The 72089-nt window shown below is 33.1% G+C and overlaps 1 protein-coding gene across 1 annotated transcript; it reads right to left on the bottom strand.

The window, feature by feature from the left end:
- Nucleotides 1-31334: 31334 nt before the first annotated feature.
- Nucleotides 31335-55398, bottom strand: LOC126754983 (serine proteinase stubble). The gene is made up of 6 exons (XM_050467221.1): nucleotides 55167-55398; nucleotides 50916-51092; nucleotides 36227-36793; nucleotides 35730-35907; nucleotides 31694-31991; nucleotides 31335-31631 (listed from the first exon to the last, which is right to left on the bottom strand). The coding sequence occupies exons 1-6, from the start codon at nucleotides 55396-55398 to the stop codon at nucleotides 31335-31337; spliced, it is 1749 nt and encodes a 582-aa protein (XP_050323178.1).
- Between the last annotated feature and the right edge of the window lie 16691 nt (nucleotides 55399-72089).

Here is a 72089-nt window from a genome sequence, read left to right as displayed (position 1 = left end):
CTGTTATTTTTAGAATTACTGTCTAGTGATTGCCGGACCTATGGAGTTATTTTTAATTTCATAACAACCCTACACGTACAAGATACAATATGTATTTCGGGTCGGTATCCTGTTGGAAATTGATTTTGCTGCTATTAACAGCCGAATTAAGTACACTTAAATTTTAAATTATTTTGTTAAAATGTGCAGATACATGTGTTTATTAATTTTTTTTTTGCTAATAAAGCCCAAACGTTAATTTGTTTTAGTTAAATCAAGCTTAAAATCTCTTCTTTCCAATACTATATGGTATGATACAATGTGATTGGTAGCACTGGAGATATACAACTGTAACGACATCTATAGACAAAATACGAAAAGACTTTTTCGGCTACCAATATTTAAATATAACTGAATTCCAAATGATACTTTTGACAAACTTTCATGATCTCATAAGGGAGAAGCCAGCTTTTTTTCTTCCTTTTATATATTTCCGTGCCAGAAAGCTTACTTATTCTATTTTTTCCTTAATTTGGTGGACAGTAAAGCAGCTCTCCAGAAAATATACCCCAAAGGTAGAAGTATTTCCGTTAGCAGAGTAAACTTGGCTTTTGTAGTTCAGAGCCCTCTTAAAAGTTGCTTTTGTAATAAACTGAATACGAGGCTGTTTTGTTCTTTTCATTTTCAAACCCAGCACACAACCTTTGGGAGGGATGTTTCGCCTTCCCACTTTGCCTTTAAACGGATGTGTATTGGCTACACAGAGGATACTTGGTCTAAGACCGCAAGTTGTAAGCTGCTTCAGCTATATGTAACAGAATCATTTCTGACTACTGCCAAGTGAATGGCACTCAGAGATCTTTCCTCACTTCTATGCACTTCTATACATCACTCCATCCATAGTATGAATACTCTCAAATTGTCTACTGTTCTGGTTGATAGAATCTGAGGCTAATTGAGATTGAGGGCAATGCCAGCTGAAGATATATATTGTACTCTTTCAGTTCCTTTGCTTGATTGGAACATTACAAAATTTAATTTGAAAAAGTATTTCAAATTTTAGATTTCTCCACTTGCAACTTTTCTGAAATTTCCTCTAGACTGTTCGTCTTAATATTCTTGATATACTTGTCTTATCTTATTCTTTCCATAAAGCGAAGTGTAGCATAAACAATAATTCATAGAAAAAGAACAGGATACAATAATTAAGTTAAGGCGTTGAATAATTTGAGATGTTTTTGAAGTTTAGCAATTTTAATATACCAAGTTTTGAATTATATTTTCTATGAAAGAAATCTATCTTCGTGTATTTTATACGGTTAATAGCAAGGATAGTTATTTAATATGTTTGTAACACTACAAAGGAAACATCGGAAGCTCTATAAATTATATAGATACATTGTGACAGCTGCTTAATTCGGTACACCTCTGTAGCGCGTTGCGATTTTTGCAGAATTTATCTCCAATTTTGCATTTCTAACAAAATTTCGTTTGCCGAATCGTTGCGAATGTTGGAAAAGGCTTACGGTAATTCAGTTTTATCAAAAACACAAGTCTATGAGTGGTGCAAAGCTTTCGAAGATAATCGAGAGATCGTTGAAGACATGCCTCGTTCTGTTCCACCTTCGACCTCTTCAACGGATGAAAATATTAAAAGAAAATGATAAAGTTCTTGAAAATCATCAAGCAAATGTTAGGGAGCTCGACAACTCACGCAAGTCGATTGATTTCGGTGGATATTTTGGGTATACAACGCGTTCTTGCTTGACTCGTTCCGATAAAGCTAAATCTTTTTTAAAAATAGTACCGTAAAAAGGTCTCTTTAGAGTGCATTATAACTGCCGATGGGACATGGCATTATGAGTTTGACATGCAAGCAAATCAACAATCAACGGAATGAAGGAAATAAACGAGCAGAAACTGAAAAACCCACCCCAAAGCCGCTCAAAAATCAAAGTGATGCTCATTGCTTTTTCGATATTCGTGATTTGGTGCATCATAAATTTGGTCCAGAGGGACAGACGGTCATTAAGGAGTTCTATTTGGCCGTACTGAGGTGTTTGTGTTTGTGAGAACATCCGTCAAAAATGGCCGGAATTGTGAAAGAACAATTCATGGTTTTTACACGATGATAATGCAGCATCGCATAGACCAAATGACCGAATTTAAAGCCAAAAACGCAATGAACACCATCGATCAGTCGCCGTATCCACCAGATTTGGCTCCGTATCATGTTTTCTTATTCCCCATAGTGAAATTTTCGGATCTTTTAAATCATTTTATGTTATAAAAAAGTAGCTGATCTGGAGCCCTGTTCTTGTTTTAATAAAGAAATACGATTTCTTTGAGAAAGCAACACATAAGTGTCACTGTGTGCCACACCGTTACAGTTTTAAACACGTTATGTAAATGTTTATGTCAGTTACATATAAATACAGATTTTCTTCACATACATATTTATTTATGTTTTTTATTTATATTTATGTAACAGTTAGGAATTAATCCGGCTGTGACTTCAAAACAGCGCTTTTCCCATATTTTCTTTTTTTTATCTCCCATACATAATTATATTTTTGTTGTTGCACGCATAATAATGCCGTTGTTAATATTTCCATTAAAAGCCCTTCGCTCTCTCCTTATGTCACTGCAACAACAAACGCTTGTGATTTTCATTGATGATTTGCTCCGTTCGATCGATTTTAAAATGTTTCATAAATACAGCGGCATTGCTTTTAGCTGTTATTCTTTCAAACAGTTGCGCAGCTGTGACAAACAGTAACTACCAACACACACACAGAAACAAAGTTTAATTTTTTCACTTTTTTTTTTGTGGTACAAAAGCACGCCAACCGCAATTGTTCTGTGGTGTAACTGAATTCGAGATGCTGCGGCGCGGCTGTGGCTTGTGAGGCCGCTGTACAACGCTGGTCGAGTGATAAAAAACGTGAAAAAGCCGAATGACAAAGAGCAAGCAAGAACTTTTACGCTGTACATATAGAATTTCTCTTGCCGCAAACTGCTACCAGCCGCCGCAAGCAGCAGCCACGGTACTTATTACGTTGCACGTGTTTTTTTCCTCCACAACTGTGTATATAAATGCTCCGATACATTTATGTGCGTGTGTGTGTGTGTTGTTGGTGTTGCCTTTGTGAAAGCCACTTGCGTAATACGGTCATTGACATTGTCAACTGATGCTGTTAGCATTAATGGCTGCCATTGCTGTGACTTTTGCTACCGCTTTCAAGCGAGTTGTTGCTTTTTTGTATTTGTTGTTACAATCGCACCGCTTCTTCCAGCGCACAAATGTTTGTCGCAGTAATCGTCTGCTTGTTGTTGCTATTGTTATGGCCATTTTTTTCCTTCTCATTTGTAGAACAATTGCAACGGAAATGAGTCGCCGCTGCTCTTTGTTGCTTTTGTTGTTGTGCTACGCTGCCTTCTGGCAACTGGTCATTTCAGATTTCCATTCAACTGTCGTTCTTACGGTTTCTCGCTATAAACGCGCACATACTTGTTTCTCGCTTTCCCCCTCTTTCGCTGTCGCATTGTCAGCATTCGGCTTTGTTGCAGATATTCTGCTTCTACTCTTGAAGTAATCTTTGTAAGAATTTAGCATGCTTGTTGGCGTTAGCAGTGGCATCTTCTGGCATTTAGCTTTATTAGTTGTGGTGTTGTGTATTCTTAGTGACGCTGCTTAGCTCGTTTGGCGCGCTCGTCTTTGGCGAAATTTACATCTGTGTAATTTTCACAGCGCTTCGGCGATTAAGTTATCTATTGGCAGGTGTATTCTTATAGCTTCCAGTTAATTATAGCGTATTTTTTGTAACTGAAATTTTTAAAATCGGTCTTAAATTTTGAGTACAAAGTATGGAGCAAATGAAAAACTGAGATACATTCTCATAGCTATCATTTCATTTCAAAGTCATGAAATTTTTTCATTAAAAGTATCTCGTAATTCAAGAAGAATAGTGAATAAAAACAACTAGCTCTGTTAATATACAAAAATAGCTTAAGTCGATTTGAACAAAGGAAGATATTTTGAAGCTTAGCAATTTTTTATATCATTTAACTCTTTCTCTTTCAATTATTTGACTAATTTATTAAAGACTTGAACCTACGTTCCAACTTAAACAGCAGCTCATAGTAGAAGGAAAAAAATTTTTTACATTTTGGCGCTTCCTTCTCTGAGCTGTTGTCTAAGTTGGAAGATAGGTGTGAGTCTCGAACCAAATTAAGAGTAATTGGAATTTTTCTCACTAACTCAAAGTAACTTAACATGTTTTTTCATAATTTTGTATATATCTACATATAACCACCATATACTTGTATTGAAATAATGGTATTGTCAAATAAATTAAATTCTTGTACCAATTTTTCTAATCTTAAAAACCCAAACTATTTTCTAAGCTTCAAATATTATTAACATTTTTTGTTGTCTCTCTATTAATGTTTTGGGTAAAACTCTTTGAATTTCTCAAAAATTGCTTACGAAGACAAATGTATTTCTATTATTTTTAGCGGATTTAATTGAAACTTATTTCGCTAATTTTTATTGATTCCTTTTTTCAATTTGCTATATCTATAAGTATGAAAGCAGAATATTTTTTTTTAATAAAAATAAAAAAAAAATATTTTATATAATTTTAAAAATTAAATTTAATATTGTTTTTATAAAATAATTTCAAAATTTAAATTTAATGATTTTTTTTTATTATTTTATTAATTTTTTAAATATTAAATTTAATAATTAAACCAAAGATTTTTTTATAATTCAATAAAAAAAAGGTTCCAATATAAAATTCTATTTTCATAAGTCATTCAATATTTATGAAGACAAAAGCAGAATAAATTTTCTAAATAAAAATAAAAAAATTTAAATAATTTTATTAACTAAAGTTTGTATATTTTTTTTGGTAATAAATTTTAATATTAAAATTTAATAAGTATTCATTAATTATTTATAAATATTAAATTTAATAAATAAACTATTTTTTTTTTATTTAAAAGTAGGGTGATTATATAAAATAAGGATAATAAAAGCAAAAAAATCAAAGAATTTTAATAATCAAATTTAATATATTTTTTATAAATAATAAATTTAAAATTTAACTATTTTTTATTTATTATTTCTAAATATTAAATTTACGAATTAAAATAATATTTTTTTTTATAATTTAAAAATAATAATAATTTTTTTAATATTTATAGGATAATTTTTTTATTATTATTTTTTAATTATATTTAATAATATAATCTAATTTTTTTTTTTTTATTTGTTTGTTAAATAGTTTTAATAATCAAACTAAATAAATTTTTTATTATTTATTAAGTGGCAATATAAAATAATACTTTTATAATATTTCGTATTTCTCAAACATATTTAAAATAATATTTATATAAATTTATAAAAATATGTAAAATATTTAAGTAGAATTCAATTTTGCATTCTCGAATAAATATTATAGTTTTGATTTTGGAATAACTAATTTAATGAAATATTTGTACAGGTGGCCACATTGTTAAACTTTTTTTAGAGATCATTGATCAGCTATTAATACCACATAATATAGTAGTATGTTTAAGTTAAAAAAAAAAAACAAAATTACTTTGAAAGAAATTCGTACAGGTGGCAACTTTGTTAAAATTTATAAATTAATTTAAGTTTTCATTGTTATATATCTGCATTAATACTAATGCCCTGCCCATATTATTTTTGTTTTTTTGGTTTTTATTTAAAAATTTTTCGTAGTCATAACTTTGTTAATACTATTATACACATACTAATATAAATACATATGTATAATCAGGACCCTATAACAATTAAAAATTATGACTGAACTCTGCTTAGTAAATTTGCATTTAAAAAAAACGTGTATTTTAAAAAAAGTATTTATTAAACATTTCTAACTTTTAGTTTGCCAATAGTGGCAACCCTAATATTACTTACGTATATATACCTAGAACACAGGCATCGTCTGCAAACACTTACCACACGCTGATTTGCATAATCAATGTAAATATATGTATTTAAAAATAATATTAAAAAAGTGTGGCAACTGCATAAAATTAAAATTTTTTTCCGAAATTTAATTTCAAATTAAACATATATTTAAAAATTTTTTTATTATTATATATTTTTTTGAATTGAGGATTATCATGCTCTTTAAGTAAACAGACGTAACAACTTAAACACAATATAAGTGTGTTAAGATTTGCGTGGCAGCTCCACAAAGTAAAATTGAAAAAAGTATTTAAACAATTTTATGTTTTGATTTACAGTTTACACAAAACTTTTTTAAGAAATATGGCAACTTTTTATAAATTAGTCTTTTGTGTTTTTTTTTTTTCTCAAATTAGCAGAAAAAAATTAATAATCGGCACAAAAAGGTACATTCCTTTCCAATTAGCTTCAAAACAGCTTATACGTACATACATATGTATATGCTATATAGAAACATACAAACATATGTACTATATTAATAATATTTATACATACATATGTACCATATTAACATCGTATATATGTAAGCACGACATTGAAATTGTGCAAATATTTAATCGCACACAAGATTATAAAATATATTTCCAAAATCTGCTGAGTGAAAGTAAAGATATTCGCGAATATGGCACACGAAGATCACAAAAGAATCGAGCACAATAAACATTTTGTGAACAAGAAGCAGCGGAGAAAGTAATTACCAGAAATGGTGAATTGAGGCTAAAACACTAAAATTTAAGTGGTGTTGGTTGCTGTCCATGTATAAACAGCAATTGCGGTTATAAAACTGCAAAAAACAACACAAACAATCGACCAACATAAAGAATTCGTCCATTTATGCGCATCAAATAAGCTATCAGCATTGGATCGAGTTCGTCGCTTAAGTCTTCTGAGTTGATCGCTTAATCGCTTCAACGCCAAATTAGTCAAGCACTTTCATCTCAAACGAATTTGTGGGTTGTAGTTATGGACGATTTGTAGTTTTTATAGCTAAACACACTCACAATCATACACACACATATTTATATAATATATATATGTATATATATATATATGTATGTATATGTATAGGTGTATGTGCATTTTGGCATTTAGGTCACGTTCTGGAACGCGACATAGAAAACGAAAGAAATTGTAGAAATCGAAGAATTTGCTTTATGCTACTGTTTGTGTTTATACGTGTGCGTGTGTGTATACTGTGTTTGTGTTGCATATTGAAAGACAGCTGTTGCGGCAGAAATTAGCACAAGCCACACAACTGATGTTTGCAAATTAACACAAATTCTCTGACAGCTCGTCGGGGGCCAGCCAGGCACACTCCAAAGCGTTGGCTGGTTCTTTGGTAAATTACTATGTGTTTTGCTGTTGTTTTTGTGCTTCTTTAGACGTATGTTGCTTGCCAATTGATATGTTGCTGGGTATGTTTTCGCTAATTCTAATTTATATGGGAAATTTGCATGTTTTAGGGTGCGTGCTGGAGCAGCCAGTGAAGCGAAAACCACATAATTACATACAAATACACACACATTGTAAATATACATACAAACATTTGCACAAATATGTGCCAACACTTGCTGGTGTATTTGTATGTATTTATAAAGCCACTTACTTAGCAATTCGTGGAAGAATAAATAAATGAAAACGCTGCTATTTGGGTCAACCACCAACACATGCACACACATACAGCCATACAAGTCTATTTGCATACGTAAACATTTATCGCTTTTCGTCTGTGCTGCGCTGTTTCGCGTCGCGACGCTACTCTGCTTTCGTGCGTTACACATACGCCATGTTGGCTGCTGTTGACGAGCGATGCGAGAGTAAGCTGCACAAAGGTGTGTTGTCGTCTTCGAAGTTCCACGCATCATTAAAACTAAATTAGAGTGAATCGCAGAATATCTTCTTTATCTCCAACAACAAAAACAACGTCTAATTACGGATTAAGGAGAAAAGTTGTTCGAAAACTAATTTTAAAAATTAATTAATCTTAATGAACATTATTATTATTATTATTAATTCAGATTAATTTAATATAAATTAATCCTAATTAATTAAATATTAGAATATTTCTTTTTTATCTCCAACAAAAAAAAACCGTAATTAGAAAGACAAAAGTTGTTCGAAAACTAATGTAAGAAATTAATTAATATTATTTAAAACTATTATTATTTAAGATTAAATAATTAAGAATAATTAATCTGATTAATTGAGAAAAATTAGTATTAATTAATCTTAATTAATTAATTCAAAATATTTTTTATCTTTAACAACAATAAAACCGAAAGACAAAAGTTGTTCGAAAACTAATGTTGAAAATTATTTAATTAATTAATATTAATTTTTCTTAATTAATTATTAAAAAAAAAAACAGAAAACGTTCGATTGCACCGAACCTATAATACCCTTCACAAAGACAAAAGTTTCTTTACAAGAACTTTTTTCCGCTCGTTAAGTTTGTATGGCAGCTATATGCTATAGTTATCCGATCTCAACAAATTCTTCATAGATTGTACCATTGCCTTGGAAAATAATCTATACAAAATTTCGTGAAGATATTTCATCAAATGAAAGAGTTTTCCATACAAGCCATTTACTACGTTTTTTCGTTTGTATGGCAGCTATATGCTATAGTGGTCCGATATCGGCTATTCCGACAAACGAACAGCTTCTTGGTGAGAAAAGCACTGGTGCAAACTTTCAGAACGATAAACCTAATATTTCTTAAAAACTGTGGGACTAAATCGTATGGGGAACATGTCTTATTCAACTCAGCTCACAAAGTAAATCATCAAAGCAACTTGTTTTCCTGTTTGGCCCTTCGACTACTATTTTTCAAAATGCATTTTTTTTAACTTTTTATCTGCAAACTAATTTTCTTTACTGTTAATTTGGTAATAAGTTTAGTAGGTACCTATTATTTGATGACCAAACCCTCTGCTAATTAGAAAAAATATTTCATCACGCCCTTTCTGCAAATTTTTCTGAATAATATTGCTAAACATTTACATTTTTCGCGTTCAGTGCGCATTTTTTCACTTTCTTCGCCACTGTCACTTTTTAATAATTTACTTTGTGCCTTTTGCTGTCTTTACTCCAATTCAAATTACAAATTAATAACTGCTTTATTTGCTCTATTAGTCATTTGAACGCTCGCTTTCAGTCCGGGCAGAAATTCATTTTATTTTATTTTTTTTTTATTTTTCAAATTTGTTTGCCTTTCTTCCACGTAATGCCCACGTTTGTATGCTTTTGCATTTATAATGATTGTTGACGCACACTTGTTGTTGTTGCAGCGTTATGTTGAAGTTTTCACTTTCCATCGTCAACGCCAACACACACACCATACAAGCAACTACAACAAAGCTACAATCAGAGATGATGGCCAGTAAGAAGAAAGTGAAAAGTAAAGCAAAAAAATCACCGCCATATGAAAATATCAGAAAAATCACACATAAAAGTTGTATATTTTTTTAAATAAAAAATACAAAAAAAAAACAACAAGAAATAGAAAAGTGCAGGTCATAATGGCCGCTCTGTTAAACCAGCTTGTGAACGCAAATTAACAATTTGTTGCTTGAATATATTTACACACACACGTCTATATATATTTATATAGAAATGTGTTTCTTCAAAATATAACCGCTCTGGTTATTCATTCATCATAAATGTAACTGTAACTTTCGCTTTTTGCGCTGCTGCGTTGTTCTTGTTTATTGAAATTTCATTGGGCAGCGCTGGAGAAAAGTGCGCAACAACAACGCTAGTGGAAACTAGAAAAAGTATTACGTTGAAAGAAATAGCAAAATATATAGCAGAGTAGAAAAGACTTCAACAATGGACAGTTTCATTGAACAAAATGCTTTCAATATTCTTTTTATATTTTAGGCTTCGTAATTTCTTTATTTTTTTATGAAGAACTGGCAATACGTTGCTAATTTCTTATACATATCTATTGTTACTAGCGAAATATATTTTAAATATTGTGTTACCTAATTTTTATAGAAGTAAAAGTTGTGCGCTTCGCAGTGATATTTGAATGAAATGCAGCCAGTTGGGCTGAGCTAGATATTTATTGGCTCTTTATGTATTATGAAAAATTACAAATTAATTAAAGTGCAAATGAAAATTAGCAGTTTATACAAGAAAAGCGCAAACAAATTTTTTTATTCAACTTTCCAAAAAGGAAAAGTTTGAAATAGTTAAAAAAAATATATAGGTTTTCTAAGTGATAAGTACAAAAATACCGCAACCATAGTATTATACTGAACAGGGTTTACTAAGCTTGAACCGATGTTTGTAACACCCAAAAGCAAGCGCCGGAGGCCCTATAAAATAACTACATATGTGATATATATAAATGATTAGAATGATGTGCTGAGTCGATTTAGCCGTTTCCGCCTGTCTGTATATACGCGAACCAGCATTTCAATTTTTGCGATGTCGACCTGAAATTTTTGACACGTCCTTTTCACTGCAAGAAACTACTCATTTGTCGACACCGCTGATATTGGACCACTATAGCATAAAGCTGCCATACAAATTTAACCATCAAAATCTTGTCCTTTTATGGAAAACTTTTTTATTTGACGAGATATCTTCACGAAATTTGGCATGAATTTTAATCTAAAGTAATTTGTTAATATCTTAATATATTATGTAGATCAGACTACTATAACATATACTTGCCATACAAGCTGTTCGACTCAATTGAAGCCCTTGTATGGAAAACCTTTTTATTTGATAAGGTAGCGTCACGAATTTTTCCATAATTAAAGCAACGGTGTAATCCCCAAAAATGTTTTTTCATTTATAAAAGGTATTATAATTTCGTTGGAGACGTAGTTAACAATTTTTCTACTTTAAATAATCTTAAGTTTTATTTAAATAAATCACAGTACGGCAGTCATCAGAATACTTCAATGTGGTTTGAAAAGTGATTTGTTTTTTATGAAGTGTTTCTGTGTCTTGAGACCTGCTTATTAGAGAAAATTATATATATAAAAATATATTACTTAACCCATTTAGACCTACCGTCTCATATACGATACACCAGAAGTAATAAATTATTTTGAAGTACCCTTGATAAGAAATTGTTTTTTTGTTGTATTGTTGCATATATATATGAGCCTACTGTATCACATACGATACGGCCTTTGAAATATAATTTTTTTTTTTATTTTTTTTATGTTCTGTGATACCCTAGGACTATTAAAAACAGATAAAAAAAACACTTCAATTAAAAAATAAAAATAGTTTCAGGTCTAAATGGGTTAAAAAATACAAATTTGTCTTTCAAACTGTAGAAAGAATAATATGGAGTGTCGCCGGAAGGGTCGCGGAAACGTTTAAGCCAAACCCAGCCAAAAATATAATTAAGCTGGCGCATGCCTGATATATTTTCTTAGCTTTTAGTTAATAAGCATACAGGTATAATTATAAATATCGCTGCCGTTTTTTAACGAAAAAGTTAGGTCTTTTGGCACTAGTCAATGTGCTTCATACCCAAATCAATCCATTAGAGCAGGGTTTGTTCACTGATACCCATTATTTCCTGGATTAATTTTAAATCCTAAATGAGTAAAGTGTAAATTTATAATTATATTTAACATTCTTCCCTCAGCCTTTGTTAGAATTCACTGCTCTCTCAACACTTATCTCAAATTGTTGCTCCCAGTTTACTTCACTTGTTGTCTCTTTTTTGAAAGAGAAAGAAACGAATTGTAGGACTTTTCTGCGAACGTGCTTTATATCAAGTGACTGTCGAGCACACATTTTATTAGTTTAGTTCTATAGGAATTTCCAAAGTTTTTAGAGCAGTCTCATCCCAAGAATTTCACTGACATTTCATCCCTGCAGCTGAGATAAAGTCTGAACAGATTGATTCACAGAAGCTTAAAGAGATATTAATCGATTATTACTTCTCTTCTAATCAATTTCATCTATAGATGCCACTCCCTTAAATTATTTAGGTTTACAAATAGCAAACTTATTCATTTTATTTGGCTTTCAAGTTCTGTTTGAGTTCTCTTTTAGACATATTATTTAATGTAATTTACATTAGAATTTCCATTTTTGTAGAAATAAAAATATTTTCCTTTGGAATTACGGACAGAAATTCTCAACTGAAACAATGCTTACCGACTACCAGAATCTCATGAAACGTATTATTACTAGTGAATATCTATTTCCGAAACCGAGCCGAATATAGTGGCAAAGGTGAAAAAACAGGTCAAAAATCAAGGTTATGTTGAAAGTTTTCTTCGATTATCGAATTTTAACGCATTCAAAATTCCTTACGACCGGCCAAACTGCCAACAAGGAATAATATTTGAGTGCTATACGTCGTTTGCGCGCAGCTATTTATATAAAGAGGTCGGAATTATGGGCAGAAAGCTCTTTGATATTGCACCACGATGATGCACCGTCGCGTACTGCATTGATTATTCGAGTGTCTCGCGCCAAATTTTCAACTAATATCGTGCTGCAACTACCGTGATTTCTGGATAATCGGCAAACCCAAACTACCGCTCCGGTGAAACCGTTTTGAGTCAAATGAAGATACTAAAGGTAAATCCCTACGCTTTTTGAAGACTATTCCGAAAATTGACTTTAGCAACTGTTCGAGGATTAGAAAAAATGTTGGCACAATTGTTTTGGGGCCAAAGGGCATTACTTTGAGTGAGGCGACATAGATTTTGAAGAATAAATTAAGAATTCTACTCTTACTAATTTTGCTCATAGTAGAATTACAAATTTGAAAAATAATAATACAATTTTGGAAATCTCTCGAATTGAACGCTATCCTTCGAGTAAATATTCGAAAGAAATATTTCCTATAATGTACTATATCATATAATGAGACCCTAATTTTCATCCGAAAATATATGAAATTGAAGTAATGTCGCTTTAGGTAGCAAGAAGGAACTATAATTTTGGCCCACTGGTAGGCGGATTTTGCAAACGTTTTCGACTAATAAAAAAGTATAAGAATTTGAAACCTTTTTCCAGCCCAAAAGCAACAGGAAAGAAATGCAAAAAACCTGCCGACAACTTAAAACTTTCCTGCAACCCAAACGAGCACTGTTTTGCCACTTCACCAACGCGTTGCGGCGCAGCAGCAATGTTCGCTCGACCTACCAACGAAACTCGTTTGTTTGCTGCACTAAGAAAAGCATACACGAAACCAACAACACATAGCAGCGCATAAAGAAATCGGCGGCAGTAAATGCAGCTATGCAAATGCCATTTATAATGGTAAGATTTTGCAGTTTCCTGCGTGGCAAGCTGCTGCCACATTTTCTACATGCAACAGCAATGCTGCCACTGCAAATATATATGTGTATGTGTGCGTGTGTTGGCAAGTGTTGCACTATAGGCCAAAGTCAAGGCAAACTAAGAATGCTGATGGCCGCAAAGCCAAACAACAACAACAATAACAAAAATAAGACTAAAAATAAATTTTACAATCTTTGAGCACTTACCATGCAGGTCAAGAGGGAGATAAGGCGGCTCGTATGTTGCTGGCAGCCGAAGCGCTGAGAAGCTGCGTGCCAACGCCGGTCTTGGCTACACTTGTGCCACAAAGCTGTGCGGCCAACTAACTAACTGTGTTGCCACTTGCGCGCTGCACGCAGAGTCTTTGGTGTTTTTTGTTGTTGTTGTTGCTTTTTTAGTTGTCTGTGTTGTTATCTGCGAAGTGGCAACTGCAGCTGATGCTGAGTGTTGCCGCTGCGTACTTTATATGCCAGCAATGCAGCTTTATGCAAGCAACACGTTGCAAGTGTATGTGCGCGTTTGCAGCAGTGTTTGTGTGTGTGTGAGTGTGTGTTGACTGGCAATTTAAATATACAATTTACATCGCATGCGCGCCAGTTTGCTTAACGTTTTCGCTGCCAACTGCTTTGTTGCTTATTTTCTTGTATATTTGTTGCTTTGTTTGCGTTTTCAATTTCGCCTTCGGCTATTGCTTGAGCCGGCGTGTACGTGTTGTTGGGCTTGTGGTGTGAGGCGCAAAGCGATGTGGCCTCAAATGCAGTTAGTTAGTCGTCGGTTGCCTACCCTTGACTCTTCGTCGCTTGGCTTAAATGCTTTTGTGTATTTATGCTGTTGTTTTTGTTGCTATATTTTCCGCTTGCTGCAATTACACAGCGAAACTTTTGTATGCTGCTGTGCCCAAAGTCATTTCTTGCTGCTTTGCTTGGGCGCGTGTGTTGCTTGTTGCAAGAACTGGACCACTAATTCGTTGTTGTTTTTGTGGCGGTGGCAGCAGCTGGGGGTGAAGTTTGGTGCGTGCGCAGGCGATAGCGCGATTTGTGGCATTTGTTGCTTGAGAAATCGTTCGAAAAATGCGGATGCGTTGCTCAGCTGGTTTTGCAGATAAATGGATTTGGTGTTGTGTTGCTTTGTTTTTTAACACTTTTTGTAGTTTTCACTGTTGTTGGTTTGGTTGCTAACTTAGCTCTGATATTCTTCCGTTGTTATTACACTAACGTGAGACACTTTTTTTGAGGCACAAGTTTTTCTTTTTTGATAAAATATTTTTTAATTGTTTTTTTTTAGTATTTTTTACTGCTGAAATATAGCAGAGTGTGTTTTATTAGATAAAAGTGAGGTTACGTTGAGTTGTAGAATTACCTACTACCATATAGGCTTCAAATAAGCAGAGTTCGCTTTGATAAGTTCCATAAGAATGTATGATAACCAATAACTTTACTAAATTACTTAAACTTTATATACTTTCAAAAACGGTGGAAATCAGTTTTATATTTTTTATGCAATTAATCTAAAAGTTTAGTTCAGAAAATTTCATTAGAAAGACAGTGTTCAATTTTTGTGGTTTTTCTGCAATTATACACATTTTGATGAGCTGGTTCCAAATCAAAATTTGTCTGGAAATACCCATTAAATCGAATCAAAGTACAACACAGAAAGAAATTTCGAAAAATTTTTGGTTATTTTCATTTCAGATACACATTTATGAACCAATCTATAAAATAGCATAAGAAATTTGTTGAGGAATTAGAGTAGAGATATTAATTTGACATAGTCTTTCGCATGATAGGAGCGATTGTGCCATTCCAATACATCATTTTTAATAAACAATGATGCATATCGTCACCTAAAATGCAAATAATAGTTTAAAATGTTTTGGAAAATCATCAAAAGACGTTCAAGTGCCTTGAGATTTACATTGACTTAATATCAATTCAGTAGGGTTGCCAGAGATCTCATTGTTGTCCGTGAAACTGGGATACATATTTTAATTTGACACAGATATGTTTTGGAAAGGAAAGTCAAAGTAAGGTAACTGAACTTGTAGCATGATAGAAAACAGTTTGTTATTTTCTTTCAACATTAAAATTCTGCTGAAAATGTCATAAAAGTTAATTTCGGCTAAAAGAAGTGTTACCTCACACAGGTGTATTTGAAGAATAATTTATGTCCGATTTCGTGAAGCTATCTCGTCAAATAAATACATTTTCTATACAAGCACTTCCATGTAATTGTTTGGTTTGTGCGACAGCTATATGCTATAGTGATCCGACATCGGCGATTTTGACAAATGAACAAATTCTTTGAGAGGTAAGAACGAGAGCAAATTTCAGAGCGATATATCGAAATCTAAGGACGCGTGTATAAAAGCATTCTAAGCATTAAGGGAAAATTACGAGAAATTGATTTTTTTTGTTGCATTATCGGGTAGTATATACTGTAATAAGAAAAAATAGAAAAAACGGATCGATTAGTTAAATTGTTTCCTTAACAGTAAACAACTTTAAATCCCGGAGGAGCTCATCGTTTTCACATATAAATGAGCCCACACTATGCTGCCCAGAACTTTATTTTCAAAAGTTGTGAATATTTTAGATTTGAATTTGTTACGCTACCACTGATTTGAATGCCATACGTCCAGATCGGCCTAAGTATTACCCTATAAATTAGCAACTTATTCTTCAGACTGATGCGGGATCTTGGCCTAAGGAGCCAGTTTAGCGGCGCCAACTTTACTCTTTGCGGAGTTTTTTTTTTATTTTTACGTGATCTTTCCAAGGGCGCCTCTTATTAGTTGTATTTCTCAAATATTTCGCGCGTGTGTTTTTTGGTAACAACTGACCATACAAAGCCACTTGAGGGCAAAATAATGATGCTGATTATTTATTTATAAACTTTTTAAGGTTTCTAACGTTTCCTGCTGGGTGTTTCAAACATTATGGCAAGCTTAATATACCCTGCTCGGGATAATTTTCTTTTAAAAGGAGCAAATGTTCTTTCTAAATCCACTAGAATTTAAAATACTATGACAATCTGCATAAAATCAATAATTTAAGACCTTTTGAGGCCAATATTTAATTATTCGCTATTAATAAAATCAAAATTTTTTGTGAGGCAAAGTGGCAACAGTAATGAAATAAAATTTGTAGCCTATCATTTATTTATGGATCTGAATATGTACTTTCTTGGCAAAATTTAAATTAGAATTCTTTGACTTCAGTCAACTCTTTTAATGGTAAACAAAGTTAATTATTATTAAGATTTAGAACAAAATTGGTTATCAAAATTGAAATTGATTGGGCTGCAAGATTAGTGTTTAATAAATTATTTAAAATCGGATTTTTCAATAAAATATTTTTTTTTTTAATTTCAATATATATAGAATCTGTTCAATAATAAAAAACAATAACAAAATTTTTCGAAAAAAATTTAAAAAATAAAAAAACAAATAGGAAATAAAATTTATTTATTCCGATGAATTAATTCTTTTAGACAAAAAAATGAGAACCCGGCTGAGTAAGTGATCGGTGAAGCTGTGTTCGCAAGACAGTTGGCTCTACTGAACTGGAGTGAAATCGGACTGCAAGACACTCAAAAGCTGCCAAATGTTTAGTATTTCATAAAGATGTCTAAGAATATGTTTCACCGCTACAAGAACCACAAACAGCTCCGGCTCTAGAAAAATACAAATTTTTTTCTAGTTTAATTTCTTTTCTTTACTGATATTTTTTTCTATTCCTGTCATACTTAAAGCCTCCTTTTTCTATTTCTTATCATGTATTCCCTCATCACTTAGTTCTTTCACTACTAAGTATTTATAGTAGATTTAAAGCAGCAATACTTTATTGCGCTTCCGCTGGCTATTTTAGGTCAATGCTTTGCAAGTTAATTCCGTGTAATTTTTCTTTTAGCATTCACTGCTCTTTTTCGCATTTGCCTCATTTATTTCTGCATTCATTTGTGTAATAAATTTAATTAAATTTATTTTCACAAACACTCACTTCACACTGGCGTTGCACAGACGCGCGCGCGCACTGTGTTCTTTATTTTGGTTTCTAATTTATGCACACAGCCAAACAAACACGCACCAATCCATACATATGTACTATATAAGCAAGCGCTGCCAAGTGACCATACTTATATGAATGTGTGTGTGTGTTTGCGTGCATGCGTTTGTACGCGTCTGCAGAATACATAAATATCTTTCTGGTTGTAATATTTTAATGAGTTTCTTAAACTTTTCTCTTCGCTGACTTTTGTTTGCTTACTTTTCACTTTTTTCATTTCACGACTTTTTAAATTTGTTTTTGTTTTTCGTTGTAATTGTTTCTTTCTATAATTTCTTTTTGTGTTTGTTTTTGTATTTTTTGTTTTTTTTTTATAATTTTTTTCGTTTGTTAGTTTTGCATTCACGTTTAGTCCACAGAGTTTTTCCACTGCCACTGTTACTTTGTGTGGTTTGCTGAGGAAAGTTGTTGTTTTTGTTGTTGTTTCTAACAATAATTATATACTTTTTGTTTGTAGTTTACGTTGCGGTTATTATTCTTGTCTTTAATTTCGTTTACCGCACACACTTAGCCAGCTAGCCAATTTACTAACTTGCTGGCTGGCTGACTTTCTTTGCTACTCTCATGATATTTATGCAACTTTGTTGCTATGTTGCTAACTTTGGTTTGAAATTTCATAAATTTTATTGTTGTTGTTATTATTTTATTGCTTTACAGTGGCAGTTTGCAGTCATTACGGCTGCTTCCGCTAGTTCTTTCGTTGTTATTTATATTATAGTAATAAATGCTCTGCTATTTGACTGGTTTTATAGCATGATAGACGTTTTTTTTCATGATATACTAACTAAGCTTTTAAGAGTGTGACTTTTATTAGAATTTTTGACATTTTTGAAGTGTTTTCTCCAATTAAAAAAAAATTTTATAATTTTTTTCTGTTTTTTTGAAAATAATTCTTCGGTTAACCAGGAAATATATTATAGCTCAAACATTATTTAAATTCACTTTTAAACCTTAAACTTATGATTTAGTATTTGGTAGTATTTAACGTCTTAAGAGGTCATATTTACCATGTACGTAATATACATACACATCTATGTACTTGTGTTAGGTTTTACCTACTTTAACTGCGAAACCTCAAAATGAACTTTTCTAACCAAAGACTTAAGACACGAACTCGTTGAGAATTTCAAATTTGTGTTGGGTTTTCCTTTGGACATAGCTATGCTTATGAATTAGGACATAATTCGTGAACTAAAATGTTGTTAAATGTGCGTATGATAGTTTATTATTGCATATTAATATATTTTGCGCACAAGTGTATAAATTTAAAGAAAAAATCTTTATTATAGTTCTAAATTCAAATTAAAGATTTTAAAAGATTTTTTTTTAATAAATTTTTTCTTTTCTTAATTTAAAATCTGTAAACAAAATAATTTTGAGAAGTAATTTAACGATTAAAGTGAAAAAGACCACAATTACAAGAACAACAAAATTTAACGTTATATACAGACAATTTTCAATATTTAGAAAAAAATTTGAATCTTTCCCACTAGGTTTTGAATGTTTTTAGAATTTTTATAATTAAAAAATTTAAAGTGCAATTTAATTAATTTATTTAATTTGAAAAATTTAATTAATTTTTTTAAGATGTTTAAGTTTTTTCTTTATTATAGTCCTAAATTCAAATTAAAGGATTTCAAAACAATTTTTAATTTTATTTTTTTTTTATTTAAAAATTTATGAACAAAATTGTTTTATTAGGTAATTCAATGATTAAAAGGAAAAAGCAAAATTACAACAACAAAAATGAAAATTTAACATTATATGCAATAGTAATCAGACCATATTCAGTGTTAAGAAAAATTTTGAATTCTTTTCGTCTAAGTTTTAAATTTTTTTCCATTTTTTTGGAATTTTTGTGGTTAAAAAAAAAAACTATAACAATTCAATTATTAATTTAATTTGAAAATTTTAATAAATTAATTTAATTTAAAAATTTTAATTAATTAATTTAATTTGAAAATTTTAATTAATTAAATTAATTAATTTAATTTGAAAATTTTAATTAATTTTATTTAAATAATTTTCATTTTGTTCTTTATTATAGTTCTACATTTTAAATAAAATATTTCAAAATTTTTTTTTTCATTTCAAAAATTTTAAATTATTATAGCTTAATTAATTTAATTTGACAATTTTAATTGATTTAATTAATTAATTTAATTTGAAAAATTTAATTCAATTTGTTTAATAATTTTAATTTTTTTCTCGATAATACTCTATTTAAAGGATTTCAGAAAAAAATTTTCTCTTCTTTTTTTTCTTAATTTAAAATTTTTAAATAACATATATAATTAAGTAATTTAGTGATTGATAAATAAAGTATTAAAGACTTAAGACACAAACTCGTCCAAAATATATTTTCTTACAACACATACTATTACATACATCCGAGCATAATGAACTTTAGGTGGTGGTGCAATCCTCAAATATTTATTTTATCTTTCATACACTTGATTGAAAAGTCGTCTTAAACTTACTTAATCGAAAAAAAAATCAAATTGCATAAAGTCCCAAAATTTTGGAAGTATCCTGGAGCGACTTATTATCCTTTTTATAAATTTCTCTTATTAAAAAAATAATATTTTATTAAAAAATTAAAACCCACATTTTTTTTTTGTTACACTTGAATAAAAAAATCGGCAGTTTCAAATTAATTACACACAAAAAAAAATATTGTAACATAAAAGAAACACTTTCTAACCGTATGGAAATTGCCAAGCAACAGTTCGGGTAAAAGTCGCACGAGCAACTAAATTACTGTTTGACTACACAGTTGCTGGTAACAGCAACTTTCTTATGCTCGCTAAGCGCCGATGGTGATAACGGATTGGACGATGGCACTGCGCAAGCAAATACGACACGACAGTCAAAACCGAATGTAAAACGGCAACTGAAGTTGAAGCGAAGAAGTGCCCAACACTAAATGCCAGCCAAAGACAGTGGTAATGACCAAACGACGCCAGCAATGGGGCGAGTATGTGGAAGCAGATGAATGTGTGTATGTATGCGTGTGAAATACGGCGAACGCAGACGTTGACGGCAGCGACGAAAGCGACTGCTGTAAGTAGGCACTTGTTTCACTAGAAGACAAATGTGACGCTGTGCATTGACGTCAACGTCGACGTCGGTAGCTGACGCCGCGCAGCAACAAGTTCTTTTGTATGGACACGTTCATGGCCATGGCCAAAGCAAAACTTATATGCATACATGCAAGCCAGGCGAATATTGTAAGAGATGCGGAAGAAGTGCTTGGTAAGCATTTGGAGAAACAGCAGAAAGTGAGAAAAGCGTAGAGCGCGCTGTGAGTGTCTACACAAGTGGGTCTAAAGTGTGGATTGTGCGTTTGGGAGAGAGATAGGTCCACTTAGTGCCAACAATCAAGCGCTTCACTGCCAAAGAGTGGCTGAGGAGTTAAAGAAATTTGGCTTACGAAGCCACAGTCAAGCGGCGAGAAAGTGCGAAAGCTGCCAGCCGTGAATGAGCGCGAAGAATATGCGTCGTGGACTGTGCGGTCGACGCGCATGTGTATGCGTTGCCGTGCCGCGTTGAGATGCGGATAAGAAAAGAGTTGGAAGCACGCATAACGGTGCTCTGTTGACAGCAACAACCGAAACACATTTCAGCGAAACAAAAATGGAAAAAGCAAATAAAAAGGCCAAATTTCAGTGTTGTATTTTTGTTGTTGTTGATAGTGTTTGTGTTTGTGTTGCGTGTAAAAGACGGTAAAGACGCTCAGCTGATCGCAGGCGAGCATGTAAAATTACAAAAAAAAATTAATTGAGGCTTAGTTATAGCTATGACAAGAACATTGTGCGTCTGAGTTCGTTTGAGAGCGCCGCTGCTTTCACGAAATGTTATCTTTGAAGGCAAATAATTCTCGCTTGCGAAACTTCAATATGCAATATATGCTCCGCTAAGCGCTCGTTAAGCTCTGCTTATGAGTACACGCTCATGTGCAATGCAAATATGTTGCATAAATACATATATACACACACATATTCATAAGCACATGCAATTGCATGTGTGTGTGCGTAAATGCATGTTGCTACTTTCGTAATTGGATATGCAGTTTCGTTTGCTGCGCCGCTCCGCGAAATAATTCTTTTCCTGTCACCTCGTTGTGTGCCATTTGCAGCCCGACACTTCTTCCTTCTTCTACTTGTTCTTCCTATAAAGCGCGTTGCATTCTTGTTAGTTATTTATTTGCCTCTTTTGCTGTTGCTTTCTTTTCGTTTTTTTTTTTTTTTTTTTTACGAAACTTCATTATTAACTGTGTTGTCCTCCTTTTGTTTTCTTTCATTCTTTCTTGCAATAAAATTGATTTGTGCGCATTGACCTGTGTGTTTTTATTGCATTTTCTGCTTATTCGATACTCATTTCCAGTTGATTTGTGTGAAGTGATAAGTTTTTGGCTTGTGTTTCCTTTGTTTGTATTTTTTCATTATGTTTCGAAGCGATCAAAATGATTCACTGATAGTTTTAAAAATAATACTTGGGAATTTGTATTTTGTAAATTTTGGTTGTTTCGCTGCTCAGCCAAATTAGCATAGACTACTTTGCTGACTGACGCAGATAAAAGCAATAAAACTAATTTCGAAAGTGAATAATTTTTAATTTTGCCGAAATTTACTTCGATAAAATAAGAACGTCGAAATCTCTGAGGAAAGTGATTTACTTCAGATGAAAATTGTGCCAAATGTCGTAAAAACGTATTATTTGGGTATAATCTTCGTTTAGTTTTTATTTAATTTTATCGATAATTTTTTGTTAATGAATTATCGATACACTATTGGGCGGTAATTCTGTGGTTTAGCTTAAAAACGTATGATTTCAGTGCAATCTTTATTTTAGTTAAATTTATCGATAATTTTTACTAATAAATTATCGATAAAATGCTGAACGAAAACGCTTTTAAATCTCGTAAAAACGCCTGATTTGAGTGCAATCTTCAATTTTAGTTTTAGGTAATTTTCTCGATAAATTTTTATGAATGAATTATCAATACACTATTCACTATTGAACGGCAACTCTATGAATTGGCTTAAAAAATGTATAATTTGAGTGCAATTTTATTCTTAGTTAAATTTATCCATAACTTTTTATTAATAGTTGATAAAATACAACTTTTTATTAATAATATTTATCGATAAATTTTTTATTAATAAATTATCGATAAAAAACGGAACGACACCTCTTTTAAATATCTTAAAAATGTGTGATTTGGGTGTAATCTTCAATTTTAGTGTTTAGTTAATTTTATCGATAATTTTTTGTTAATGAATGATTTATACACTTTTGAACGGCAGACCTTTATACAATACCGTTAACAAAAAAATTATGATGTTAAAGAGTTTTAGCGTGAATTTAGGCTTACTTTAGATATTGCACTATACCGATAAATAATGTTTAATGTTTTTTAATCGAAATAAATTATCGATAACCTATACTTTACTATACCATTAGTATTTCTGGATTCTTTTCCCAAGCAGTTAGTTCTTGGGTTGACTATTTTTTAATAACTAACAATTAGTAATCAATTATCGATAACATACATTATATTTATTTATTATTTTTTTAAATTATTTTATCGATTAAAAAATTATTAATCGAGTATCGATAATATGCTCAATGTTAGCTAAAATGTTTATTTCACTGAGCACAGTAAGATTTACTTTGATAATTTATTTTTTGTGCTATTAAATATTATTAATTGGTTATCGATAACATATTCAATGATACTGGAGTTATATGTAAATGTTTCACATTATCAATTAATATCTATATATTTTTTGTTATCAAAAAATACTTTTTAATCAACGCAAGAAAATTGTGCTTGTCCAAAATTGCCAGGCGACTTCTGACATTATATGAGCTGTGTTGATGTTGTTTACAATATGTATATTGGCTTCAGAATTATTTCTAGAAAAAGGACAGAAAAGTTGTGAACAACCTTTTATAGCTAATTTTTCTTATCAATTTTGACGTAGACTACGAACAGAGGAGTTTTTCTTATTTTATAATGCTCACCCTAACCATTGTGAGTTGAACTGGTAGGCAATAAGCCACGCATAGACCAGTTTTGGTCCTTTGTGTTACCAGATGGAGTTCAGTTCCTATGTCCAAGAGAAGTAGTAATCCGCTTGATGCGAATTTTAAGAGACTTTGCGGCCTCCCTATCAATACCTCCTCCAGTGTAACATACCGTGAGGACCACAGATGCTTACAGCGTAGTCTTGCCAATGCGGAACAAGTGCACTTGAGATGCTCCACTGTTTCCCTGGTGCCCTGCTCTAACCATTTCCTGCAGTCTTCTCGATCTGTCAGCCCCATTCTGCGGGCGTGTGCCGCCACCAGACAGTTAGTATTCCGATTATTGTTCGATAACATTCAGGATAGACTTATATATAATTTAAGAAGATGGGTCAGAGCCTATTTTATATACATATGTATATATATATAATGGGGCCGACATTGAGCAAGCCTCTTAATGGCAAAATTAGGCTAGGAAAACCCTTGTTGAGTCTAGTTGAGTCAAGGGTACCGAAGCTATGCTTGAAATAATAAAAAAAAAAACAAAGTCGGAAACATCATTTGCTCCTACTTTATACAACTTATTAGTTTCCCACAAGTATTTTAGAAAAAATAAAGATATAGATTCTTATCTTTTACCAAGCAATATTTCACCAACATATCGTTCACAACAAATTAACTAATCTATATCAGAAGAAGAGGCATTCAAAATAATCTAAGGAATATTTTTCCCTTAGAAAATTATTATTCATTAATATTGCTACATATTAGAAAGGCCATTCAAAGTTTTATGAAATTTAGTCCAAAGTTGGGGAAGACTGCTCGTATCTGATGCTGCAGCTCATCGTAAGTAGTGATATCCTCTTTAACCACTTTAATAGCACAACAGAATATGAATATTTATATTTATGCTTTCAAAGACGCTTTGAACACCACTTTTAACACACATTTCCCAGTTACATTTTACATAAATTTCCACATATTTTTCACAACTGTTTTTATTACCAACAAATCCAATTTTTTTAACGCTTTAGCACTAGTTGTTTTTCTATAATATTTCTGCCAAACATTTCACGCCAATCTTCGCACACTTCGAGTCATAAAACGTTAGAACTTCTTTTTTTTTATTTTTCTAAGATTCTTATGCTCGCGTCCAACCCAAACCGCCAACCGTTTGTGAACTTGAGAGACCTTGACACTGAAGCTGCTCCTCACCAACTGAAAATCAATACCAAACAACAAGTTGTAGCAAGTTCTTCGGCTAATTAACCACAAACGCGAAGAAGCACACAGAAAGTCAGACAAACACAAACACACACACATACGCGTTGGCATGAACAGTAGAGCTGAGCAGTGCGAGTAACTGACTGAGCGTATGACTGTATGACTGTGGCTATCAGAACAGATAACATAAAGTTGAGACAAGGAGGAAAATAATAATGAAAAAATTATGATTATTAAAGAAAAAACGCAGAAAAAGACAAAACGAAGCATTGTTTATAAAACTAAAAAAAAAAAAATTAAAAAAGTGTTGAAAAGAAAAATAGTTGTAGATTTACGTATGCTTGTGCTTAGAAGTAGCATAAACAGTAGTCAAGCGTATTAACACACAAACAATAAAAACAACACAGTACAAGAAACACTCGGTAGAACAGCAACCGCAAGCGCTTGGTGGCTAGATGATACCAGGTGGTGTGCTTATTTATATAAAAAGACACATATGTATGAGTGGTAAAAAAGTTAATCACCTTGTTGTTGTTGTGAAGAGATTTGCCAATTGCACAGTTGCGTACCATTATATACACACATAAATATATATTTAGGCAAGCTAACGAAGTTGGGCAATGTGGAATGCATTGCTTTAAGAGCTTCTGCTGCTGACTCTCTTTTGTCCATCACTAAAACCAAAGCATTTAAGAGAGCTTGTGAAGTCTGTGTATTTTAGCATAGGCGTAGAGTTATGGAAAATTGTATTAAAGTTAAAATTTTGGAGCGATGATCAAAAGCAATATAACTCGCGGAACTTTAAAGTATTATATAATGGCAAACATTAACCGTGTCTTACATTATCATAAAGTAAAAAAACTCGATGGGAAAATTATAATAACCAATGCAGTATGAGCATTATCGCACTTCTTTGTTCAATAAATTTAGACATACTAAAAATCGAAGAATTCAATTTTAGAGCTTCACAAAACGACGCATATCTCAAAAAGTAATGAATATTTTGACGTGAAATTTAGCATAGCATCACTAACAGTACAACTAACTTACAGAAAAAAAATTTTTTTTTTAATTTACCGATTTAAAAAAAAAAATTACCGATTCGAAAAACACGCGAAGTATAAATTAAAAATTCACCTTTCAATTTGATCAATTGAATTTTAAGTTATTTCCCGACTTTGTCCATTTTCAGTTAATGCTTACAACTGCTACTTTCATTGAGTTTTTCATGCACCGAACAGGTTATATGAAGTTTGCCACGAACTTTCTAAAACAATGAATTAAACGTCGGAGACACTATAAAGTACAAGTATAAGTGTCCGTCGGTATATACGCAAACTAGACCCTCAGTTTTTGAGATATCGACCAGAGATTTTGCACATATTCCTTTCGCACCAAGGAGCTGTTCATTTGTTTGATACGCTTGCTATATAAACTGACCGACTCACGTCCTTGTATGGAAAACTTTTTTATGTGAAAAAGATATCTTCAGCAAATTTGGCACAAAAATTAAACTAAGCGCTGAATATTGTAAAATTCCTTAGTTGTTTTCCATCTCATCTGTCAAAATTCTGTACTATATCATTGAAAATAAGTTGGAAATAACTCAACACTTCCTTCTTTACTTTCCCGCGTTTGAGAGGTCAAGACTTAAACACTTGGGATCGCATACCTTCGGACATCCCACCGAACTAGCGGGAAATTAAACACCTGTGCAAATATGTATTGGCCACCAAGCATTTTTGGTAATTTATAAATCGAACACAGGATTTTTTTTCTTTGGCTTCACAAATGACTACATGTAGCTGTCCGCATGCGATCTCTCTAGATCAGCCATCTAACCTAACATAATAAAATATTAAGTGCCACGGAAGATATCTTGTGCCAACCTGTTCAAGTTTAGGCACTTTATCAAGCCTCTAGAAATGGATGACTGACCTGTGATGATAAAATGAGATGGCTTTTGGTCTGTTAGATATGATTTTTTTAGATTAGCATAAGGCCACTCTCATTCTTTAGGCATGGGAATAGACTTGTTTAACATCGGTTTTGTTTGTACAAAAGAAAGTAAAAGAAAACATAATGCGTTTTTTTCTAACCTTGTCTACAATTATTGCCACATGGTAAGGCTCTTGGTTCTCTCTGCTTTTTTCTGCCTTTTAGACGGCTCTGATAGCTGGTGTGGTCTCGCGAATTCGTCCCCCTGAATGTCAATAGGCGGCATGGTGGTTAGTACTTCAGCAGCATTGCTTGATATCGTTTGGAAAGCACTTATTACTCAGATTTCACAAAGCCTTTGCACTGTTTATTTATATGTACTATTATTCACAGGTTGGCAATGTTTTTCGTGTAAATCATCATCAAAAATCATATATAAATGCTCAAAAAAATTGGGTATTTTATCATGACTATCGCATAAGGTTGATATAATGACATTCAAAATAATAATATTTGTCTACAAATAATAAACTAAACAGTTTTATCTTCTTTGGCATAAGTTGCTCAAAACTATGTGAAAAAAGGCAATAGAAGGCACTCTAGGCATTGAAAATGACTTCTACCTTGAACGCGTCAGCAAATGATGCGATGAATCCATATGATTTCTCATCAAACCGCCAATAACATTTGCATGGCGAAAGTGCACTGATTAAACCGTAGATTATGAATCATATTTATGCTACAAAATTTTATATTTTTTCCTTTAACTGTTTAGTGATTTCTTAACATAAAATTAGTTTAAATTCAAGCATTAGTCATTTGTTAAACAAATTGATTGAAGTAAATACTGAGTATTTGCTATTCTTCCATAAAAAAATCAAAATGTTTCAATATCATTCACTTGAAACTAAATTCCCAATCTTCCCTAGCACTAATTTGTCCAACAATTTTCAAGTGTTTGCTCAAATTGTTTCAACTGTTGTGAGATTTCTTAATTTTCTTGCACCCTTCTTTTATTATTCGATTAGCCTGTAATATGTTTACGCACGTGATAAAACTTCTTAATTTTCCCGAAACCCCTGTCGGCCTGTACTTGTTCTTTGTCAATGACACTGTGCAACATTGTCGAGTGGCAGGCTCACAAATAGCTGTTAAAAGGTGCCACAAGCCGTACGACGCGTTTGATTTTTACTTTTAACAAAATGTGATTATGTTAATGTAAAGCAGGGACAAAGGCTACTTGGTGAAACGGATATGAAGACATTGCATGTCATTAAAATTCAATTGAGCAAACGTGACGGAGCGCTCTTTTGTTTACGTTTTGGTAATGAAAATGTGTACGGAGCAGAAGACAAAACATACTCATCATAGAAGCCACATAATTGTTGCTTGATCATATCAAAACAAAATTTGAATTTTGGTTATAAAGTGGTTATTTATTGGTTATTATAATAAGAAATAAGAAATTTGTGTTTTGATAGAATTTAATTTGGAAGCTGTTCTGAAACATTAAGTAGCGTCTTCTCTATAAAACAAAGCATACCCATATATCTTGCTACAATGAATAAATGCCTAAAACTATGCCTTGCGTTATCATGCAAAACGACAGTTTGGACAAGTGGTACTAAAATACTGGTAATTTTCAAGCAAGACTAAAACTTGTTTCCGTTTCCTCAAGTACATTTCAAATATTCCTTCTGTTATGTTATTAAAAAGTGTGCACATGTGAGCTAGTCAGCGTTTTGTAAGTGCATCCTATAATATAATAATATAATATAATTTTACTGACTACACATTAACTTTGTTTTTAACATTTCATAGTTTTATTGATCATAATTTTATTTTGTTCCTAACATTTTTTGGATTTTTTGATGAAATGAAGTTAACTTAATGTCTACTTGCTTCAGATATTGCGCATGTCCAAGGCAATATGATGTAGCAACTGTTACCATTGTATTATGTAAATAGGATACAAAAGTTTCTTGCAAATAGTGCAGTGATCGTATGTTTTACCGCAAGTGACTCGATCGTTTTCTGCGAGTTATTTCATCCTGGACAAGATTTAGGCCAAGATTTTTGAGAAAAAGCCTAGGCTTATATGTTTTTGACGCGGGTGGATTTCTGTCCATAAAACGTAGGCATTTAGCGCTCAGATATCCACAATATTAAAAAAACAGCTATGGGCCAACGATTAGTTTGTCTCTTGCACGTATGTGTTTCTACTAATGGGTCAATTGTGTCTACTCCAGACATCGTAGAATTATAAAAATTTAATATTTCCGTCAACTTCTTGGGATGGTTTTCATTAATGTTTTTGTTACGATCAAAAGTGCTCAATACAGTAACCACTTTATACTTTTTAGGAATGGTGTGAACAATTGTAACTTGTCCATTGAAGAAAAAACGACTGCTTAGTACTGGTAATCGTCTTAGTTCCTGGCTAATGCCACAAACCAGCCAAAAGCGCTTATTACTTCTCACAGTGTCTACCAATGTCATATTATTATTCAGTAAAGGTAAAGCAAAATCTCGAGTTGTAAAAAAATGTCTTCTTTCCAAAGACTGCGGAGACTTTCTCCATGCGATCGATATACGATAATTATATATATCTATGTAGTTTCTAAATTATACGTATTTTAACCAGTTTGTATAGTTAAATGCACCATTTAAAGTACATCCTATGATCAGTTGCCTAAAAATCCATCTAATTTCAACAATTGGTTTATATTTCTCTTCTTTCTTTTTTTGGTGCCCTCTATGTTGGTGAACTCTAAAATATATTGTTTTTTTTTTTATTTGCGGTGCAAAGCACTGGCCAAATGATTATTTTATATTTGATAATCGGTGAACTACATTTACTGTAACCCCGGGGTGTCGTCGAATTATATTTTCTGCTCTGGCTCTAGTTCTATGGATTGCAGTCAATTCTATTGACCACACAACGTCCTTGTCCTTTGAAAAGTATGCGGGAGTGCAACTTACATCAGCTTGAGCATAACTTTCTTCTCTTGTATTTGGCTTTCTATCAAACGACCAGTCCATTGAAATTAAGTAGGAATAGACAATACCACAATCAAAATACTTACCGATGCTCGGTTTCGTAGCGTTTTACAAAATTTCTACGGTATCTGGTTTTACACAAAAAATATAATAATTGGGAAAAAGGGCGTGTAACTTCCACTTCACGTTTTAAACAGCTGATGCTCACTGAATGACCTTATGTTGCCCACACGTTAGTTTTGATTGTGCCACAGTTTTTATGAAATGATAAAAAATATGTTGTACTTTTTCGAAGCGATTTCTCTCAATGCAGGAATTGGTAAAAGAAAATCCCAATACATTTTGTCTTTTATGAAATATAAGAAAAAATATCATAAAAAGATCACGAGGTGATGACCTTAAGGTAACGAAAAGGATATTTAGTTACGAATAGTTACGACAGCAACTGTTATATAGTTTAATTCCACGCTCTGTTCACACAGGTCAATTAAATTTGGCAATTATTTAAGATAATAATTTTCTCATTGTGTTTGTTAATCTGTCTTTCTTTAGAAATTAAACATACTAGTTGTTGTTGTAATCAAAAGTAATATTTTTTGGATTGTGTATTGTCATTTCTTCAGCTGGTTAATGGCCATAGCATTTTTGACCAGTACTTTGTAGAACTTTTTTTTTTCGACGTACTACTCTATGGCTTCTCTTGTGTCCCTTTGCGACAATTTTTTTTTTATCAATCGAAAGAATATTCTTTGTCATTTATTTTTGAGGGCAATCTTATTCAATGTTGGCCGCGGCTACATTTAAGATGGTTCCTTATGAGTCTAATATTCGATAACTCGGTCAAGCATTTTAGATGGTAACTGGCGAATGACACGCTTGATGTTTTGCTCCAAGGCATAAATCGAAGCGGGAGTGTCCGCGTAGAAAAAAAAGTAAAAGCATACCGATGTGATATCACACGATCTTGCTGGCCAATCGACCGGTTCAAAATGTGAAATTATCTGCTCACCGAAGTATTTTCTCAATAAATCCATTGATTCGTTTAAAAAGTGACGTTTAAAAAGTGGCGGCGCCTTGTTGAAACTAAATATCGCCCAGATCACGAGCTTCAATTTCAGGCATCAAATAGTCGGTTATCAAGGCGCGAACATGACAATACTGAACAAAAATAACATGACAACTTGACACGACTCACGCGAGATCTGTCAGAAAAAGACTATTGAAAAAAGTACCTCTACTTAGATCACCCGTTACTTCCTTATGTTCTTTGTTGGAGATTGATTTATTTTGACTCATACATATCTGAAAGCAGTAATAACTACTACAAAGAGCTTATCTCACAGTCATGATGGATCTGAAAGCCGAGCTTGCCAACGTATGCCTAAAAGTATGCTAGTAATCGTCAACTTTCAAGCTTGATTTAAATTTTATGCTCATTTCCAGTTTTGTCAAACCTTTCAAGTGGACAGCTTTACTTTTCACTTTTCTTTACATTTAACTTTATTATTAAACACTTAAATCTTAATAAATCGTACAAAACGTTCTTAATTTAGTATAAATTATTACAATACTTATGCGCATCTTCGTATTTTTAAAATGTTCGGGTAGATGAAAATATTTGAAGTAATCAAAAGTTACTTATAATAACAACTTTTTATGATCAAAAAGCTTCAATCGCTCAATAAATAAGACGTGGACAGAGTTGAAGTTAGAAAATGTGAAACTCTAACGAATAAAATACGCAATAGGATATCGTTACATAACGACTCAGGTGGCATATCAGAGTGCACTGCAGTCTTTGGCAAGTGTGGGTCCATGCAGCACTACGCATTATCGTTGGCCATCACTTTATTGATCCACGGCACAAATTTCTGTATATTCGTATAAACGCCAGGCAGATGTTCACGCCCACAACCGATACCCCACGACACCAAACCGATGAGCGTTTTACGGCCATCCAAGGACAGTGTTAGCGGACCACCAGAGTCGCCTTGGCACGAATCGCGTCCACCCTCCTTGTAGCCGGCACACAGGAAGACATCGTGTATTGCCTCTCGACGACCCGCTGCACGGAACCAGCGCTGACAGCGATCATTCGACAGCACCTCGACGTCCACTTCCTTGATTTTGAAGAGAATTTTGTAGTTGTAGTGATTATAAGCATTGATTATATTTATCTTACCTGCAGCACTGAGGGCACCGTGCTCTGTCCGTGCCGCGTGCGTCCCCATCCAGCTACTGTCGCCATTTTGCCCACCAACTTCGTGGCTGGCGGCGGCAAACATACCGGTATTATGTGCTGTTTGTAGACAACATTGCGATCCAATCTTATCAGCGCCAAGTCGTTCTTGAAATCTGCCGGATTGTAGTGTGGATGCACTTCTTTGCGTTCAATGCCATATTCTTCGTGATTGAGTCGCTCATCTTGTCCACGTACATCCCATTCGCCAAGGCGGATTTTCATATTAGAGTTGGCGGTTCTATGGTATTAAAAGTTTGCAAATTTATATAATTTGTTAAAAAATTTTTGTTAATAGAAAATAAAGTTTTAAAATGAAGTCAGTGCTTTGATTAAGTATTTTCTTTGTTAACACTTTACATTTAAAATTTAAGTACATTCATAACGTTAAAAGCAAGTCTGTACTTAAACAAGTTTCTCAGATAAATAATACGTAATGTTGCATCACAATAATATTCTTTGCCTGCAGTCTGCTAGGTTGTGATCATAAATAGCACTAGGTTCTTGACTAAAAATAATTGAGACGTTTAGGCAAGTGCCATGGGTTGTGGTCTACTAATTACCTAGATAAGAATCGACTCCCTAACTATGAATAACGTTCAAGTAATGACAGTTCTTAGTCCCAGCTTCATAAATACTGGCCTTCCCGATTAAATGGCACCGACTATGTTAAAAAATAGACTGGTGCAATGGATGTAACTTGCCGCCAAAGCTGTTGGTTCTTTGAAGGGCTTTTCTTCTTTTTAATTGGCAGCTGAGATTATGATTTTATTGTACGCCAGTAACATTATGATAGTACACAGACACTTTAAAAGTACTCGACTAGCTGCCCTCGACTTTTGAAAACTCGGTTTAATCGATGTTTTTAAATTTTTTATTAAACATGAGGCCGTAGCCTATATCGCCTCTTTTTCTCTCTTCGGTAAGTTATTTGTAATTCATTTCTTTATCAATTTTTCTGATGAAAGGTTTTGAGATTGAGCCCTAGGCACTGAATGTGACTTCCAATATTTTGACATATCCTAAAGCTAAACTAAGTATTTTATTAACTATTTTAAAGAAAGTCATAGTCGTTCAGAGATAACTTCCGATTATCAAGCCTAATTCATATATATACTTTTTCATATTTGCATATTTCAAGGTAAATTGGTTTCTATCTAGTCAGTTAAACTTCTTTTACTTCGACCGATGATTTGTCTTTTATAGATAAGCAGATCTTAATATCTATATTTTTCCCCATATTCTTGTATTTCTTCTAAAAATGATATTAGTGTTAAAGTCGCAATCTGATTTTTAACTGTGTAATCAATAACAGTAGCTCACTTTGTTCAGATATGAGAAAATATGTGTATATTAAATTGTGATTTATTGGTTATGTATCAGTAAAGAGTAGGACTCCTGCTTGCTTATATTCTATTCTCACTTAACGTTCTATATAAGTTCAATTCTATCAATCTAAGCAAAATTATACATATGTATTATGTACAAAAAACCCACCATACTACCATGAGTGAAATTAGTAAGACTTTGTTCATAATTTTAAAATCATTATTGAATTATTGAGGTGCAAAAACCAAGAGTTGTCGGTCTGGTTTTACGAACAGCTTCGCTTAAACGACGCATAACACTCAAATAGTATTCCTTGTTGACAGTTAGCCCTGTCGGAAGGAAATCGGAGTACGCAATAACTCGATAATTGAAAATTGAGAAAATTGCCAAAATAATCTTGATTTTTGACCTGCTTGGACGTAGTTTTTTCGGCTTTGGCTCTCATTTGCCACGATATTCGACCAATTGATCGTATGTTTCCGGTCATAAGCATAGATATAACACTCATCGCCAGAAATAATAGACAGAATAACATCCTGGTAGTCGTAGAGCACTGTTTTACAAAAAATTTATTTAGTTTGTAGCTAATCGTGCTTTCTTTTTGCTTAAGCCCAAATGATATTTTAAAATAGTTTTCACTGATCCTTTCGATATTCCAACGATGCCAGTAATAGTGTTAATCGTTGATTCTCAAATCTGGTGCTTTCCTTTTTTTTATTGATTCGTTGATCGTCAGTTGGTGTTGATAGCCGTCCTAGATGTGGTTCGTCGTCAATGCGTTCTCGACCCTCTTTGAATAATTTGTACTTAGTAATCAAACAAATATTTTGACGAAAGGGTTTTCCACTCAATTTTTAAATTAAAAAGGCTTAAAAATCTGGTTTTTCTATTATGGTTCCTAATAGTTAGTATTTTTGAAATATACTTCATTCCGCAAAAATTCGGTAAAATTTCATTAAAGCACAGAAATTTTAGTAAAAACATATTACTCATAATGGTTTGTGTGCAAAGTCAAGTTAAGTGCTGAGTTGTTTATTCAAAGCGACCGTAACTAATATCGTCGTCTTCTTCTGACTCCGACACGGGTGCCGTTGCGACATAATTGTTTAAATTTTTGAAGGGTATTTTCAATAATACCAGCAACATGCTACTAGTTTCAAGCTTAAAGGTTTAAATTATATGAATTAGAAGCTTTTCGAAAACTATACACTGATTTCCTTACCGCCGATGTTAAAGGTCAATTTTCTTGGACTCGTTCGAAGAAAAAACGTAATTTTATTATACATACATATACATAAGGTCTAATAAAAATAAATCGACTACTTTCCTATACTAAAGATTGCTTCCGAGGATGAGGATACTTGGTCTGAGCTGCTTGAAGAAGAATCATTTCATTCATTTGTAAAAGAATCATTTCTGGTCAATCCCAAGTGAATGGCGATCAAAGAGGTTGTCTCACTTGTGTGAACTTCTACACATGCCTCCATCCTCATCAGAGGCTGTTTTATTATTTAACTCGGCTTTAACTGCGTAAGCGGTGTCTACGCCAGTAAAGAAGATAAATGGCTCTAGTAATAGATATCTTCACGTTATATAAACTCGATTTGGTTACGCGTTACGGCGTTCAAAATATGAAACTTTTACTAAAAAGACTTCTTTGACAGTTTTGTGATTGCTTTACTCAATATTGCTATAGAAGTCGTCAAACACGGACACCAGCAAACAGAAAGTATATCATATTTAAGACTTTTAATCGAGAAAAGTGAATACGCAATCTATTCGTATATATACTGTAATATCCAATCGTGGGCAATTTTGATTTCGCAGATTTCGTTCCGTTAATTTTGTGTTAATGAAAAAGTTTAGTTGTCAAAAATATTGATAAAGTATGGAAAATCTTCGAGACCGACGTGTCATGTAAGAACTGTTTCGATTGTCTAGGAGCTAAATGTTGCACATAAAACCATTTGGAGCTATTTAAGTAAGGCTGGATTTAAAAGTGAGTTGGTTTTCTTGTAGTACTTAAGGGAAGCTATTGGCAAAAGGTGGGGCTCGAACTAAAGATCGTTCTTTGAAGACAGATTTTTTTTTTAGTGGAAGGCGCTGAAAAAGGCTGCATTCGCGAAAGAATTGGCGAACCTCAGACATAGCCAGACAAGCTATAGCTCTACGGTCAACAATATGCTATCATAAAAGGTTATATGAGGTTTTTGAGTTAAGGCAAAAATCTTATATACCACCGTCGGACCACTGCTGAATCACAATCAAATCGAACAATTTCTGAGAGGACGCTTTGCTATGTGTTTGGTCATCTGAAGGAAGCAATCGCCCAGAAGTAGTCAGCTGTAGCCAAGAGTAGGAATGGTGCTCCATCAGGACAACGCCAGATAAAACAATTCGATTGTGACTCGTCAGAGATTCTTGTTTGCAGGTTCACCCAAGTAATTTTTGTAATGAAAAATTTGTCTTTAGAATTTTCTTTAGACAAATTTTTGAAAATCGGCTGTCCCGGTTCTTTGTCAATAGGCACGAATTTTTCTATAAGTGGCATTCAAAATGGCAGCAAATAAGTAAACAAATTCAAAGCAGAAACAGTGGACTTATTTTTTACTAAACCTTACAGTATCACACAAATGCCGTTATTACTTACGTTGCTACACAATGCGCCGCCGTGACGACCCAGCGATTCGAGATGAGCGCACCGCCACAGCTAAGTTTCCGCGAGAGAAATCCACTCTTAATCAGCGCCACCTGCCAGGGATGTGAACCGAAGCCCGTCGAGTGTCCACCCACAATGCGATTCGAGCGCGCGTATACCTCGCCACAACCTGCAAGAAAACGCAGGAAATTATATTTAAATGAAATAAAGTAAAATATTTTTGATGAAAGAAGACAGTGCAGAGCCAATCACACCGTGAGACTTAAAGATAAAGAGGAAACCACTTAGTAGATATGAAATAAGTCAAAAATCTGTGCAAAAGCAAACCAGTGTAGCGTTCTAGATATTTACAAACAGAGAAGAAAACTTTAAAGTGAAATTAAAATTAAGAGTAATTAAAATAAATATCCGTTCAACAAAACTCAAAAACCCACACAAAAAATACTAAAAAGTGAAAGTTGTAGAAACATCAAAACAGCTTTTGGTACCCGGCACTGGTCGATACGTCGTTCCGTCAGCATAAATTCCACCACCGGCGCCGCCACTGTAATCCTCCGCCGCTTCGCCTGCATTCAAATCGAGTACATTGCCCACCGCAAAGGGCTGTGGATGTGGCAACAACTCATGCGGCCCGCTCTCCGACGAGTGCGCGGGCGGTCGATCCACATCGAAGAAAGTGTCCAAATGATTGGTGATGCCGTTGCCCAGGTGATTTGACTCATGCTCCCAATTGCTAGACTGTGCCACAGCGCCACCCCCCGTCGTTGCTGGTCGATAGATGTGCGGCTTGTAGGGTCGCTTTGTCGTGTACAGCGATTGCGTCACTTGGTACTGATGATTACTGATGACGGTGGGATAGTGATGAACTGGCGGTCGTGAGGCGCCCAGTGTGTTATGCGTTGCTATGTTGGTGGTGTGTACGTTGTTACTTTGTGTTGCACCATGACTATTATGCAAATTGTGTAACTGTGAACTGCTGCCGAGGCCACTATGTGGCGGGTGCTTGTTGTGGCTCGCCAAGTCAGGATAGATGTCGTGCAAGTGTATGATGTCACCTATATTGAGTCGAGGAGCGTTTTTATATATTATACATATATAAGCATACTTATTTATAATTATGTTTAACGTTATATATTTTGCACATATGTAATGCAGGATTATTAATATGGTTAGCTAGTTTTGAGGCTTTGCAGAATTTTACAAGCATTAAATATTTACAAAAAGGTTAAGGTAAAGAATAATGTCTTTTTTTTGGTTTTTAGAAATATTCTGGCATAAAAGTTTTATAAAAAGAACACCTAAATTATTTGAAACGAAAATTGATGAGTTGTTATAAAATTAATACTACATATGACCCTTGTGTTTTGGGGATTGTAATACTATATCACGTGATTGTAGTATTTTATTGACTAAGGGTCTTGGTAATGCTCTTTTTTTGTGAAATACTAGTACTAATAGTATATCTAACAAAAGCGAAAATGGATTATGGTTAAATAATCTTTTATACCCAGCTTTACTCATTAGCACAAGATTCTTTTATAACAGTGATAACAATAGGGCGCCCTGTATGACTAATTCACAAAACTACAATAATAAATTTGTTTATGTAAAGCTAACTATGAAATACTGCGATGTTGAATGGAAAAAATCATGTAATAATTCTCCTTAAAAAAAACTATAAAAAACGTCAACTTCGGTTCATCGAGCTAAACTACTCCACACTAATAAAACAAATCTGTGAAATAACTTGATTTCGATCGGTCAGGCAAAATATGAATGAAGAATTTTCTACACAAATATTTGATTTTGAGTGGCCAGTATATTTGGCAGCTATATGCCAAAGTTGTGTGATATCAGCTGTTCCGAGAAATAAACGCATTTTTGGCGAGGAAAGAACGGAGGGTTAAAAATGTGTACTGCTTTATTTTTTTTTTTTCATTAAATGCTGAAATCCTACTAAATTATTATATACGGGTGGTATATAGATGGTATAAGGGGGCTCTATCGGTGCCAGTGTGAAAATTGGCACCACCCACTTTCTGGTGAAATCCCATATCTCGAGACCGGACTGACCCATTTCGACAAAATTTGGAACGTAACATTTCTTTCATATGCCTATGCTACTCTGTGAAAATGAGCGAAATCGGACTACAACCACGCCTACTTCCCATATAACATAATTAAAGTAAGCCACCTTTTGACCAAGTAATTGTCCAAATCCAACCAAAACTGTTCAAGCCCCTGGGTACCGAACATGTGGACCCGATATCAATAGTTGACTTTTGACAGAAAACATCGTTCAATGTGTGAGATATGAAATTGAAATTCGCACAGAATCCTATTCCGGCAATAGATTTCATTCTGTCAAAAATTGGTTGAATCGGGCTAATACCTTCTGAGCCCCCATATACCTAATATAAAGATTTTAGAACTTATAGGTCACTTTATGCTGGATATGTCCGCCAATATTTGAGTCATCTCAATGAAAATTGCAGAACATATTTTATTCACAACAGTGTATCTTTGCGGCTAAAATAGATACAATTGGGCGAAAACTTGAGCCTCCCTCTATATAACTATTACCAAGATTTTCGAATTTCCACTTGGCCTTGCTCCATATGATTGGTGATTGTATGTAAGGTACCTCAAGGAAACTGAGCTAATATTTTTTTGAGTATGTGGCATGTTAGTAGTATGTGGGATGAGCAAAAATAGATAAAATCTGGTCGGCACTACTTCCTACTCAAATATATTCAATATTAAATGTTCGGTTGCACCCGAAATTAGCCCTTCCTTACTTGCTTTATTTTAATATATTGCATTATTATATTCAATCATGCATTTTTATTCATTTTCATTCATAAAATCACTTGAAACAATTTTGTCCGGTTTTTGAGACCAAATGCTCCTATGTGCGACAGCTGGTGAATTATACCATTTTGAGTCTAGCAACTTCTGTTATTGTGAAGAAAATGGACAAAAAGGAATTTCGGGTGTTGATTACATATAGCTTTTTCAAAGGAAAAACTACAGTTTATGCAAATACCTTGACTTAATAACGAGTCCCCGGACACTGCCCCAGGAAAATGAACCATCAATAATTGGTATGCTCAGTTTAGAAGGAGTAAAATGAGCACAGAAGACGGTGAATACTCAAAGGAGGTGGCTTCCGACGAATACATCAAAAAAGTATAGAAAACAATATTGGATGACCGTAAAGTGAAGTTGTTAGAGATAGCAGACACTCTGCAGATATCAACTGAACATGTACATCATATCATTTACGAATATTTGGGTGTGAGAAAGCTCATACGGGCGTGCTCACTTTTGACCAAAAACAATGACGAGTTGATGACTCGGATCAGTGTTTGGAGTTATGCAAGCGTAAAGAAATCCGAACTTTTGCATCGTTATGTGACCATCCATCATTTCACTCTAAAGTGCAATCGATAGCCATCCGAGTGGACTGTGCACTATGAAGACGCTGCAAAACATGGAAAAACACAATAGTTGGCTGGCAAGGTTACTGCGTCTGTTTTTGTAATGCACGTGGAATAATTTTTATTGACTACGTTGAAAAAGGAAGCACCATCAACACAACCCATTGCATAGCATTATTGGACCGTTTGAAGTATGAAACCGCCGAAAAACAGCCGCATTTGAAGAAAAAGAAAGTAATGTTTCAAAAAACCAATTTATCTTGTCCCAACTGAAAACGATGCCTAAAATTGGTGAATTGGGCTTTAAATTGCCTCCGCATTCACCTTATTCTCCAGGTCTGGCGATCAGTGACTATTAGCTGTTAGTGGACCTCAAAAGAGTGCCCGCTAGAAATAAAAATTTCGTCGAATAAAGAAGATATTACCAAAACTGAAGCCTATTTGAAAGCAGAGGACAAATTTTACTACAAAAATGATATGAAAAAATCGGAGAGTCAATTTAACCATTGTATCAAACCTTGAAGGAAACTATGCTGAATAAAAAAACGAATTTTATCAAAAATAAGTGTTTTACTATAGTAGGCCGGAGACTTATCAACTGACCGGTTATGAATGTAATTTTTTATTAGTTTCTTTGCATATAATACGTGAAAGATCTCTTCTTATGATTGGAATAATTTCCGTCTTTACTATTTCATAGTGTGCGAACTCAACATTAATTTATTCTCTGAGGCAGCTCTTGTTGAGAAAGGGAATTTTCCGATCCCTCTGAAATATTATTCATTTATATTTCAAGTTTTCTTAAACAACTCTTGAAACCACGACTCATTTATATCAGCGGTTAGCATGTTAGATGATTTGATATAATTATGTGTCAGGTCTTTATCCAGCGAGAGTTGACCTACTATCAATAATATTGTTTCATATCCTTCCCTACTTTTAGTGACTTTTAGTTTTCCCTTGATCTTAAATTTAGTTAGCAAGCAAGTGGGCAAACTGAACCATAATTAACTCTTTCCAGATTATATTTTTATAACAAAATGAGGTTGATGATACAGGGCACTCGAAGTGTAACCACTAAAAAAAGCCATAAATTCGGTTTGAAAAATTATTTTTAATTATTTTAAAGTACAAAATGTGTGAAAATAATTATAAATTCAGGACCAATTCACTTTTGCTCGATATGACCACCTTTTGCCTTAACTATGACCTTGAGACGGTCAAAAAACGAATCGCAAGCTGCCCGAATGTGACTTGCCGGTATTTTGGCCCACTCACGGACAATGGCTTTCTTCAGCATCTCGAGACTGGTGTATTTTTTATAATCCATTGGATTCGCATGTGGTTAATTCGAGAGCCATTGTGTGGTCGTAATGAAGTTCGGAACGTTGTTTTTCAGCCATTCTTGGTTCACTCGCGCTTTGTGAGACGGTGCTGAGTCTTGTTGAAACGTTCATGGTTTGCGACCGAAATGTTTGTCTGTCCACGGCTTCAAAGTAGCCTCCAGAACACTTTCCTGATAATATGTCGTATTTACTTTGACGCCAGGCTCGATGAAAACAATTGGAGAGCGCCCATCTGCGGTGACAGCGGCCCAAACCATTATTTGTGGCGGGTGCTGCCTCCTGATGGCCAACCGATGACTTAGATTCTTGTATGAACGGTCGGTCAAGTAAACCCTATTGTTCTGAGAGTTTACGAATTGCTCAATTGGAAAAATTTTTCGCTCTCTCAAGTCTTACTTGTTGCTGCTTCGGTGTGAGATCATGGGCCTTTTGGAACTTGTAAGGCTTGACCTTGAGCTCATTTTTCAATATGCGTCGGATGCTGCGGTCGGATATTTTCAGTTCTTTAGCCATTTGATTGGCACTTCGTCGTGGATTTCGCTCAAGTCGCTACTTCACTTTCCGAACCATCTCACGTGACTTTGCAGTCTTTTGATGACCACCTCCATGGCGGTTTGCGATGCTACCAGTATCATTGTAATGAGTGATGGTGCGATAAACAAAAACTTTATTCACATTAAGGTGTTTGAGTTCACGAACAATTGCTGGCTATGATTTTCCAGCTAAATGTAAGGCTATTACGTTAGAATTCCATTGCTGATCACTTTTATTTGCGTTCACTTTTGGCAAAACGCTTTTGTACACTTGTAAATAATGCTTCAAACTGTCATTCAACTAATTTATAAACAGCTGATTCCAGTGCGACAGCTGCGCGAACGGTCTGAAGTTGGTTACACTTCGAGTGCCGGACCCTGTAGTAAGTAAATTGTTTTAAACAATTTTAAACACATTTGATTTCCGGATATGTCTTTGAAGCAATGTTTTTTTCTATGATTACCTTTTAGCGCCTTAGTTAACAGTTATCTAGTTAAAAAATTAAAAAATATTTTATCTCCCTCTTTCTTTTTTTTTTCTTTATTATGCAATCGCAAAAGACTTGCTGACAGCACCACCCCGCCTATCCTTTGTCACATAATTATCACCTTTCGTTTGCGACAGTGTTGAAAAGAGTTCCGATGATGGCGTGTGAGAAGATTTTTACTACATTCACTCAACCACAAATGTAACTTGGACATCACTCAGAAAATATGGAAATGTCACAGAAACGAAATAACCACTTCCGGCTATTAAAAAACACAGACGTATACGCACTTACTTATGTACAAACATGCAATTTGAAAAAGAAATTATATAACACATTAAATAAGACAGCTTTGAAAGAGTTGGAAAAATAACCAACAAAAGTAACAAAAACAAAAAAGTCACTGCAGCTGAAATTCGGTGAACCAGAAATTTTCACTTTTGCGCCAAAGCTGTGAATTTAATTTAAGGTCTTGAATATAACAGTATATTTATGTATGTATATTTAAATAACAGTTTTTCTTTTGCTAACTTCGAAAAAAACTATATACATATATATGTGGAATCATTGCTTATGTAAGCTCGAGAAAAACTTGAATTGGCGCAAAATGTACCTTTCTCCGCAAAGGTTAATTAGCGAGTGGTTAGCGTTCATTGTGACAAAAGTTATGGCACCGGAAAGTTGATTGGTTAGCAAGTAGGCGATGACGTTGCGTCACAATGGATTTGCATGTAACCTTTTATATGTGTAAATGTGTGCGTGTGTGTGGTATGGGAATTTTTGGCGTTAATTTGGTTTTAAATACTTTTAGAAAATATTTTTGGTCATTTAAGTGGGCACAAAAGGAAAAAATACATTTATAATTATTTTAGTGACTAAATATAAGTCATAATTATGGCAGCTTACGTGCAGTTAAATTTAGTTCAAGCTTTTAAGATCTGTTGTAATTAACAGCGAGAAGATTGAAACTTTCTTAGTAATACTAGGGAGTTTGATAAGTCTCAATTAAGCTTTCGGCATGGCAATTGTCAAAGCAAATATTTTTCAATATGTTAACAACTAACTTTATTTACTCCCCGCTCGTTTTTTGACTAAGCTAGCCAGAATTCGACAACTAGTCAAATTTAAATAAATAAAGGAACTAAGCAAAATGATATATTAATTTAACTAATAACGAATATCACTTTTGGATAATTGATTATGTCAAACAAAATTGTTTAGATCAATAAACCCTCGCTTATTAAGGGAGCACTTTGTGCGTGTTCTACATTTGTCACTCCAAATGTGGCTAATTTTGTTCATACCCTCAGTCTTCTCAGTTTTCCCTCTGTAGCGCCTTAGGTGCTTTGGTGAGATTCTAGTTCTCACCTCAGCCTTATCAAATAAATCCATCGAAAGTTTTTGCCTTTGTCCACTTTGTACCATTTGGGTGGTAAGAGAACCATTTGGGTTTCTAATTCGTATTTCCATATATCAACAATATCATTGTTAAGAGAGTCGTTTAGAAGATTCACTAGTTGAGACAAACTTTACTCGAAATCCAGATTTTATGACCTTCAAAATGGAATTTTCTTAAGATCCTTATATCAAGCCATGAAGTGTGGAACACCTATTGAATGGAGACCCTTTAAAATAGCGATATAAATGCTCCCTCCATCTATAATTTTGACCATTCAAACCCCGATATCGAACCACTACAGCTGTCATAAAAACTGGTCGTTAAAAATTAGATTTTCGTATAAAAAACTCTTTTGTTTGACCAAATATTTATCTTCATGAAATTTGGAATGAATTATTGTCCAAGAGATATTTGAATTTAGCACTTTTGCAATTATTAAATTGACAATTATTTTTGTTTGATAAACGAGTTCTTCTAGTTGCGATTTCTATCACTTCAGTTCCTACTTTCGTCGCTAGAGTTTGCTGTAAACTTGGTCATGTTCTGAATATTGCCTAACTTAACCCTCACTTCTCTAATAAAACAGTTAATTGAAAAGCCTCCGGCCTAGCATTGCAAAACAATGTTTTTAGTAAAACTCAATTTTTAATTCAACATATTTCTCTATAGTTCTCTCTTCCGTTCCATTTTGGTAGTACGATTTGTATTTTGCTGCAAAATATGCTTCAGTTTCGTCGGTTACTTCGGCATTCGAAGAAAATTTTTTCCCCGCGATCATACTTTTGTGATCTGAGAACGGAAAATAGTTACTGGCGGCCAGATCTAGAGACTACGTTGGATGCGGAAGCAATTCAAAGCCAAATTCATGTATTTTTGCCATCGTTTTCACTGACTTGAAACACGGCACATTGCCTTGGTGAAACAGTACTTTATTTTTTTCAAATGCGGTGGTTTTTCGGCGATTTCTAATCGATCTAATAACACTATGTATTATAATAGACGCTGTTGATGGTTCTTCTGTTTTAAAGGTAGCCAATAATTCCAAGCGCATCCCAAAATACGACGCCGTAACCTTGCTCGTGTACAGTTCACTCGGCTGGCTATCGATTGGACTTCGCAGTGAAATGGTGGAGTCATGTTGTATCCATTGTCACATATAGAGGCAAAAACTCGGTGTTTGCCACGCTTCAAGATCTCCCAAAATTGCTCCGAATCATGAACTCGTCGTTATTTTTGTTCAAAAGTGAGCTCGCGCGGCACCTACTTTACACAGAGCTTTCTCATACTCAAATATTTGTTAATGATATAATGTACACGTTCAGTTGATATTTTTTAGACTGTCTGCTATCTTGAACCAATTCACTTTTGGGTCATACAAAATTGGACTTTTTGATGTTGTTCGGTTATAATTTCGTTTGGGCGTCCATTGCGTCTTTGGAGCTAATTTCACCACGTCTAAACTTGGCATAACAATCCTTGATGGTTGAGATTCTTGGAACAGTTTCCGGAGACTCGTCATCAAGTCAAGGTTTTTGCTTCAATTGTAGTTTTTACTTTCAAAAATAAATATTTTATTAACATTACTCCTTTTTATCCAGTTTTTTTCACAATAACAAAAATTGCTTCATTCAAAATGATATAATTCCCAAACTAATAATACGACAGCTGACAAATTTATACACGCGCCTTTTGGAGGTTAAGGTTAACTAAAAATCATGTGGATTTAATTCTTGTAATGCCATCTATGTGTCAGAGGGGGGACTTTTCAATTGGCCACTTATACAATATAAACATATGTGTAAGCTCTTAATTCTTTCAGTCAGTATCCTCTATTTTTTACATCAGTCGTCTAGGGAACTTTTGTTGTGGAAAGCGGATAATTTTATTCATAGAGTGGTATAAGAAACGATTTTGTAAAAACAACTAACAGTGAAAATATTTTTCATGTATATACATAAGTGTAGGCCTGTTAGCCAACATTCTGAAATACAGCTTTCCATTGAAGACTTTGCTCAAAATACATGAAATTATAATATAATGAGGTCCAGTAATAGTTTTAACGCAACCAGCAGTCTCTTTTCGTTAATAAAATGGCTTTTCATGGGTCTCAAAGGAATCTTTTATTTCAGAAGTAAGGATATTTGCTTACTAATGCCAACAAGTATTGCAAAATGGGGAAACTATCATAACTATTTTTAATTGAGATGCGCCTATTTCAACAGGTTTTTTCATTATACAACTCTTCCTTGGTGGAATTTCATGAAATTGAGGTTTCCAAAACAAAGTTTACATAGTGATATGACACACGCCCCGAATGCACAACTTAAGAACCTCAAAGAAATTTCACTCTCAGCTACAATGAATAATTTCCACACACATCTCCAAGTGCATGTTTTTTCGCCCTTTTACTCTCTTTGAATTATGTTATTATTTTATTTTATTTTAAATTAAACATTCAGGTTAACATTTTACTTGTACCTGTTTTCTTTATTCATTTGCTTTTGTTTAAGTTCGCCACCCCGCATAGTCACAGTTACGACTTTACACTTCGGCGACAAAGCCAATCTCATTAAGGCCTCAGCAAAAGCGAACTTCACTTTTCAGTCGCACACTCTGCCCTCTCTGTAACTTCGTTTCTTCTTCTTCTTTTTACTATTTCGTGTTTTTCACTTTTCATTTACGCCGACTGTGCTGCCATAACTGTTTTTATCGCGGTATTACATATGCACCCAAAACTCATCATAAAAGCGAAATTTCCCAGAAAACTCTGAAGTTCACTCGCCCATCAACCCACACACACTCACACACACACTCATGCATACATTGGCATTTTTTTACCGGAAATGGCAAAGTCGTTGACGAGGAAAGTGAAATTAAAAGATTAAACCGCAAGATTAGTGACAATAAAAAAATATCATTAACAACAACAATAAAGTGGGTGGCTGTGTACAGTGGCGTCCCAAATTGACAGTGTCCAACAATATGCATATTCGTGGGAAAAGTGTTATGTTGTAATGAAAAATCTATTTGTTTGAGCATAATTATATTTCCTTTCTCAAGCTCCAGTTATGTTGCTGAGTGAGATTGACAATAAAAATTGCTGGCCGTAATGTAAGAGCTAAACTTTTAATTATTATTTCGACTGTTTCTTCAACTTTTATGAAAAAATTCTGTGATAATTAAGAAAACAAATTAATTTAAGATTTTTTCTATAGGCAATAACTGTTTTCACAATTATATGTGACAGTAATTGAAACCACAGATCATTTTTAATAAATTATTTTTTTAGGAATAAAGTTTTCTCTTTCTTGAATTACGGGAAATTATTCTCTTTCAAAACTCAAACTCGAAATTCTTCAGATTTTCAGATTAAAATTTTAAATTAAATCCCAAAATTAATTTCAAAAAATAAATCAAAACTTTCAACTCAAAATGAAATATTCAAAATTTAAAATACCGATTCCAAATTGCAAAAATCATATTCAAATCCGATCAAAATGCAGATTTTTTTTCAAAATCGAAGTTATAATTTAAAATTCAAAATTCAATTTCTAAATGCAAAATTTAGAAACTCTTTAAAAAAAATAAAAATTAAATTTTAAGTTCAAAATTAAAATTCAAATTAAATTTTTGATTGAAAAATTTTAGGTTCGAAATTTATGATCGAAAATTTTAATTTTAAAAATCAAATTTAAAATTTCGAATTGAATTTGAAGAGCAATTTTCCAAATTAAAAATTCTGACTTGAAAATGCAAAAATTAATATTAAAATTTCAGATTCCTAATTAAATCAAAATATATAATTTCTTCTAAAATCATTTTTAAAACAAAAATTTTATAACTTCGAACTCAAAATGCAGTATTGCAAATCAGAATTGAGATTTCAAAAAAAAAAATCAAAACACAGACCTCCGACTAAAAGTTCTTTCAAAAATTAAAGTTTGAAATTCAATTTCAAAATTCAGATTTGAGAATGCAAAATCTAAAATTCAAAACTCAGACTTCCAAACCAAATCAAAATAAAGAAATTCTTTCAAAACTCAAGTTCAACGCTCAACTTCAAATTAAAATTTTAAATTCAAAACTTCGAGCTAATTTCAAAAATCAAATTTAAAACTACGAATTTAAAATGCACTATTTCAAATCAAAATTGAGACTTCAAGTACAAAAAATACAAGACTCAGATTTTCGAATAAAATTTCCTTCAAAAGGAAAGTTCGAAATTCAATTTCAAAATTCATTTTTAAAAATTAAAATTCAGGATTCAATTTCCAAATCAAATCAAAATATAAAAATTCCTTCAAAACTCAATATCGAAACTCAATTTAAAATTTTGAAATCAAAACTGAAACTAAATTTTAAAATTCAAATTCGAAATCAAAACTGAGATTTCAAATACAAAATTCAGATTTCCGAGTAAAATTTCTTTCAAAATTAAAGTTCAAAATTCAAATGAATAACAAAATTCTAAATGCAAAATCAAAAACTCTTTAAAAATTGAAAGTTTAAAATTTTTCGAAACACAAAGTTGGAATTCAATTTGAAAACTCAAAATTTCAAATATGCATATTTAAAACTTTGAATTCACAATGCAATATTCCAAATCTGGAATTCAAATTTCAAAATTCAAAAATATATGTTAAAATTTTAAATATTCAAATCAAATAAATTTTTCAGAAATTATTTCAATATAAAAGTTCCAATTCACATAAAAAATTGAAAGTTTTTAATGAAAAATTAAAATTTGTAATTGTGAAACTCAAAAACTCTTCAAAAATAAAAAAATAAAATTTGAAAATTAAAATAAACTCAAACTGATTTTTTTTTTTTTTTAATTTCAAAACTAAAAACTCAAAATTCAAATTTAGAACATTGGATTCAAAATGTGCTATTCCGAATACAAAATTCATATTTCAAGATGCAAAAATCAAAATTCAAAATTTTGTTTTCCACAACAAAGCAATTCAAATTCAAATTCAAGATTCAAGACTCAAAATTTAAAGTTTCAAATTCTAAATTATAATTCAAATTTAAAAACTCAAATTCTCATTTTGATTCAAGTTTTATTGTTATTTAGAAGTTATTTTGGAATATATCCCGGAAAATGTTTTCGAACTTTTTATATCGGTAATTTACATCCCTATTTGTTGTTGTAATAGATTAGTGAACCAAAAAATTTAACAGATTCACAAAAATACCGCTATATTTCCAAAAGTTTAAAGTTTTCCTTTTTTCGAAATAGGATTACATGGGTAAAACCATTGAGTAGACGTTGAAATGAAAAATAGTCTCTCAAAAATGTCAAGCTAAGAGGCTTTGCGAAATATAATTTTAAAAACATTTTAAATTGTAAAATATTATTAATCCAACTAAAATGATACATTCACTGTAGTTTTAACTGGTCACCAAATCAGACTAGGAGACTGTAGAACATTAGTTTCGTAGCTGATTGTAACTCAAAAGCAAAGAACTAAATATCAAACAAAGTAAACAACGAACTTCATGGCATTGAAAGCGAGCTTTGCATTTTTAAGTCTCAATTTCGAAACTCTTGCTTAACGCGATAAAGAAAAAATAAAAATTTAGACTCTTAAATTCTTGTTGAAAGAAACCCTAATTGAGTTAGCATATTTAATCACTATGCGCGTTTTTAATTTTCTGAAGCAATAAAAGCCTCAAAATCGCGAAAAGCCTAAACCGCCCAAAACAACCACAAAACATGGCACAAAAGACTTAAGCGCGAAACCCCCACTAAACTTCACCAAAAGTGGAAAAATTGCGCTGGGAAAATGGATGCGCAAGCGCGGCCAGCAACGAAACTAAAAAGTAATTGAAAAGAAAATAAAAACGCGATTAAAACTGAAACAGTCGGCGTGCTGTTGTAAACAATAAAAAAAACATAAACAACAGCAATAACAACAAAGCAGCGGCATGTTGAGGAGCAATGTGTGGAAGTTATCAGAGCAAAACGTCAATATATGCGCCGTTGTTGCTGTTGTTTTTTTCGCTCTGCCGTTGCTTTTGTTTATAAGAAACGCTCGCTGTTTGCATTTATTGATATTGTTAGCATTTTATTTCGTGCGCTTTTTTGCTGCGGAGGTGCAGGAGGTGGCATGCGCATTCAACTTTATATAAGGAAAATGAATTGGCGTTGTGCCGAAGACGCCGCAAACAAATAAATAAACGAAACAGATAAGTAAAGCTTAGGCACTTAAGCTGTCTAACGGTGAATTACAAAAGCTGCTCAGCTGATTTCGGAGTCAATATGGACAGGGGTGCTTAAATTGTGTTTATGATTTGACAATAATTTTGAAGTTTTTTATAAGGCAAAAAGGAAAAACATACATATATAAGGTGCCATATATTAGAATTCGAAAATAAAAAATCGAAATTAAAAACTCAAAACTAGAAGTTCGAATTCCTTAATTTCAAACGTAAATTATAAAACTCAAATTTTCGATTATCGAAATCTAATTTCAAGATTTAATCAAACAAAACCAAATGTCTAACTTCAAAATTCCAAATTCGAGTCCGAAAATTTAAAATTCGAATATTAAAATTCGATATCGAAATTCAAATTTAAAAATTTAAAATTGGAAGTTCAGAATTCGAATTTCAAAAGCAAAATTCAAATCCGGGTTATTAGATAATCGAATTTTAAAATCCGTTGTTCAAAATTCAAAAATCTAAAATCCAAATTAAAAAGTAAAAACTTGAAATTCTAAATTCAAAATTTCAAAATCAGGTTTTAAATTAGAATTTTCACAATTCAAAATTACAAATTTCGAATTTCAAAATAAATTTTACATATTTTAAATTCGAACTTAAAACTGAAACTTTAGAAGTTAAGTATTAAAATTCAAATATAAAAATTTTATATTTAAAAATTAAAGTTCAAATATTAAAACTTGAAATTCGAAATTCGAAACTCAGAACTGAAATTTCAAAAACAAAATTTAAAACGGAAGGGAAACTGAAATAATTGATATGAAAAGTTTCGAAATTGCATATCGTACAATACATATTAAAACAAAGTTTTAAATTCGTTTTTCAAAATTCGAAAATACAAAATCCAAATTAAAAACTCAAATTATAAATCGTAAATTTTAAAATCAAAATTTAAATTTGAAATTTCAAAATAAAATTCGAACTTAAAACTTCAAAACTCTAAAATTTAAAGTTCATATATTAGAATTGAAAAATTGAAATTGCAAACGTAATATTCAAATTTGAAACTTATTTATTCGAAAATCGTGTTTTGAAAAGTTAATTAGTTGCAGAAAAAAGTTTAGAAAAAAATTAAAAATAAAATTAAATATTTGAAACAAATTTTTTTAAGTTTCAATTTACAAGTTTGTTTTCAAAATTTTTCAAAAATAATTTTTTTTAAATACAAAATTTTGTTTTTCGATTTTTTTTTTTTAAATAGAAACAAATTTGAGCCCAATTTCCGATTTTAAACATTTTTTTTTATATTTAGCGGTTTACGGTAATCTCTCTTTCTCATACAACCCCATTTGAGCTCCCCTGCCAAAGTCGTTGCACTATGCCAGCACCCACAACCAGCTACCTTCAAACAAGCGGCTGCGCATGCGCAATGTAATGACTTAAAGAGTGCAGCATGTTGCATGCACGCTCACATTGAACTACTACTGCCGCATTTACATACATAAGTACACGCATAAGTAATTGCTTTGCTGCAACAATTGTCATTTTCGAAACGGCGCTGCAACACTGAACTGAATTAAATTTATTGCGCAAAATTATTTAACAAAATTATTCAGCGAAATTACATAAGCGCAATTCTTCGGCTATTATAGCATTCCACTAAGCGTTTTACGAGCATTAAGCACTTAAGTTTAGAATGTTTGCTGCGGCATTGCGGAATTGCAAGCTCTCATTTCTAGCAGCACTCCTTTTCCCGCTGCCACTCGCTACTTGCTGTGCTCTTAGATGCCTCATCATACTCACTTGTATTGTTGACTTGACTTGCGTGCGTGTCCTCCGCGTCGAGATCTTTGTCCACACAGCACGACCAGATCATGCCGCCCGAGCAGAGGTCAAGCGGTTTGCCGCCGCCCAACACACACGAAATGGAGAGACCGCATTCGAATTTGTGTCCACGAAAGCGGCAAGACTGCGGAATCACTGAAAAGGCAAAACAAGAAAGCCGAGAGAAAAGTAGAAGAAAAAAATTAGTCAATAGAAATTAAATCAGCATAAAGTGAAATAAAAGTCATAAAGTTAGAGGCATACAATTATAGACATGTAAGTGTGTGTGTGTATAGTGGAAAAGTTGTTGAGCAAAAATTATGAAAAATAGGAAAGCATGAAAAATTGCGTGAAAATGAAAACATTTTATTAAGAAATCTCTTTCGCGTGCAAAAACATATTGCACATGCTAATGTCGACGGTTAAACCAACCATTTGTAATTATACAGAGTGCGTCATTTGGGTTGCACCTAATTTGAATTTGCTTTAGCTTTCGCTAAAAATACTTAAAAATTTTAATTAAGAAATTAATTATTCAAGTTTTCGCCATAACAAATTTAATTGAAGAAATAATAATAATTTATAATTAAATTTACCTAACTTAGTTAATTAAAATATAATTTTATAATGAAAAAATTGTTATTTTATAATTAACTTATAATTATAATTAATTAAATTTGGCATACTAAATTAATTAATTAAATTAGTTATAACTATAAACTGATTTTAATTCGGTTAAATATAAAATTAACTAATAATTACTCAAAAAAATATATATTTTTTAGAGACAAATACAGGATCGGAGGAATGGCAAAATTTTCATTTGGACAAAATTGCAGCTTCCCAAAAACAGTCTTTTTTTTGTGAAAAAGTGTACGTGTAAGGTTTTAAAAAACGAAATTATTATCGGAAACCATATTCCTTTAATCATCACCTGTCAAATATATATCTAAAAGATAAAGGTCATGTTAAAATTACAAGCCCTCACTGACTTCGAAACCAGCGCTTGATATTTTAGTAGCTGGTTACGCTAACTAAAAAATATTCGAAACTGTCGAATCAACTTAAAAATTTCGTAGATTATTCTTAAGTGTATGTATGTATACTCCCAAATGAATACTACCCGCTAAGTCCAATTTAATCTTTGGTATTTGTTTAGATACCTTTTTAATAATCAATATATTGTTATCCCTTAAGTAGTGTAATATCTCTAAATTGGGTATACAACAGTAGTTGTGTGTTACATGAGTACCTGCCGTTCACGGCCTAATCTCTTGGTGCTTAAAAGCCCATAGATCAAAACAATGCGTTGACCATCGCCCCATATAATGCTTGCAAAACTCAGAGGTTTCAGGTCGGCGTCGAGTCCGATCAAGGTGGAAAAAGTGTCCCTTCCACCTGAACAAATAATGCTTGAAAAAAGCATATTCGAAGCCTACTTACATAAAACCTCTGCCGTGCTGTGGGTCCGGCATCGGTCACAGTGCGACTCCACAATGAACTGAATTTTCAATTCTACTTCTACCTTTAGGTGTAAACCACAGCTACTAAGAGTCTCTCCAAAGGGCCAAATCCAATGAGCGGATTGGAGCGAATTCTAAGGACTAACTGCTAGGAGCGGTTCCAGATTTAAGGTTCCGATCAGACCTTGTAGCTTTAGCTACTATCAGTTGAGCACCCATCAAACTCAATGGCTTGTGACATTTGTAGCTTAAACTTCAAATGCCTTTTCATTAGAAGGAATTTAAAACAAAATCCCTATAATATCAATTCCAGCTGAGTATTATAGCACTATTTCTGACAAGACTATGCTTGAAATTTCGAGGCAAGCCAAAAAACACAGACATAATGCATATTGAATTTTAGTCGCTTTTTCTTCTTTTTTACTGGCGTAAACACCACTTACGCGGTTATAGCCGAAGTCATACCTTACCGCGGGCAAATTTTATCCCCTGTTCGCTGGGGGTATCATATTTGCACTAAAACCATTTTTTAGGAATACAGTCAGTTTTAATGAGAGTTTCTTTTTTCATATTCATATAGACACGAGTTTCACGATTATGCTCTCCAGATAGATACCTGTTGAATTACAAAAATTATCGGCGGTTTGGTGGAAAGCTGTCAAGCACGCCGCGGTCTGGCGTAAACGCATCTTTCTCAAAATCATGTTTTTCGTATTGGTGGAAGGCTTACAGGGATCGAAAATTGAGCAATTGTCATGAAATTTTTTACACATGTTCATACGTATATAGTAGAATTTGACGAAAATATTGAAAATTGTTCTTTAAAAAAATAATTTGTAACAAAAAAGAGCCAAAAATCAATCTTTTCAAGAGCTCATAATTTTTGCATTTTCATTTTTTTCTTTCGTTTTACTACCAGTCATGTGGAAAAGTGCACAGATAAAAAAATATTTTTTCAAGGGTTTTAGATCTTATTTACGGGCGCTATGACTTCCATTATGAGGACGAGTTGCCGCCGACCTGCCGCCATTATTTGATAACCCGCATCCCTCTTTTACTTACTATATATCGCTAAATAAAAACTTTAATAAACCGGCAACAAGAAAAATTTTACGATAAAAGTGCGAAAATTTCATCACTTTAACTATTATACCTACTAAGAAGAAGAACCCAGAAAAAACAGCTGGTTTTCGGAACATGGGTTTAGTTTTTTGTCATCACCGGTGATACAATATTTCAGAGTCCAAAAAAAGTTGGCTGCTCAAATCGACTACATTTAGTTATAAATATATTGAGAACTAATTTGAGCTTTTTAGTGCTTACCTAAAACTGTCTTAACCCTTATGTTCAATACGAGCAAGCAAATCAGAGTTAGTTTTTAGTTGGTTATTACCAACTTGAACATTCGGCACCCTTTATTAAAGAGTTCATCGAAATAAGATAATACATATTATTAGTTAATAAATTGCATGCTTGGCAGCAATTTTCGACTTTTAGTGATGGACAATAAATTTTTAATAGTTTTCTTTTGTAATAAGTAATTAAACATTTTGTGGCTAATAATATCGTTTAAATTTTTATTTTCGATTTTTTCAAAACAAAATTTCAATACTTAACTGTTAGCTTTTGTACATATTACTTAAAAATTTATTGTTCTCTATGGTTCAGGCTATAACCGCGTAAGCGGTATCTACGCCAATAAAGAAGATGGTTCAGGCTTCTCTAACGTTGCTATAAAAACTGAAAAGAGTGTAGATTCTTCGAACTGAATTTAACTCAGACGAACTTTGCTAGCTTGTGTATCTGTATCTATCATTTTAAGGACAAAGTTGATAAAAAGTCGTTGTACACTGGAAGTCTTTATATGCATTCGAAAATTTTCTATCGCGGAGCTAGTCATGCCAAAGTAACAGACAATTTTAAAAATACATAAAAATTCAAAATCCACAGTTACAAAAGAAATTTGATCAGTCAAAACAACGAATTGTTGAACATACTCCTTTATTGTTCTGTTTTTGTAATCGGCGAATTAATTTTGAATTACACATAGACAAAACTCTCAATGAACTTCTATCCCGGAATGAGCTTTTAATGGATTCAAACTATATGCTCTAAGCACATTCTTATTATATTGGAAAAATTTTTTGCAAGCTCATTTAAAGAAATAAAAAAAATGAGAATAAAACTCTCATCAAAGGCCGGCCATTCTACGACAGCCGGATGAAATAGGTTTACGGAATGGACTTAAATTTATATTCACACAAGGCTGGCAGTGTTCGAAAACATTTTTGAAATCATTTTGGGAATTATTTTAGCTAATATTATATAATACAATTACTGTCGAATCAGGGATTTGAATATTATGGCTATCAATTTTGAAAAATTTAAGTTTTTTTTTAATGAAAATTGGCATTCTTAATTAGAAATTGCGCTTTCTTAGGGAGTTATCTTGCCATCTTCGCCCATCTTTTGTCTGAGCGCTCATCGGAAATAGAGTCGCAATGGCCGAGTTTAAAATATTTTTTTCAAAAATTTCAGATTTTCTTTGTTAATAGTGTGCGTTTCTAACAATAAAAAGTTTAAATAAAATATTTAATTTTTTATGTGAGGAAAAAATGTTGGAATAAGGCTATTTTCTACCCGAAGAATCCCATGTAACTCCTTAATACAGATAATTTCGTTAGAAAGTTACCAAAAAAAAAAAAAATAGAAAGATAAAAATATATTAAAAGAAAGTAAAGCTTGTAAAGTCATTGCGTGTAACTACTTCTCGCCAGCATTTCCATGACAGAACCCTCGCTGTAGTAACCGCCACCGCCGCCGCCGCTGCTGCGCCTTGACAAGGCGTCCAGTATCAGCATATCGTGCTCCTGCGCAGCGCTGGGATGCGCCAATGCATCAATGCCACTTATGTGTAAAGTCAGAAAGAATAAAACTTCAAGCACACGCAGCCAAGTATCCTTTTTGGCAGAGCGTTTTCGGCGTGTGAACTTTGACATTTTGCAAATTTTATGAAAAATATTTGTTTGTATTTTATTTTTCACTTTTTTTCAATTTTTAATTATTCAAAACAACAACACAAGCAGTATTATTTTTAAATTTTTTCTTTTTTATTAATTTTATTAATTCGTAATTTTTTTTTTTTTTGGTTTCTGAATTTATTGATCAAATTTATATGAACTCCTGCGCAGTGAGGACTTTCACTTTCTGTGCCGTCACTTGAACAGCAAAGCACACTAAAACGTAATTTTACACACACCACAGCAACAACGTGCACAACGAAAGCAAAAGTGGTGGCAATGACTACAAAAGCGGCAAGTGGCTATGTGGTGTGGCAACAACAACACTTGTTTAATTACACTGAAACTTTCTTTTCACTATTTTTGGAAAATTTTTAATTTTCGGAGGAATATTATTATTTTTGAATTTTTTAAATTTTGTTTTTAATTATTTTTTCAGTGGCTCTCAAATTTTTGTGCATAAGATTTCGATAGCAAACACTGGAAAATTGTCCTTATTGTTTCAGCAACACTTCATTGTATATCTCATAACACACAAGGCTTCATTTTTATTAATATTTTTCTTAAGAAATATTTTATTTCTATAAATTATTCAAATAAATTTTTATTTTCAATTTTCATATTTTTTTATTTTTACATTTTAAAAAATTTTATTTTTTTCCACTACAAAAATCAATTGCTCACCACACTTGCCACAACCGCACTGCCGCACCAACCACAATAACCGTTCAGCGGAAAACTCAAGTCAGAACTAAAGCAATACATTCACCAGCGAAGCTCATGAGGCAGCTAGCTGTGTGACTTGCCACAAAAAAGATGCAGCATTTACGCTGCCAGTAAGCCGCTAAGCAATGAGTCAAAGCGCTTTTGGTAAAAAGCAGTGAAGAAAATAATTGAAAGGTTGAGTCAAAAGTCGGTTGTTTATTTCTTCAACGCATTTCTTCCACACATTTTTCGCTCAAGTGAAGCGCGTTCGAACGTATTTCACTCAAAAGCTTCGAATTTACACTCAAAACCCACACAACCCTGTTAACTCATTCACTTTCGGCTATGTTTCTTGGAGTTAGGCACTCAAGTTTGTCGCTTAAGTCTTTTGTATTTTTATCTGCACCAAACAGCTGTTCATGGGAAAAAGCTGTCTCGCCGCAAAATTGACGGCTTACGCTGAGATAGTAACCTCGCGCCTTTGCAGTTGAACTTGGTGAAGTTTATGCTTACCCACACACATACATACATACATAAGTACTTATGAAGTAATTGAATTACACACGCAGTGTCAATATATTAAGACTCAAGTTCGAGCGCTCTATGCACACGCTTTTCGCCAAATGTCGCAGTTAGCAAACTTTTTCGTGTCGTTGTCTTCCGAAGACTCTTCATATCAGTTTCTTGCATCTGCATACCTGCATATTTCGATTTCAATTAAGAAAAAATGTTAAATTGTTGCATTTTATTTCTGACAGCAAAGTTTTTTCCGCTCTTAATTGCCTTACTTAAGCCATCTTCTCATTGGGTGTAGTTTGTAATGCTTTCAACTAAATTAACATTCAGTACTTCACTGCTATTTTTGTCGGCAATTTGTCATTGGTGGTCTTTTTTCCATTTTCGCCAACAGCGAAATGGTCTAAGGCGTACCTGCGGCGTTGATTAGCTTTCGGTTTTTGTGGTATTTATGTGTGGTATGTTGTGATCATTTGTCTAGTCTTTTTCTTTGATGTGCTTATCTATCTTAAGTTACATTAGAGAAAGGCATGGTCATTATGATAAAGTAATAAATATCTTTTTCTTCGGTAATTTCTATTTTTACTTTTCGTCGGCGTAGCATAATTTTCTCCTGGAAAGAATTTCTTCGAGCTTATGTTGTTCTCAAGTTATAGGCATGGCCACTTACAGCATAATACAGTTATTTTTGATTTATTATCAACTAAGCGTTAATTTTAATGATTAATGCTTCTGGAGTTAATTTTTGTTGTTAGCGCTCCAATCTAAGAATTAACTCAGAATTTGAAATCATATTTCTAAACCTTAAAAACTATTCTTGCTGGTTTAAACCAATTTTAGAACAATTTCGATCAGCATCCACATTTTTAGTAAATCACATTGATTGCTTGATTTGATTATTCTATTGTAGAAAGTTGAATCGTATATATTTAATTTTTTAGGATATTGTGTATGCCACATCTTGGATAAATGACATTTCGTTTATCACTTCCGTCCTATATTTGGAAAATACTTTATCGACCGTAAAAGCCAGATTAAGCTCTCTTATTTAAATCATACTTATATATTATGCCCCATCTTTACATCGATAACATTGTTACTTCCTAACAGATGGATCTGGTTTGATGTGTTTGGCAGATCTACGTTGAACAGAACGTTCTAACCATCACATGAAATTAGTCTTTCAGGCAAATTGTCGACCCTAAGACGCAAATACTCGTAACTTTGATGAATTTTGCTCCAATTGACTTGAAACTTTAATATTCTTGAAGTATAATGCAATTTATTAATGAAAATATATATGTATATTTCAAACCTTAAAATCAGTACCTGGTATATCGTTATAGGTTCAAGAATAGAACTAAAAGTAAGGCTTCTTTATTAACAGTGCAGGATCGAACATAACTCAAGAACGAATCTGGTCTCTAAGACTTTCGACTAATTTTATTAACTAAAAAAAATAGCGATAAGCTTATTTCAATTCCTAAATTAATACTAACCCATAAATATAAATAAATTTAACTTGTATATAAACTATTTGTAGTAAAAAAGATCCAATAACTATAAGAAATTTTATATGTCGTCATGAAATACTACTATGAGCAAAAAATAGTAAGACTATGTTCATAATTTTGAAATGCTTAATTTATTCTTCAAAATCTATTTCGTCCCGCTGAAAGTCATTTCTCGCCTCCTCAAATAGTACTCCTTGTTCTTGTCCTGTTTGGCTGGTCGGAACGAGTTCGCAATGCACCACACCTCGATAATCAAAAAAAACGGTCAACATAACCTTTATTTTTGAACTGCTTTTCGTGGTTTTTGCGGCTCCAGTTCACTTTTGCCACGATATTCGGCCGATTGATCGTATGTTTCCGGGTCGTAAGCATAGATCCAAGACGCATCGCCAGTAATAATACCTTTCATGACCTCCTGGTAGTCGAAAAGCATTATTTCAAAAGCATTAACGCGTCGCTGTTTTTCGAAAAAATTTAGTGGTTTTGCAACCAATCGTGCTTTTACTCTTAGACCCAAATGATCTTTCAAAATGATTTTCACTGATCCCTCTGCTATTCCAACGATGCCTGTAAAATCTTTGACTATTAATCGTCGTTTCTCAGGCACCACTTCCTTTAATTAATTTTTAATTTAACAATTATTACGAAAGGCCTTTTCGAACATTCCGAACGTTTCGGCACCAGAAACTTAATTCCGCACACAAAATGTAATAGGACATCTTTGCTCAACAATTTCACTCATCGTAAAAATCGCCGAATGCACTTTATGTGATTCAGAAAGGCAAGTTTATACTAACCACTAATGGTTATTTGGAAATGACATTTGGCACAGATACGAACCTAGAAAAAGAAATATTTCAACGAATGGGTTTTCACGCGAAGTTTAAACTTAAAGGTTTTACTATTTTTTGCTCACAATTAAAATCAGTGAAAATCAAACTGTTGTTGTGGTAAGTATTTGGGTGGTTTGATTAATCATTGGAAAATATGTAACATCAATTAATTCCACAACGTTTTTCTGATTTTAGAGTCTTTTTTTATTTTTTTAAGCCAACATAAAGACGTTTAATTACATGAAACACTGAGAAAGAGTTTTCCAACACTCTCTTTAATTAATATAAAGCCTATTTCTCACTTCTACTAGAATTATTAATTTGTAAGGGATTTTATAAAGTACATAGCATGGCAGTGGCGGAATGGATTATACTTATGCCAAGCACATCGTAATATACACAATAAGAGCTATAAACGCCATTTTATGGGGGGGCTTGTTTTAGAAGCTTCAAAAAATCGATTTATTTATTTATTTTTTTTTCTGAAATCTCTTTAAAAATAATCTAAGAATATGTCCCCAAAGTTATAGAGGGGAATTCGAAATATTTTCGAAGCTAGAAAGAGCTAGCGGATATATGAGCGATTGGGCAGAAAGCGAAAACTTTGAAGCGCGATTTCTAGGTTTTCTATTTTTACGATTTTTCTTAATTGGCGGGCAGGATAGAGAAAAAACTAAACGTCATATGGAATTGGGGCAAAGTTTATTAACTTTCGCATTAAATTATATTCTATTTAAACTTAAAGAAAACTAAGAAAAGTCAAGTTTGAACATATTTTTAAACAATATAAAGTCATTTTTTTGGTCAAAAACCGCTTTTTTCAATTTATAAAAAAATTATAAAACTTTACAATTTTTTTTTTGGAATTTTTTTAGTTTAACTAGAAGATAAATTATTAAAAAATATGAAGCTCTTTGAATTTCTTGTTTCCGATAGAAATTGTGACCTGCATCCTGTCCGCCGTCTGACAAATGCACATGCGAGATGCATCGGGCAATTGCTTCCCAAAGGCAGATTATCAAAGATTTCGTATCCAAAAAATTTGTGAATGATGTTTAATTATATAACTATAAACTATAGAAATTTCGCTTTAATCATTTATTTCTCTCCCTCCCAAAAAAATCCTCAAAAAAATCGTTTTTTTGAAGCCTCTAAAGCAGGCTCCCCCCTTAATACACTATCTTAAGGTCTTTCAATATAGCTACATCGCTTCATCGTTTCGTTCAAATTAACTAGTGCCCTCATACACATATCTACGTTATGATTTTTGTAGATAGGCATGCAAAGTTCGGTACCTGATGAATTCAAAGAGTCTTAGTCGGTTTTTTGATAGACCTGGACACTCACAGGGTAAGTGTAGCACCGTCTTCTTAGTCTATTCTAGTTTGGAACTGTGGCAAATATTGTTGTAGGGCATACCTAATTTTAGCGCATGTTCTTCCAATAGTCAATGTCCCGTTATGATAGCTGTAAGTCTGTATATATACAAGTAGCTCCTGCATCTTCTCGTTCATATCGCGCACGGTGTTATCTCTGCCTCGGTCTAGAGACCTCTGATAAATAAATATATATATATATATATAATTTATTTCTCTAGAAAATAGTTAAAATTGCATTAAATACAGATCACTTTTAATTTATCTGAAAATTTCCCAAAAGTGTAATCAGAATAAGAATAACATTGAGAGACCAATGAATAAAGAGCGGAGACACTAAAGTTGTAACTATGTTACATTTTGGTATTAACAGAGAATATTTTATCAATTTAAGTGATTAGTATTGAAGCATATATATTTATGGTGCTTACAGCCACATGATGGTCAGAAATATTTCATCAAAAAATAAGAGTCCACTGACTTATCAAAATACGCTCGTACAACGGCAAAACACGCCTACCAGTCTATGCAATCGTCTCAATGAACGACTAAACATAAATTAGCAATAAAAGTTTGTAACAAATATAAATGTCAACAACAACATGCTTATTTATTTCATTGAATCAGCTGAAACAGAAAATTAGAAGTGTCCAAATGCGGTTGACAACTTCAACGGCAAACGATTATTTGTTGCAATGAATATCCTCCTTGTTGCAACAAGCAGCAAACACTTCCACATTCACTTTGTTGGGCATAGTCAGCAGTGAACACGATTTATTGCCGACAGTCGCGTTTACCAGTTGTCACAACTACCTTTTGTCAGCTTCAGTCGCTGTTGGCGGGTTGTTGTTGCGGTTTGCAGCTGGAAATATTACGCGCGAGCAATAGTTGCTTGCAATAATGTCGCTTATAATGCCGGTTTTCCTCGATAAACTCGCTGGCTCGTTTTGGTTTTATTTCTCTCACCACCGTTGCATGGCATTGAACTTGCCAGATTTTTATTTTCTGCAATTTTTTTTTTTTAATTTTCCTGCAATGCTGTTGCGTGTTGTGCTCATATTTGTTGTGTTGTTGTGTAGCGTTGAGTTTGCTTTTTTTGGAAAATGCGTTGGAAACTAATATTTATAACTAGTTTATTGAGGAGGCAAGCCGTTGCATTTTCTTTCGAATTATTTTGTTTGGGTTTTTGTAAAATTTATGATTTTATGGCATGCGTTCGCTCAATGAAATTAGAGTCATAAAGTTTGATAAATGAAAAAAATCACGAAAAGCGTAAATATTAGTTGTTTAATCGAATAATAGGCGAATTAACGGATCCACAGTCAAAAAGTGAGTTTAAAAATAATCGGAAAAATGTGGATTTTCTGCTTGTGCAAGTTTTTTGCAATTTCTCCCGATTACGGGTATTTGTCGTGTGACGTTGTTTGGGTGCGAAAACAGTTATTACACCGAGTTTCCGGCATTTGTTTGTTGTTGTTTGGTGATTAAATGGAAAAGCTTATATTTCTTGATCAGCGATCAGATTAAGTTAATTACTACAATCTTAAAAATTGAATAAGGAAAAGTATGAGGATAAGAAGAGCTTAGTTCAGGTGTGAAATGTTTATAATCACCTTGAGATGACTATTTACTGAAATCATTTTTACAGGACTTCTATACTCCTTTCGTTTGAAAAATATTTAATAATTTTGTATTCAATTACGAAAACAAGCAAGTTTTTGCATTCAATTCAAGGATAACATCAAAATACAGAATTTCAGATATTCCTCTAGTAATGACTTGATTGAAAATTTATTATATAAAACTTAATGAGTTTTCTATGAGTTTCAAAGCATTTTTCAATGTTTTATATATTTCTCATTTACTGCGACTTATTTTTTCCAAACAGGTGGTAATCGTTTCAAAAAGTATCAGAGAATGAAATTCATCGTTAATACATTTGCTTTTATCTCTTCTATCTTATTTTTTTAAATTTACCAAATTTAATATTAAATAAAACTAAAAAAGAGATGTCTTTCTCTTTCTTTTTTTCAGTAAAAAAAAGGTAACTTCGGCTGTATCGTAGCTGTAATACATTTCACAGGAGAATCGTTTATATAATAAAATAGTATACAAAGATCTGTATCTTGATTTTGATAGGTCAATTATATGACAGCTATATTCGTTAATTATCCGATCCGAACAATTGCTAACTTTAGCACAGTGAGGGGCCGGCTGATTGTCTGGCCGTCAATCTGTACAAGCATTGACTTGAGTATGTACATATCTTCCAAACCACTTAATCTACTTCTACTGAAAATGTTAAACTGATTGAAATCGGATTATAACCCTGTCCACTCTCTATATATGTTGAACACTACTAAAAAAACACAAATAAAAGTGTCAGAGACACTAAATTTTTTATTCGTGATAATACAAAAAACAATACTTTGTATGAGTCGATATCTAAATTAGACAATGGATGTGGCACCACATATGTACCTAATACAAACAATTTCTCACTTCCGGCTGACTTTTTACGGTATACATGTGACAAAAAGTACCCGCAAATTGTTGAATTCCCCAAAGAATTTGTTCCAAATTTTGTATATCTAACCAAATTTTGTTTGCGGAATCATTGCAAATGTTCGAAAAAAATTATTCAGTTTTATTAAAAACACAAGCCTACATGTGGTACAAAGCCTTCTAAGACGGTCGAAAGATCTTCTAGATGACCTTTAATCTCTTCACCAGACGAATATATTAAAACAAGGATTGATATAGTGCTTGAAAATCGACAGACAAGTGTTAGAGTTATGGTAGGGGTGCTTGGCTTAGATATTTAAAGCTGACTAGTCCCGATAAATTTTTTTCAAAAAGTGTACCGTAAACAGGTCTCTTTGAATATGCTTGATGGTACGAATTACGATCCCACATTCATGGATCATGGCAAAAATACCACGCCAAAGCCGCTCAAAAATCACGGAGATACTCATTGTTTTTTCGATATTCTTGGTTTGGTGCACCATAAATTTTTTCCGGGGAGACAAACGGTAACGAGGCGGAAGTGTGGAGGAACAACTCTTAGATTCTACACGTTGATAATGCACCATCGCATCGAGCTACGTTTGTGACCGAATGTAAAGTTAAAAATGCAATGAACACCATATTCACCAAATGTGGCTCCGAGTCATTTTTCCTTTTTCATCGCTGTGTGGAACCCGTTTTCAGTCGATCAGTAAAACGAAATTCGCTGAAGGAGCTGAAGCCATCGTATCGTAATGAAAAATCATTGTATTACATCCGGTGGAGATTACTTTGAAGGCGATAAATAATAATGAAAAATTAAATAGCTTGCGTTTTATTTACAATTTTCCACTCATTTTTCACAATGTACAAGTTGCGTTCCAAAGTAAACAAGACTTTTTGAATCTAACGCCCCCTGGTGGCGCCATCTATATGTCCATCGAAACTGTGCGTGAATTCATCAAAAATCAGACGAAATCATCATTGAAATATATATGTCGACTGGTGCGTTAGAATCTGCTATCTTTATCGATTATCCAGTGAGAATTTCATGACATTTCATTAGATTGGAAGTGAAGTTATTGCGTTTTAAGTGTCAGTATGTTTGTGATATCGGTGCGAAAATGAGCTTCGAACAAAGAGCCAACAATAAATTTTGTTTTAAAATTGGTAAAACTTTAACCGAAACGTTTCAGTTGATGAAACAAGTTTATGGCGATGATTGCCTATCCCGTAGCAGAGTCCACGAGTGGTTTCAACGTTTTCGAAGTGGTCGTGAGGACATAAATGACGATCAACTAATCAAATTCCATGATCACTGGAAATTCTATCGAAACTGTTGAATTCATCAAAAATTATCATCAATCCGAAATCATCATTGAAATTCATGGAAATGGAATTGAACATCTCCAAAACATCGATTTATTGCATTTTGAGGAAACATTTGGCCGTATTCGACATGTTCGGTCCGAATATCGCGAAGATGAAAGTTGGCGTTTGTTGCACGATAATGCGCCGTCACATCGATCGACGCTTGTGACCGAATATTTAACCACAAATCACATTTTAACCATTAACCACTCCCCGTATTCACCTGATATGGCACCGTGCGACTTCTTCCTTTTCGGAAAAATGCATTTGCCCTTGAAAGGAAAGCGTTATGAAGACGTAGAGGCCATTCAAAAGGCTTGCATCGGCATACTGGCGGCCATACCGGCCAACGAGCTAAAACACTCGTTCGACATGCTTTTGGATCGTGCAAAAAGCTATATAGAAGCAGAAGGAGACTATTTTGAATAAAATAAATTGATTTTGCCAAAAAAAAACCATTTGTTCTGTGTTTTCTGTTTAAAGTCCTGTTTATTTTGGAAAGCTCCTTGTATTATTGAAACTCGGAAAAAATCCTTTTTATAGTGGTGTGCCTGTCCCTTAGCCCTCATTTACCTAATATAAAGGTTTTCGAAGTACCGGCTAACTTTATGCTATATGTATCGGCCAATATATGAGTTATTATCGTAAAACTGAGTGAACATATTTTTCTAATGTGTATATATGCGTCTAAAATAGTTAAAACTGGACGATAACTTGCCCTAATTATATATAAGGTCTTGCTACACCTGAAGGTATTTTCTCTGCTTTGATTTTTGCGAGTAACAAGAGTATAATATGTTCGGTTAGACACGAATTTAACTCTTCCTTACTTGTTTATTAACATCATTTTATGTTCTAGTGCATATGAGTTATATTTTAAACACAAAAATTCACAATATACTCTTTCACTAATATTTAAGCAAATAAAGTTCGTTTTCAATTTCAACCAATATCAAGCCATCTCAAAAAAAATGCTTGATGCCTGCTGAAATTCGAATCGAATTTTATTTTTTAAATATTAGAGAAAAACTATATATCGAATTTTTCTAAAAATTAATGACTTTTCAAAATATTTTTTAGCTAAAGTCTTTTTTTACTTTCCGCTTATGCAAAGCGTCTTCATTCAGGCACGGCTAATTGATCAATTGGACACAGATTTGAGGTAGCACTTTAATTAGATATTGACCTAATAAAATTGTTTAAGCTTTTCTCTTATATGTTTAAATGCTTTCTAATTTTTAAGCAAGAAATAAATTAATAAATATATAGAACTGTGTAAATTAATCATAAAAAAAATTAAAAAAGAATTATGAATAGAAGTATAGTAAAATAATTAACTTAAAATAGGTCATCAAAGACGTGATTTTTGTTTTTCTGTAAGTAAATGCATGTCAAAATGAAAACATCTTACTTTATATTTCGGAGAATCTCCGTTTACGGTTGTAATATTACAATATTCGCTGCCCTTGAAAAAAAAAAAACAAATAACGAATTGATTTTACTTTCCCAATACTCACAGACATATATGTGCAACTTGACTTCCTATGACAATAAATTATGTAAGCAAACTACACCGCATGTGGACATACTAATACCCGTGTCAATGTATGTATAAGTACATACCACAAGCAACCACCAATCATAACCCAACACAACCAAAAGTCATATAAGGCTTAGCTGATTATATAATTGTAAAAACGTAAACGAATAGTTTTCAGTTTTATTGAAGATCAAGGTCACACATGAGCCATAGTAATTACTGTTATTTTTTGTTATTAAATACCAGTCAGTTGTCTTATTATTGAAATGCCATTATAGTTTTCTGCAAGCTTATTTTGATTGAGGTTTCTCTCTCATTAATCTGCTTACCGAATTTGTTGTTTTCGTCTGTATGTACTCGCATGAGTATAAATGAATTAATTATGTATGTATGTCAGCCAATTTTTGCATAAATGTATATTTGCGTATACAGCATTAACCTCTTGCGCGATTTGACATTGGATGTATATTTTTGAAACCTTTTAAAAACACCTGTTGACTCATTGGTAAATGTTTTAGATCATGTTTTTAGCATGGAAAAACTATAAGAAAGGGTAAAGTTGAGATATAAAAAAATTTTAAAATTAAAGGTTGTGAAATTTTGCTAGAAAACATGAATAGGAATGAATTTTTTAATATTTACCATTTATTGTTATGACTAAGTTTTGAAGTTATTTTCAAATATATACATACATATACATATATAAAAGCATAAGTTGCTAAGTGTTCCAAAAAGTTTGTTACTAAACGAATATTTTGTCATATATAATAAAATGAGCAGACAAATCAGGTAAATAGATATTGACACATATTTTTATAGAAACGATTAGGCAGTTAGGTAGAGTGGATATCTAATTACGCACCTAGATCTTTAAGAGGTCCATGCTGAAACCAACGGAACCAAAATACCCTCACTTTTCAAGTCCACTTTGAACTACCCTATGCCCCTGGTGAAGTTCATCAATATCTGTGTAATCTCCGAGACATCTTCAAGAAATCTTCCACCGACTATTGTGATTATTTTTCCATACAAAGTTTTGCACTCACTTAGACCATGTATATATAGTCAATATACTATGTATGGTCACCTCTTCTTCTTTCCATGACAGCTTCTGGTATATTATATTGTATTCCAGTCTGCTGGCATTTCTGCCAATTCATATTTCGTTCATGCCCCTTGTTGAACTAGTCTGGGAATGTTTCCGCCAAGCCTCAGCAATATCTATAACATTTTTGTTCAAATATCTACAAGTAGATCTCTGGTATCGCTCTTTTCAGGAGTTTAATTGTAAGGTGGTGCCTGTTATGGCTAATTTACTGCTTCTCAATAACCAGGAATATGTTCTGAAATCCATTGTAGGTTTACCATGGAATAAGATAGTTTCACTGAGAGATCAAGACAGTATTTCGCTATCTTTGGTGAAACCCCAAAATACTTTTGTGATTTCAAAACCGATTGGCTATTTGTTTGTTAAAGCGGGTTGATTTTTTTTCCATAAGAAACTATGGGTTTAAAATCCATTTTTTTTTAGTTTTAGACCCATAGTCTCTTAGTCAAAGTTCTTCAGAATGACCCATAGAACATTTCCCTCATACGCCATTTAAAGTTTTTTTTTTTTGCTCACTATAAATCAACCCGCCCTATTGTACACATTAGGCAGCTTCAAAACAAAAATTTTAATTATTTTTCAAATGTTGCCTCCTCTTACTCCCCTATTCATGAACATACGACGATTCTGGTGGTCAAGCGGCTTCAGTTCTTGCGTCAGTTCGTTCAGTAACGTGCCGGTCTTAATCGATTGAAGACATTCGCTGTGTGGCAAACCGTTGGTGACTATTGGAGTACGTCAACATAAGGATCACAGAGATGTTCAACATTTGAGAATGTTGGGTGAGAGATTTATTTGGTTCTTCGTCAATTGATGCGCTCACTGCCACATTTTGTTCTGTGCCTGTGGATTAAAATTTTTCCACTAGATGCTCAATTGTTGATCTAACAGAACGATTATGACGACCATAAAGTGGACATACCACTCCGAATTTCGGTTGTAAATGTTTATAATTTCAACTCGTTGTTGATTTGTAAATTTTTCCATGCTGAAATGAGAAACCTTACTGAAGAGAAATGTCAAAAGAGCGGAAAAAAATATGGCGTCGTTTGCTGTCATTATCGGCCTACTTTCTTAGCGTCACCATTGAAACGCCCGTCATATATTCCTTGTTTACAACAAGAAGGCTTCATTAAATTGCTGTGATCTCCTTGAAATACACTGCAGTAGTTCGGAAGGCAATTCTGGTGTCTAAATTTGAAACACCTCCCGCCCCTACCTCTGTGACCCTATCTTCCTCACTCCGTGTTCACTCCTTTAGGGATGAGAGACAATATTGGCATTGCAGTGGTTACATTTGTTCTTTTTTTCACTGAAAATTTTAAATTTTCATGGAAAAATCACAGAAGTTTTTCATCTTTTACTATTCTAAAAAAATCGCAACCTATTTATAAAAAAAAAATATTAATTCAAGTCAAATTTCCCAATAAATATAAAATGACCCTGAAAATAAATGTTTTTTTTTATATTTTGAATAAAATCTTAAAATAAGATAAAATTTAGAAGTTATTGATAATTTTCTAAACTGCCAGAAGAAAAGGGAACTAAACACGGGCCATAAATAAAAGAAACGTTAGCTTAGTTAACACGATCTCTATATTGATTTTAATTGGTCAGTTTGTATGACACTTATAGAATATAGCTTCGATCTGAACAATTTGTACGAAAATTGTCCCATTGCCTTGGACAATTATCTATACCAACTACTGAGTTAGAAGACTAACTGATTGAACCTGAATAAAATACCACATTTTTTTCTAATAAATCTAATATAAATTTGCTTTGTTAAAACTTACGATCGAGCTCATCGAAAAATTTCGCCTCCTTCGGCAGCTCCTTAGTAATAGCTTTCTTTAAATCGGGCGTGATAACTTCATTATAAACAGTATTGTAGTTCTTGTCAGCACTAGACACGTAACACACAATATTGAAAAGCAGCACGATTGTAACGGTATTCAGAAGAGTCAATTTATTCGTAGCGGCAATGCTGCCGATAAACGCGCGCAACATGTTGCAAGTGGCAATTGAATTAGTTTATATTTGAAAACAGCACTTTAGGATTTGAGCAGACACAAAAAAAGTTTTGAAACGAAAATTTAAAAAAGTGTAATTAATTTCGATTTTTTTTTTAATTTTTAAAATTTTAACATTGTTATGATTTTTTTCTTTTTAAGAAGGGCAAAATTTTTTATGTAAATTGGGGTTGTATTTTATGATAAATTATAATTTTATATATATTTTAGCGGCCTTTTTCGGCTTAATTTTTGAGTATAACGTTGCTTATGTCTTTTTTTATTTTTTTTTCGTAACAGTTTTTGGTTTTTATTTTTTGTTTTTCATTTTCTGTTTTGCTTTTGCCTGTTGTTGCTTTATTTTACTTTTTCAGACGACTCTTCACTCAGTTATTGTTACTTAATTTGCTTGCACCACTTGCATTTGTAATGGAATTTCACGTGAAGTTCAGCGGAAATGCGCGCACGAAGTTTTAATGCTAAGAAAATTGGCTTGAGGGCGAAAAAAACTGTAAATTTTTTATCTGCTTAAATTTTCCATAGTACTTCTTTAATGTGCCGCAAATTTTCCACAGCAACGCAGTTGATTAATTTTTAAACATTTTCGTTTGACTTTACACTTGACAGCCGCTGAGTCATTCAGTTACAATTTAAATTTCAAATTTATTTTATGTTGTTTTATATTTTTTGTTTGAATTCAAAACTCTTTTTAAACATTTAATGATACTCAAGTTCACTATTTTCACTATTTTTTGTAAAAATTTTCGCCAACAAACACTGTTCAAGCACTTTTCTGACTATTTTCTCACAATCACCGTTGCGCATGCGCGTTCCACTCGTTCGATTTGTTTAATTTGATATGATTTTTGGCATGCGTATGCGCTGCGCGAATATTGTCCCTGCACGAGCCGCGCGCGTCAAAGTCAAAACGGTTAATAACAGTGTCGCGCAAAGTTTCAAAATCGAAATACCACAGCAAATCACATATGACGCTGCCAGCCGCACACTTACGCACGCGTATGCAGCTGATGAGCTTGCGCATGTGTGGAGTTTGCATATTTGTTGCTGTTTGTGTTCGGCGCTGAGCTATGAGACGAATCGATTGCTCAGGCAGCAACTCGAAAATCATAAAAAAAAAACAAAAAATAAAATAAAATATTTATACATATATGTACACATATATAAATAAGAGTGAAATACCAACAACAATTTTGAAATAATAAAATATCTTAACCGAAATGGGAAATGGTGAGACGCCGAGCCACTGAATATTTCCACAAAATATGCCAGTATGAAATAAATATCTCAGCACACATGCTTACACCCACACACACATATACGTTTATACAACAACAACAAATTGGTGTATTGTAAATGCATTTGTACATATCAATTTTACTTTTATCCATCACCACAGCGCGGCACGGCTCACTCACGCTCCACTGCTTACCGCCATTTCGCTCCTCTGCGCCGGCGCAGTGCGGCACAGTCACGCAACCGCCAACGAAATCGAAAGTGAAATGTAAACTTTGCGATTGCGATACCGTATTTTTTTCTGTTTTTAATTTGCTTAGTTGTTGTTTTTATGAGCAACATAAAGTGAGCGCCAACGACGGAAACTCATCGATTTTAATGTGGTAAAAATAAGTGTGTGTGTGTGTGTTGTGAAGCTCATTTCAGCAGTCGGGAGTGTAAAAATTTCGACAACTCACACATGCGTAGACACATGTATACGTGTGTTACAAGGAAGTAAAGCAAATCGGCGCAAATATGCGTAAGAGCAACACAGCAAGCAGACAAGTGTGAAGAGCTAATTGGTGAGACCCACTGTTGACAGACCGCGCGTTTGCTGGCGAACAAGTGTCTCAGAGCCGCAGAGCGAAAACAAACTAGCATGTCTGTTAGGCGGGTTGTATATGGCTTTCCGAAAAATAAAAATAAAAAAAAAAAATTGAAAAAAAGTAAAATACAACTTACTATCCATGAGCATACTAACAGCTGAGCGTCAAGTTGTCTCTGAAATATTTTTTGTTTGTTGTTTTTTCTTTCTTTTTTTTATTTTTATTCTTTTTTTTTTGTTGATTGCAATTAAAATTTTCCTTCCTTAAAAATGTCATATTTACACCTGCTTAGGCATACCTGGAAAAGCCGGAATTATTGCGTTCGCCCAAGCATGTGCCCGCTTGTCATTTCCCTTATTTTTATGTTTAATTATGGTTTCCAAATAAAGAAATAGGTAGCGTCTGCGTAGAATTTTCACATTTAATCTTTAAAATTTAATGACATTGTTGAGGTGCGGTAATTAGAAATTCACTTTTTTGATGGAAGCAAATTATTAAAATTTCATCAGCATCCTTTTATTGAATAAAAATGCTAAAATTTTGCGGGTCTGAAAAAAAATTGTCAAACGAAACATGTCGCATGAGTTCAACTTTTGTCTCTGAAAGCACCGAGCAGCGATAGGGACGGAACTAAACCTTCCTTTTTGTCAAAATGTAAACCCTTTGTAATTCACATACACAAATTAGTATTGCAAGTATAACTGATTTACGAACGCAGAAGATGTCCCATGATATACATTGTGAAAAACGCAAAATGTACAATTATTCAACAATATTTATTTTGTCGACTTCAAAGTAATCCCCATCAGATCTAATACACTTATGCCAACGATCTTTTAAGTTCTCGAAACACTTTTTATAAACACTTTGTCAGATAATTTTGTTTTATCTCTTCGATCGACTGAAAATGGGTTCCGTTCCGATGATTGTTGACTTGTTTGCATGCTAAACTCATAAACTAATGTCTCATCGGCCGTTATATTGCTCTCTCATTCAAAGAGACATGTTTACGGTACTCTTTTAGAAAGAAAAAATCAGATTTATTAGAACCTGTCGAGTAAGAACGCGTTTCATACTCAAAATATCTACTAAAATCATTCGAGCGGACTCGGTAACCTTCTTAAATACTTTTAAAGCAGCATATCCTCTACTTTTTTTAAATAAATATTTTTGAAATATCATTTACCCGGGGAATTTAATTACAATTTCCTAGAGCCTGCCTTTTACATTGTGACAAAAAACAATGTAAAAGGCAACCTATATAGCGTCTTTGCTCTCAAAATAAAAATATTAGATTGACACTATATAGTTGTAAAATGTCTGTATGTAGTCGAACTAGTTTCTCAGTT

Source organism: Bactrocera neohumeralis, chromosome 4 (genome assembly GCF_024586455.1).
Source record: "Bactrocera neohumeralis isolate Rockhampton chromosome 4, APGP_CSIRO_Bneo_wtdbg2-racon-allhic-juicebox.fasta_v2, whole genome shotgun sequence".
Classification (NCBI taxonomy): Eukaryota; Metazoa; Arthropoda; class Insecta; order Diptera; family Tephritidae; genus Bactrocera; species Bactrocera neohumeralis.
This window is presented reverse-complemented; position numbering and strand designations above follow the sequence as displayed.

Excerpts from the sequence above, each read along its gene's own strand:
- LOC126754983 (XM_050467221.1), bottom strand. The coding sequence starts at position 55,398 with ATGTCAAAGTTCACACGCCGAAAACGCTCTGCCAAAAAGGATACTTGG. Across the intron at positions 35,908-36,226 it reads GACGTATCGACCAGTGCCGG|GTTGTGGCGAGGTATACGCG; the intron begins GTACCAAAAGCT and ends GTTTTCTTGCAG. Across the intron at positions 31,632-31,693 it reads CGGTGCCCTCAGTGCTGCAG|GAAGTGGACGTCGAGGTGCT; the intron begins GTAAGATAAATA and ends TTCAAAATCAAG.